The sequence below is a fragment of the Bombina bombina genome, chromosome 4 (assembly GCF_027579735.1).
Source record: "Bombina bombina isolate aBomBom1 chromosome 4, aBomBom1.pri, whole genome shotgun sequence".
Lineage (NCBI taxonomy): Eukaryota > Metazoa > Chordata > Amphibia > Anura > Bombinatoridae > Bombina > Bombina bombina.
In genome coordinates, this window is record NC_069502.1 from 800,684,906 (window position 1) to 800,756,994 (window position 72,089).

At 40.7% G+C, this 72,089-nt stretch overlaps 2 protein-coding genes and 1 pseudogene across 2 annotated transcripts; 2 read left to right on the forward strand and 1 right to left on the reverse strand.

The window, feature by feature from the left end:
* The first annotated feature begins 8,299 nt into the window (after positions 1-8,299).
* Positions 8,300-16,899, forward strand: LOC128657874 (gastrula zinc finger protein XlCGF66.1-like). The gene is made up of 4 exons (XM_053712303.1): positions 8,300-8,425; positions 11,010-11,069; positions 11,261-11,408; positions 16,841-16,899. The coding sequence occupies exons 1-4, from the start codon at positions 8,348-8,350 to the stop codon at positions 16,897-16,899; spliced, it is 345 nt and encodes a 114-aa protein (XP_053568278.1). The 5' UTR covers positions 8,300-8,347.
* LOC128655605 (proteasome subunit alpha type-3-like) lies at positions 8,771-9,592 on the reverse strand (annotated as a pseudogene).
* Positions 16,900-20,585: 3,686 nt separating the features above from the next.
* Positions 20,586-58,990, forward strand: LOC128657875 (gastrula zinc finger protein XlCGF26.1-like). Its single transcript, XM_053712304.1, has 6 exons — positions 20,586-20,706; positions 26,240-26,338; positions 26,484-26,567; positions 44,477-44,569; positions 51,942-52,046; positions 57,548-58,990. The coding sequence occupies exons 1-6, from the start codon at positions 20,586-20,588 to the stop codon at positions 58,906-58,908; spliced, it is 1,863 nt and encodes a 620-aa protein (XP_053568279.1). The 3' UTR covers positions 58,909-58,990.
* Positions 58,991-72,089: the final 13,099 nt, after the last annotated feature.

Below are 72,089 nucleotides of genomic sequence, written 5' to 3' on the forward strand. Positions count from 1 at the left end.
GAGTCACCCACTTAGGTCTAGTAACCCAGCTAGTTCAGTCTGACATACACGATGAGAAGGGTATATGCGTCTGTCATTTCTAACCTGTCAGCACCGATCTTGCGGTCAAGACACCTATTGTCCGTGCATAGGCAATTTTACAGGGTCACAAAAAGGATGTCTATAAGTGTGCGCATGCGTGTAAGCCATGCCCAGTCAATTATTACTGTGTAAGGCAAGGTCCCTGATTTGCTAATTGACCTGATGCTAATTAACCATAATGATCTGGTTTCTTTGATGTCATTGTTGCATTGGTAAATGTATTTACTTTGAACTGGTTGCTTGGTTGCTATGGCAACCATTTTTGGCGGTTTTTTGCACTAGGGGGAGGGGTTTGTGTATGCTTAAATGTTTGTCTCACTTGTATGTTGTTGGTCTGATGAAGGGGAGCATTCCCCGAAACGTTACTGAATAAACTACTTGTTTTTTACTTAAGTCCAGAGAGTGCTGTTTCCTGTTTTGCTACATTTCAACTACTCTAGCACCCTGGCCCTTGGAGAACTGTTTGTGAGAGTGCAACTGACTCTTTTTGCTTATATATATATATATATATATATATATATATATATATATATATATATATATATATATATATATATATATATATATGTGTGTGTGTGTGTGTATGTGGCTTACACTGCTTCATTTGTTAATCATACCACTGTCCACAGTTAGAATGACTGTCCAAGAAAACATGACAATGTTGTATGTCATAAGACCTAATAACTGGCTAGTGGCTACTATTTAATCACATCACAGGCAGCAAATTTTATTTGAACTATTTTGTGGTTTGTATTTTTATGCTCCAAGAGTGTATTGGGCATTGAGAAACATGTACATTAAGATTCTGTAGTGTTAAATAAACTTTATAATGCAAAATTAAGGTGTTATAGTCATTTATAAGAAAATTGCGATGAAATCGCAATTGCGTTTAAAAAAAAAAAAAATGCAATTGTGTTTTGCCCATATCGCCCAACCCTATATATATATATATATATATATATATATATATATATATATATACACACACACACATGTGAAGTTCCCTTTACCTAACATATACACAGACCCCTCACTGTATCTTCTATACAGATATATATTATAGAGATGTTCCCTCTACCTCTCACACATACAGACCCTTCCCAGTACCTTATAGATATACAGTACATGTTATCACAGACAGGTTCCCTCTCACTCAAACAGAGCCAACTTCTACAAAACCTTAGTAGAGACGTTCCACCTATGTGTGGGGGTGAAATAGCATTAGAGTCACTATGTAATTTTACATCATAATAGCCCTTTGACTATGCATCACAAACAGCTCTCCATGTGCCTTATATACAGACATATACTATAGAGAGGTTCCCTCTGCACAAGTGAACACAAACCCCCTTCCCAGTACTTAACATACAGATATAATATTCCCTCTGTCTAATATGTACTGCACTTCTCCGCAATCTAATATAAAGAACAAAATACATAGTTTATAGAGCTTATATGGAGCTACATATCATGTAGAACAGTAGAATTGTGCTGCTCCTCCCGCAATTAGCTACACATTTATCACACACACACAGTATAAACACAGTTACACACACTAATACTGTTATACACAATCAATATTGCACACGTAAGACACCCATCAGTCTATATCTGATTTACTGACTTGGTTATTAGGCAGCAGAGAGTCAGCACATCCCAGGAAACAAACAGGGGAAAGTTCTATAAATCCCAGGATACAATTGCCAGTGTTCGTACCATCGTGATCTTCAGCAGGAAACCGCGAAACTACTCCCAGCATGCAGTGCAGCGGAAGCTGTATGCATAGCGTCACGTCGGGTAGAAGAGGAGGGGGGCCCAAGATTGATACTTTTGTTCAATAATCCTAGTACCTTATCTACAGGTATAGAATATTATATAGATATACCAATTGCCTCATATACAAATACCTCACCAGTGCATTATTTACATATAAATATTATAAATAGGATACCTCTGCCTCACACACACAGCCTCCTTCCAGAAGTTCCAGTACTTTATCCTCGAGTAGCAGCTAGATCCCTTGCAGCAAAAGGACCCGTGAACTCACAGAAGCCACGTGACTGCAGTGACCTCACCTCTTCTGTCCTTTAACCGGACTGGATCTAGCTACTACCAGGTAATATATGTGATTTAAGGAAGCGTGACAACTAACATTAACCGCCTATAGGTGGGGGACTGTGGGTGCAGAGAGTGGGGTTAAGAGGGTGAGCTGTGGATGCGGAGAGAGAGGGGTTAAGTGGAGGAGGAGGGGTTTATGTGCGAGACAGAGGGCAGCTGAGTGAGTATCTGTACAGGCTGAGGCTGGGATGTGAGACAGCGGTGCTGTGGGTCTGTACAGGGGCTGGGGTGTAAGACAGAGAGGGGTTGATGTTTGACCCAGAGGGGACTAATATTCTGTACAGGGGCTTAGGTGTGGGGCAGAGGAGAACTGTGAACCAGTATATAATTGGGGGGATGTGAGAGAGAGGGGGGCTGATAGGGGGATGGGTGTGTGAGACAGAGGGGGCTGAGAGTCTATACAGGGGCTGGGATGTGAGGAGGGCTGAGCATGGGCTGGCATGTGATACAGAGGGGAGGGCTGAAAGTCTGTATAGGGGCTGGGGGGTGAGACAGGAGTGTGTGTGTGAGACTGGGGGGGGGGGGGGGTGAGACAGGAGTGTGTGTGTGAGACTGGGGGGGGGGTGAGACAGGGTGGGGTGGGTGAGACAGAGGGGGGAGTGAGAGACTATATAGGGGCTTAGGTGTGAGGCAGAGGGGGGACTGAGAACCAATACAGGGACTGGTGTGTGAGACAGGGGCGGGGGGGGTAAGAGACTGTACAGGGGCTTAGGTGTGAGGCAGAGGGGGACTGAGAACCAATACAGTGACTGGTGTGTATGTGAGAGAGGTATCTGAGTCTCTACAGAGCTGAGGTGTGAGAGGGGCTGAGAGTCTGTACAGGGGCAGAGGTGTGTGAGACAGAGGGGACTGAGAGTCTATAAAGGGGCTGGGATGTGGGGAGGGCTGAGCATCTGTACAGTGGCTGGAGTGTGAGACAGAGGGGGGGCTAAGATACTTTACAGGTGCTTAGGTGTGAGGCAGAGGGGGGCTGAGAACCAATACCGAGACTACAGGGGCTGGGGTGTGATTGGGGCTGATGGTCCTTACAGGAGCTGAGGTGTGAGATGGAGTGAGGCTGAGTGTCTTTGTAGGGGGTTGGGTGTGAGACAGAGGAGTAGCTGAGAATCTATACAGGGGCTGAGTTGTGAGGGTGGCTCAGGGTCTCCACAGGAGCTGGGATGTGAGATGGAGGGAGGCTAAGAGTCTGTACAGGGACTTGGGTGTGAGACAGAGGGGGGCTGAAAATCTATAAAGGGGCTGAGCTGTGAGGGGTGCTGAGTGTCTGTACAGGGCTGGGGTGTAAGAGGGCTGATGGTCTGTACAGGTACTGGAGTGTGATACAGAGGGGAGGGCTGATATTCTGAACAGGGGCTGGGGTGTGAGACAAAAGAGGCTGAGAGTCTATAGAGGAGCTGGAGTATGAGACAGAGGGGGCTGAGAGTCTGCACAGGGTCTGGGGTGTGAAACAGAGGGGTTTTAGAACTTGTACAGGGTATGAGGTGTGAAACAGAGGGGGCTGAGAACCAGTACAAGACTGGGCTGTGAGAGAGAGAGTGGAACTGAGAGTCTTGTACAGGGTATGAGGTGTGAGACAGAGGGGGCAGAGAGTCTGCACAGGGACTAGGCTGTGAGACAGAGGGGACTGATATTGTGTACAGGGGCTTTGGTGTGAGGCAGAGGAGGACTTAGAACCAGTACAGGACTGGGGTGTGTGAGAGAGAGGGTCTGAGAATCTGTACAGGGGCTGGGGTGTTAGACAGAGGGGGGCTAAGAGTCTATACAGGGGCTGGGGTGTGAGGGGGGCTGTGGGTATTTACAGGGGCTGGGGTGTGAGACAGAGGAGAGCTGAGATCTTGTACAGGGGTTAGGTGTGAGGCAGAGGGGGGCTGTGAACCAATACAGGAATGCGGTGTGGGAGAGATACAGAGAGAGGGGTTGAGAGTTTGTACAGGGGCTGAGGTGTGATACAGAGGGGGGCTGAAAGCATGTACAATGGACGGGGTGTGAGACAGAGGGGTTTAGAGTCTGTATAGGGGCTGCAGTGTGAGACAGAGGGGGCTGAGAGTCTACACAGAGACTGGGATGTGAGGCAGTTGGGTTGAGAGTCTGTATAGGGACTGGGCTGTGAGACAGAGGGGGCTGAGAGTCTACCCAGGGACTGGGGTGTGAGACAGAGGGGGCTGAGAGTCTACACAGGGACTGGGGTGTGAGACAGAGGGGGCTGAAAGTCTACACAGGGACTGGGGTGTGAGACAGAGGGGGCTGAAAGTCTACACAGGGACTGGGGTGTGAGACAGAGGGGGCTGAGAGTCTGTATAGGGGCTGGATTATGAAGAGGGGGGCTGAGAACCTGTACAGGTATTGGGGTGTGAGAGAGAGCCAGAGGCTAAGAACCTGTTCAGGGGCTGAGGTGTGAGACAGAGGGGGCTGAAACCCTGTACAAGGGATGGAGTGTGAGACAGAGGGGGGTGAGATACTTCAAAGGGACTGGGGAGTGAATCAGAGGGGAGGGGGGGGGATACAGGGACTGTGCAGGCCAGTACAGGAGCTAGGCGGTGAGACAGTGGGGTCTGAGAACTTGTACAGGGGCTTAGGTGTGAGGCAGAGGGGGGCTGAGAACCAGTACAGGACTGGGATGTGAGAGAGAGGTCTGAATCTGTACAGGGACTGATGTGTGAGACAGGAGGAGGACGACTGCTATTCTGTACGGGAGCTAGGGTGTGAGGAGGCTTAGATTCTGTACAGGGACTGGGGTGTGAGACAGAGAGGGACTGAGAGTCTGTATAGGGACTACAGTGTGAGGGGCTGATACAATGAGCAAGCTGTATTTGAGGGAGTGAGGACTTGATGAAGTACAGTCTGTGTGTTAGGGTGATGGGTACAAGTCTGACCTGTTTATAATAATTGTATATTTATTACTTGTATATGTGTTGGGGTCACAGGAAGTCAGTCTGCATGGTTGCCCAAAACAGGATGGAACATAACTGGGAAAAAGTTTGTAAAAAATGTTTCTTTTTGCTATTAGATATTATTATCATTATTACTGTTGCTATAATTCACCATTTATGACTATCTTAATGAATTTAAGAGAGGTGAAAAGTAAAGGGTGGCATGAAGCCATTTAACTTAATATGAAGAGGAAACCACATCCCAGAGTAATGCAAAAAAATATAATAAAATGAAGCACAAGCACAGCTGTTCAGTGGGTAGTAGGTATATTATGGACCAGTCTTACAGCACATGTAGTAGGGCAAATACTTGGTGTCCAGTATTTGTTGTGTCCTAACTTAGCAGCCTCATATAATTTGTAATTGTATCCTATCTTCAAGGTAATATGTGGGTTGTATGATTTGGGGCAGATTCCGTTGTGAGCATAAACAGCAGATGAAGAACTAAGGTGCAGCAGGACAGAGCTACTAGTTTGGGATAATCCCATAAATTACAGGATGCCTGGTAACCAGGGAGCTGTGGCACTTAGAGTTTTACATCTGCTTCCTGATTTATCAGATAACATTGCATATTCCTGTGTACAGTCACCTTATTTTGCTTCTAATGAGCTTAAAGGGACACTAAAGTCAAAATTAAACATTGATGATTCAGATAGAACATGCAATTTTAAACACCTTTCCAATTTACTTTGATAAACAAAATGTTTTGTATTCATATCGTTTTGAGTCACCAGCTGCTCCTGAGCATGTGCAAGAAGTCACTAAAATATGTATATGCATTTGTGATTGGCTGATGGCTGTCACATGATACAAGGGGTGTGGAAATAGCTTTGAAATTTGTCAGAAAAAAATCTACTCATTTGAAATTCAGACTAAGTGCTATTGCATTGTCTTGTTATGATGCAACTCTACTGTATTTACTGGCCCTTTAATATTAAATAAATGTGTCACCCCATAATGTCAAACATGCTATATAAAGACTGTCACATTTTATCACTTTATGTTATCTGCTGCATATGCATCTGGTCACACGCAGAGCCGTCATCAGGGGATGAATAGGGTGACTCCTGTCAGGGGCCCAGTGGGCCAGGCAGACCCCATGAGGCAAGCACACCTGTTATTTAAAAATAAATTTTGGCAGCCACCAGAGGGCGCTACAGCAGAGTGCTATTGAGCATGGGAAATGTCATTACAAGGAGTAAAGCATTAGCATTTGAGAGGATTTCTGAGTGTGCACTAAACCACTATGCACAGTGTAAGAGAGACTTGGCATTTCAGTTTGTACAGTGTGTGCCTGAGTCAGACAGCAAATCACTTTCATTTGCAGAGTAGGTAGGACTTACTTAGTAAATGTTTTTTTATTTATTTGGGCAATTTCAGATTGTAACTTCAGTGTGGTGGGGCCAGGGGTCCATAAAAGCACTTTTTTTTTTTTTGCAGTATGCAGCAGTGTATTTATTATTATTTGACAATGCTGTAGAAATTCTATATTTAAAACCATGCAGAAATGTTTCTTCCTCAATACACAAATGGTAGGTGCCCTTTTGGCAGATATGATATTTTTTATATATATATATATATATATATTACATTCCAGTGTACTGCCTCTTTATGCAAGGACTTTCCAGATGTCAGGAGACATTTTATCTAATATTTTTACATCTGCATAAAATGTTATTCTCCCAGGCTAAGATTGCTCAGTGTTTGAAATGAGACAGGTTAACTTAACACTATTCAGTTTACACTACAGTTGACCTAATTTTGAAATACATACACACAAGCCTTAATACTGAATTCAACCAGATTTAATGGTATGAGACCTAGTGCCACAGCTTATGGTTCCACCAAGACCATATAGAGTACAGCATTTTCAAAATCCATAAGTAAAGCTGACAGATGGAAACATTTGTACACCAGATTTGAAGTGGTGCTCTTGGTTGGGACAAAAAGGGGGAGGAACCCAAACATATGTCAACCTTTCAAAAGTACTTTTTTTCATCTACCCATTCTGACAGATCAATAATGTACAATTTTGAATTCACAGAAGTATTTTTGTTTGCACAAATACAAATATGATTCTTTAAAAAGTGATCTCTTAATTTCTTTTATCATGCATGTCACACACTGTTTTTTTTAGGGGATGGCAATATGCAGAAATTTTACCTCCTGTGAGTGTTTCTGTGGGTGTCTGTGTTTATGTCTTTATGCTTTTGTTGGTGTCTCTATGAGTGTGCATGTTTTTTTTCTGTGGATCTCTCTGTGAGGGTTTGTGTGTCTATCTTTGTGCATTTTCTGTGGATGTCTCTGTGAGGGTGTGTGTGTATGTATGTCTTTGTGTGTTTTCTGTGGGTGTCTCTATTTGTGTGTGTGTGTGTATGTATTTGTGTGTTTTCTGTGGGTATCCGTGAGTGTATATGTCTTTGTGTGTTTTCTGAGGCTGTCTAGGTGGGTGTTTCCTTGGGTGTATGAGCAAGTTTGTGTTTGAGTTTGTGTCTATGTGTGTGTGCATTGTCTGTTCCTTTTTAGGACATTTTGACCTTACTGCTGATTATTCACAGACTTTGAGACTAATGAGACCTTTCTGGAAGTCACCAATCCACCACTTAACCTTTAAATTATTGTTTAGGCATTGTTGTCATCATATAGTTGGCATCTTCCTTGACAAAAAGATAATCAGAATTCCATATTTTGTCTTGTAAATCTCCTTTTTTTACAAAACTGTAGTCTACCTCATTACTTGTCAGGTCAATGTAAACAAGTGATGAGTGTCTGTGTTGGTGTCTGTGTCTGAGATTGTTTGTGTGTTTCTTTGCGTGTCTGCTAGAGTGTCTATATGTGAATCCTTATGTGTGTCTGTGTGTTTCTGTGTTTGTGTGTTACTACCTTTACAACATTTCCAAGTTTGACTGCACTTAAGAATAAAGTGCATATATACATTTTAGTCACTTGGTCAAAAATTAAACATGTCAAGGGAGGGGGGGCTGATCAGTGGTTAAGTAAGGGGCCCCACAATTTCTAGTGGCGGCCCTGGTCACACGTGTACTGTTAGATTGCTCATAAGTGAAATAAATATGTTTAATATCACTTAATCATCTATTTACTGTAATAAAAATACAGGAAGAGCTCTGATTATTTCTGATCTCTCACGCTGTTGTCTTCCTTTCTTCTTGCAGGTGTCACATTTATAGCATCAGACTCAGTCACTGACGATAAACAAGATGAACAAATACAGGAAGCAGATGGCAGAGCAGTTCCTGAGTCAGGCCCTGGGCATCATCTGCCTGCTGACCGGAGAGGTAAGAGCTTCTGGGTAATGTCATGTGACACTGGTCCTATTTACTGTGCTGCTTCTGATACACCAGACCTATCTTACTTACCCTAACTTCAGCTCACCCGATCATCTCACTTAACCGCACCAAGAACATTTCACTAACCCTAACTTCATCTCACCGAAACTGACCATCTCCTAACCCTAACTTTATCTCACCCAGACCATCTCACTAACAGATTTATTTTTTTTGCACATTAGCTTTTTTTTTACTTGTGAGATAAAAGATGAGCAAATAACAAAACCTTTCCAGAAACAGTCTGACACTATCTGTCCAGTGCTGTAAATGTATATACAAAAAGAAGTTCTTGTACAGCTGAAGCTATGAAATGTTACATGTTGTCATCATCCGAATCATCTTCTTCTTCTAAAGACTCCTTTGCATATTTTTCTGCTTCTTCCCGGACATCTTTGGGAGCAACTTCATGTTTTCCGTTAGTTATTTTTCCAACCCAGCTCAGCTTCAGCTCAAAAGATTTGTCCTTTACTTCATCATATACGATGTAGATTATTTTCGCCACCTGTTTGACCACTTCCCGGCAGGTCATGTCTTTCATCTGAAGCTTCTCTATTTCTGTCTTGGCTGCCTGTTTGGCTTTACAAATAGAGCAGCCCCAGTATCCATAGGAAATACCAGATGGATCAATCATATACAGCTGACAACCATCATCTTTATTGGAATATCCCATCATGAAACTTGTGCCAAATGGTCTGACAGCGTACAGTGTATAAGCATGCACGTGCATAGCTACTCTGTTCGCAAGGTGCTTTATTGGGATATCATAACCGTAGTTTGACCTGAAGTTGGAAGCTTCTTCTCTAGCTATATCTGCTAAGGATCGGGAATCTGCAAGGAGTCCAGCACTACCATTCCAACATGTTGATCAACATTAAAGATCCTTTTGTTTGAACCTTCTTCATAGAGCTTAGACAGAACAAGTTTCTCTACACCAAACCCAACACCATCCTTACACCAGATAGCAATGGCCGTGCTGCTGTTCTCAACTGCTTTAGCTGCATATTCAACCTGAAACACTCTGCCATCTGGAGAGAACGTGGATGTTGATAGATCATACCCGGTACCAATGGAACTCATCTCTCCGCTAACAATGCGCACCGGCTAGTGAGACTGCACTTTGTGCCATCTCACTAACCTTAACTTCATCTCCCTAACCATAACTTTCACTCACCCCGATCATCTGACTAACCTTAACTTCAACTCACCCATACCTTCTTACTAACCCTAACTTCAGCTTACCCAGACCATCTCACTAACCCTAACTTCAGCTCACCCATACCTTCTTACTAACCCTAACTTCAGCTTACCCAGACCATCTCACTAATCCTAACTTCAGTTTACCCAGACCATCTCACTAACCCTAACTTCATCCCACCCAGACCATCACACTAATCCTAACTTCATCTCACCCAGACCATCACACTAATCCTAACTTCATCTCACCCAGACCATCACACTAATCCTAACTTCATCTCACCCAGACCATCTCACTAATCCTAACTTCATCTCACCCAGACCATCTCACTAATCCTAACTTCATCTCACCCAGACCATCTCACTAATCCTAACTTCATCTCACCCAGACCATCTCACTAATCCTAACTTCATCTCACCCAGACCATCTCACTAACCCTAACTTCAGTTTAACCAGACCATCTCACTAACACTAAATTAAAGGGACATTCTACTTTTAAAATTGCTATTGTTTAAAAAGATTCACCAGTTTTGCATAACTATCACTATTATACAAATATACTTTTTTGCTTTATTATTACCTGTATCTAAGCCTCTGCAGACTACCCCTTATCTCAGTGCTTTTTACAAACTTGCATTTTCAACCACTAGTGCTGGTTCCGACATAACTCCACAGGAGTGAGCACAATGTTTATCTATATGGCATGCATGAACTAGCACTGTCTTGCTGTGAAAAGCAAATAAAAACCACTGAGATAAGCGGTGACCTGCAGTCACTTAGAAACAGGCAGAGATTTGAAGGTTTAGTGGTTATAAAGTGTCATATACGTTAGTTATGCAAAGATCAGGAATGGGTAGTAAAGGCGTAATCTATCTTTTTAAATAATAAAAAAAAAAAATCAAGTACATTGTCCATTTAAGCTCACTCACCTGCACAACCCTCCAACACAAATCCTCTCCCCGCAGAAAAAAATATACTAATCCTAACATCCAAGACCCCTCCCACCATAAAGAAAAAACCCACTCATAAAATGTCATCTCATAACATGTCATCTATTGCAAAAACTTACCGAAGTTACCACAGCACCGAAGGAACCCCCTATCAATCAAGGGCTCAACATTTTGCCCCCCCCCATCACACCCTCTAAAAATGTTCTAGCAATGTAAATTTTCTTGATCTCATGTCCTCAGTCTTTAGCAGCTTTTATCATAGAGGTCCCACAAAATTATCCATTTATATTTTATTTATTTATATGTTTTGTGATGATCGAGAGAAGTAAACAAGAACTTGTTAGTCCAGGCAAATGGAGTCTGATGATTTATCTCATACGTATTATAGGAATACACCATTGTGAAGAAGAGGCTCTCCCACAGCAGCGTTCAACAGCTGAGCGGAGAGGTGAGTACTGCTGGGGAATGTGACATTATACACAGTGACTCCCTTTACTGACCCATCTGACCCTGTGTGTATTTCCTGCCTTCTGTCTGTGTCTCTGTGGGTTCTCAGTAACATTATCCTGGCTCTGTCAGTAAAAGTGTGTGACGGAACCAGTCCCTGTGTCAGCGCTGAATGAGTTGTGTGTGTTTCAGGTGCCTATAAAGTGTGATGATGTTGCTGTGTATTTCTCTATGGAGGAGTGGGAGTATATAGAGGGACACAAGGAGCTTTACAAGGACGTCATGATGGAGACTCACCAAGCACTAAGGACTATGGAGACCCCAGGAAATGAGCGCTCAGGTAACGCTGTGTAGTAATAAATATCTCACTGAGGCAGTGCACAAACACTATTGACGTGAGTGACACAGCAAATCTACAGTGAATCCGTCATGTGTGATCTAATGAGCTGTCTGATTATAAACTAATTTTATACCCAACAAAAATAATAAAAACACAGTTAAAGGGTCAAGAGGAATTACTGTTAAATCAATTTGTATATTCATTTTATATATGTAAATGTTTAAGTGCAAAACAGATGCTTTGTTTTGTTCTTAATTTAATACATTTAAATATATATAAATTGTTTCATATCTATTTAAAAGGACAGTATACACCAATTTTCATAATCAAAGTTTTTTTTATTAAGGTATTTATCCATACAATATTCATAGCATTACATCCTGAATATTATTCTCACAATATGATGACAAACTGATGTAGAAATGAAAAAGAAGAGAAAAAAATAAAATAAGAATAAGATACATGAGCAACCTCAAGATTAAATTCCCCAGAAAAAAATACCTGAGGTATGGCATAAACATGGTATATGATGATGCTAGTAAGTCACTCGTATATACATTTCAGGTCTTGCATTGATACCTTAGATTTTTTATTTTTTATAGAAGGATACCCTAGTACCTCTTTATCCAGATATACTGCCTAGTAGAGTGATACTTTAGTCTGGACAACTTAGAGTAATAACATTATCTTAAAAGGACAGTCAAGTCCAGAAAAAACTTTCATGTTTTAAATAGGGCATGTAATTTTAAACAACTTTCCAATTTACTTTTATCACCAATTTTACTTTGTTCTCTTGGTATTCTTAGTTGAAAACTAAACCGAGGAGGTTCATATGCTAATTTCTTAGACCTTGAAGGCCGCCTCTAATCTAAATGCATTTTGATAGTTTTTCACCACTAGAGGGCATTAGTTCACATGTTTCATATAGATAACATTGAGCTCATGCACGTGAATTTACCATGGAGACAGCTCTGATTGGCTAAAATGCAAGTCTGTCAAAAGAACTGAAATAAGGGGGCAGTCTGCTGAGGCTTAGATACAAGGTAATTACAGACGTATAACATGTATAATTATAACTGTGTTGGTTATGCAAAACTGGGGAATTGGTAATTAAGGGATTATCTATCTTTTAAAACAACAAAAATTCTGGTGTTGACTGTCCCTTTAACTGAGAGATACAAGTTTTACTATAAAATATATAACATCTATTATAATGGAATAGATATAAAATATGATTGATACAATTTAGCAGATTAATATCCCTGAGATATTCACCATATTGGGTGAATAAAGACTAAATGATAAAGAGTACTGTCTCTGTTTTAAGGAAAATCTTAGTCAATCGGGGGGGATGAGATAATACAGCAGTAACTATATAATGAAAAATAAAGAACCTAAATTAATTATGGCTTTGGTTATTGGGTGTTCCACTGAGTATAAAGACGGAAGCTCTAAATATATATACGTTGTACAATTCCTTAAGGTAATCGCTTCCGTAAATTTGCAGTTTCACTAACCCGGTGTGATGCGCTGTGTCTCTGTTGCTTCTGCAGCGTTGCTCTGTGTCTCCTGCTCAGCGCTCCCCACGGGAGCTACAGCAAAGGAAATGGTTCCGGTCTGAACAGGTGCATAGGATATGCAGGGAACCTCACCTCTTCCCCAAGGTTAAATGAAATTAAAGCAGCCAGGTCCTGGCACACTGTAGTAAGGTCTGGGTAAGGTAAAGAAATGAGCCGATACTTCTTGCTTGAGAAATAAAAAGCTTCTTTAGGTCACCGGCTCATTTCTTTACCTTACCCAGACCTTACTACAGTGTGCCAGGACCTGGCTGCTTTAACTAAATATATATACGGGAGGACAATGAACTGGTATAGAAAAACTTAGTTGCGCACGAGCTGACTGCATTAAACTATTTAGGAATAAGCACCTTGATTAACAGAATTCTGGATTAGAGAGATACTGTTTGGTGAGGCCATGTCCCCTAAAGCAGGATAAACCTATTGGAATCTCTCAAAAATACATATTGAAAGCTATTTTATACGGGCCATGTTCATGTATAGGAGTCTCCTAATGATGTTGTGTAGCCTTATAATAAGCAGTCCTCATATACTTGCACTCCGTTAGGGTAAATAATGCTACATTAAGGAGTTAGAGATTCTAGCGTCTAAAAACAATACTAGGCACCACGTGTTAACATTGAAGATATTAAGAGTTGCATTTGGCATCACAGTGGCTGTCGTAAGTAGACATATAGTAGCAGGTAACAATATCTCTCCAATACAGAAGTTTATATAACTAGGACATCCCTATACATATCATTAAGTAATTAAGCACTTAGAGGGTGTAAATTATGCAGATAGAATAACTATCAGAATAGCATTATCTCAATGACCTATAAAACAGTATAAGATAGGGTGAGATATAGGAGAAATGGGGATGTGGCTCATCAAGCTATAGAGATTAATTGAGTTAAATGTATTACAATTACCCTAAAGTAGTAAACTGCTGCAAGGTAAGCGCTAGGATAATTATTATATTATGAGAAAGCATTGCTGACCCTACAACTAAGCTTCTTCCAAAACATCAAGTTGTGAGCCGGTCTACCACACAGACAATAATTATTCTCAGAGCTCTTACAAACATATTAGCACCCACAGACTTAGGATAGTGTAAGAAGGATTGTCTTGCCGCCCCGGACGCTAGCGGCTCAACATACATTAGTTTATCCTGAGTTATTAGTGCTAATCTATTTGTTCTATAATCGAACAATACTTCTAAGAAAATTAACAGAGCTCTAAAAGGCATATATGTCAGGCAGCCAGCAATAACACATATAAATATAAAAGTGCAAGGATAACAGGATATTTATACTCATTAAACTTTGCAAATTCTCATAATATACATCACCACGAAAGGTAGATTTATACAACCTTAGGATCAGGATAAGAAGGAAAAGAGCCTCAGTCAATCAAATATTAAGAAACTTATAAAGCAATGATATAATAAACCCCTAACATTGGGGAGCAAAAATTAAATGGTTTCTTGAGTAACATATGGGAGCGCTGAGAAAACCTAATATAGGAGTCTCTGCTAAGTAGAGTCAAAGAGGATTTATCTTTTTAAAAAATGTACATGTTTATTATAACAAAAATTTAAAAGCAATGATATTAGGCATTAGTCGAATATTCAAACCTCAGAGTTATATCTGGTTTACAAGAAATAAATCACAAGATTTGGTAAACATAGAAGGTACTAGTGAAAAAAATAAAAAAACAAAAAAATATATATATAAAAATGAAAAAGTAAAAAATAAAAATATAAATATATATTGGGTGCAATTGCTCCAAAAAATGTGTGTATTATAAAAATGAGTGAAAAAAATGAGTGAAAAAAATCAAAGATATCAAAGTTGTAAAAATAGGTGTACACCTTTAAAAGTCTTAATGTCAAATTCCTTGTGGGTGATATTTGTGAAAAAATGTGGAAATTGTGAAAGTTATATATATGGTGTGAAAAAGTTAATTAAGAATAATCCCTTGTTGTAGAAATCCTAAAACTCTTCTAGATGATGGTTTATATCCAATTATATCCTTTTTGGGATGTTGTTGGTGGTAATTAGCTCCTAATGTTCCTAGTGTTCCATTAGTTGAAATGAGTCTTCAAAATGTCTTCATTATCCTAAGTAAAGATAAAAATATATAGTGCAATATTGCTAATAAAATGTGGCTAAAATGGTAAAGAACACACCAGATAGGGACCTGAGCCTTAAATACCAGTGTAATAGTCTACGCGTTTCAATCCTACTGGATCTTTCTCAAGACTGGTATGGCTCTGTATAATCCCTTGTCTTAAATAGGCTATTTGGTCCCAAAAGAAAAACCGCCAAAAAAATGCGCTATTTCCATTTGTATCCCTTAACGTTAGTATGCTGATCCGGATGTTCTTATTAACTGGATTTGGGCTATTAACTTCCTGTCCTTCTATCTATTGTCCTCTGTTGTATCTCGTAATCGGAACTGATTGCTCTGAGGACCGAAACCGGAAGTGGCGTTCTACGTATGACGTCACTTCCGGAGTTTCGTTTTCATTCCGTAACAATTGGAGGGAAGAATCCCTATAGCGGGATGGTGGCTCAAGTCCTTTATCGGGAGTACAATTACCTTACAAGATATAGCCACAGATTACTGAATGACAATCTAATTATTATAATTTAAAGTATATGGATGCTGCTACGAATTCCCTTAAACACACTAATGCTCCTGTATGTTAAAACAAAAACTATACCTTAAGGAAATATTAAAACCAATTTGCTGATGTTAAAAGCACACATTTGGCAGATGTAGAAAATCTACATTTATCAGATTTTAAAACTCACACTCTTGCCAAATATTAAAAAGGATGTCAAAATGAAATTGCGATGTATCCATTAAGACCATTATATAAAGGTACATCTTGCAAAAACATTATAACAATGATTTAAAATTAAAATATTGAATATAAAATATTAGCAAATAATTACATGTTAAAAAAATCATTTAAAATTTTTAATTCCAATAAACCATTGTCTAAAATTAATATAGAAAATTTGTACATACACTTAGCGTACTATAATGTTTATTGAAGCCACATGTGATGTTTGACTGAATTAAAAATTATAAATTATATTGATAATAGAATTAAAATTACTGATGTCGCCTGAAGGACGCTATAAAATTTCTATTATCTGTTAGACGATACTGGAGTGATCAGTCCATAGAGAGATCCTTATTATTAGAAAGTCCCAAAAAATTTAAAAGATTATGAAAAATCTAAAAACTTCTTAAAACCTTGTAAATTGTCGTAAAAGAGAGTGTTAATAAACAGGGAGATATTATAAAATAAAAATTGAAGTTAAAATCAGACTTAAAAGTTGGAATTGGAGATGTAAAACAAGGTTATGGCTACTCTTATAATAAATGTAAAATTTCTGTATTGCCATTAAAACCTTTGAGGAATACGCAATCTAAGTTGAAAATCCATTTGGACTCTTCTCTCAAGAGTGACTTTTCGAAATCCCCTCCTCTCCAATTCTTTCTAATTTTGCTTATTCCCATATATCTAAGAGTTTTGTTGGAACTATCGTGGACTTCTTTAAAATGTTTATATAGGGGAAAATCTTCCTTTTTCCATTTAATCTGTAGCAGGTGTTCTCTTATCCTGTCTTTGAGTTTCCTGGAGGTTTGACCTATATATTGAAGTCCACATCCACACTCTATTAGATATATAATGCCACTGTCTTGGCATTTGATCATATCTCTTATGTTAAAAACCTCTCCTGTTATTTTAGATTTAAAAGTCCTTGTTTTTCTACCATGTTTACACGCTTTGCATACGTGGCATGGGAAAAAACCTTTTAGTTGTTGACCTAAAATGTTGTTTCTTCTATTATTCAGAGTCTTTGGAACACTTGGTGCAAGAATGTTTTTCAAATTTCTTGTCTTCCTGTAAATAAACCTGGGTATTTCGTTCAGGTCTTTTCCGATGATGTTGTCCTCCTTCAAATAGTGCCAATTTTTTCTTATGATGTTTTCGATTAGGAATCGATTCTCACTGTATTCGGTTATGAACGGTACTTCCAATCCTGTAGACTCTTCACGTGTTTTCTGTTGTTTATATTGTAACAACGGTTTCCCGTCCATGTTCTCGATTTCTTCTATGGTTTTATCTATATTATCCTCTTCATACCCCCTTTCAAGGAATCCCTTCTTTATAATCTTTGACTGTTCCCTCCATTTCTTGACGTCTGAGCAATTCTTTCTTATCCTCATCATTTGACCTTTAGGAATGTTGGTCTTCCATCTCTGGAGGTGGCAACTTGTTTGATGAATATAGTTGCAACAATCCACTTCCTTGAAATATGTTGAGGTAGATATCTTGCCTTTCTCAACATATATGTCTAAGTCTAAAAAGTGGATATTCTTCTTACTTAGTTCGTAAGTAAATCTTAAATTTGCGGTATTTTTATTCATTACATATATAGTGTGTTCCAAATCTTCTATACTCCCCTTCCACACTATTAAGATGTCGTCTATATACCTTTTAAAGAGGACCAGGTCTGCGCCTGCTGGGCACGATTCCCCAAAAAAGGTTCTCCCATTTACCCATATACAGATTTGCATAACTAGGCGCAAACCTGGTCCCCATGGCAGTACCGCAAATTTGGTTGTAGAATTTTCCTCCATCGTAAAAATAGTTATGCGTTAAAATGAATTGGATGCTATCTAAAATGAATGCTCTTTGTTCTGGACTTACTCCATCATCTTTTTCTAAAAAATAATTGACAGCCTCTATACCCAAATTGTGTGGAATACTTGTGTATAGGGCAGTCAGATCACATGTGGCTAAAATATAGTTATCTCCCCATTCAAGGTCATTCATTATATTGAGGACCTCAGTAGAATCCCTAAGATAGGAAGGGAGATCTTTAACGTACTTTTGAAGTTTCTTATCGATATACTCCGATAAATTACAGGTAATTGAACCAATGCCCGATATTATGGGTCTCCCCGGAGGGTTTGTTTGGCTTTTATGAATTTTGGGCAAATAATAGAATACAGGTATTCTGGGATGATTTGTCCTGATATACCTGTATTCTTGTTGATTCAATATTCCTTTACTCTTAGCGGACGTAAGCATACTATCCAAATCTTTTTTAAAAGATTCTGTAGGATCTTTTGTTAATACCTTGTATGTATCAGAGTCACCTAGGATTCTATTTGACTCCTTTTTATAGTCCTCCTTATCCAAAATTATGATCCCTCCCCCTTTATCGGCTGGTTTGATTATAATGTTTTTATTTCTCTCCAAATTTACAATAGTATCCAATTGTGTTTTGTTCAAATTATGATGAAATTTTTTAAGAGATGTATTGTTTAGTTTCTTTATCTCATTGCAGACTATATTCTCGAATGTCTCAATATGGGGCCCTTTATGTGTGATGGGAAAAAAAGTCGACTTTGGTTTTAAAGTCGTGTATGCCGATCTGTCTTGACTGGGTGCTGGTATTTTAATATTCCCTGGTGGATTGTTAGATCTTTCTAATGCTGTTTTACAGAAAAAACGTTTTAAGGTGAGTTTTCGTACTAGCTGTTTTACATGGGTTTATGTCTGGAACTTATCGAGGCCTCTGGATGGAGCATAGGATAGACCTAGAGATAAAACTTCAATGTCTCTAGGATCGAGATTGACTCTACTCAGATTGTATATCCCTTTGTGTTTAGGATCTGATTTACTGGTGGACGGTAGTGTAGTGGACTCAATTTTTAATAGGTCCTTTTTTTTAATTCTTCCTTTCCCTTTTTTTGTTGTATTTTTAATCCTGCTCTTCTACCCCTGTGGTTTTTCTTTTTGTGATTGGGCTTTCTTCTATGTCCTGTGTTCGATTTTTCCTTTTCGATTGTTTGTTTCTGTCTACTGGGGCCAAGTTTCCTTCCCCTAAAAAATGATTTTCATTCTGAACTTCCATATTGCCAGATATGTTTTTGGTCACTTGTTTTGGGGTTGTTAGGGAGGACTTATGTGTACTCTCCTCATGTCTCAGGGGTTCAAACCTATTGCTAGTTGGTACTTGGGTGTCTTCCCAGTAATTCCTCGCACCTATATAGTGTGTATTCTGTTGGTGCAATCTCTCATTTTGCTCTTTAAACTGTACTTTTAGGATATGTGTTCCTATAGTTTTGTCTGTAATGATATTCCTGTGTATAGTTCCCTTTTCCTTCATAGGATGGAAATCTAGTCTGGAACCTGTTGTCCCACCTTGGTGGTGATCTATTACTCGATCTCTCTTCCCTCATGTACTGTCTTGGGGACCTACTTCTAATGTATTCTTCTCTTTTTGGGTACCAGGGAGATCTAGTTCCATAGTGTTCATATCTGAACTGGTTCCCAGGACTTTGGTATTGGTTATAATAACCTGTTTGGGGTCTGTTTGATGGGGATTTGTAATGCGAGTTTTGTGTCTGATCCCACCTTTGTTGACGTCCCCTATTACCATCTCTCATGTGGTTTCTAAAATTGTTATTCATATTATCATTGTAATTTTGACGATAATTCTCATTATAGACCCACTGTCTGTGTGAATTTTTATTATTATTTCTCTTTGAGGCCACCGTTGTCCACTCAGTTCCTGTGTTTATAGTCACAACTTCCTCTGGTTTTTCGTTATTGGTGTTTGTGTCTAACTCGGATTCGGCACTGTTCTGTGTTGCTATATTAAGGTCTCTGTGAATTTTCTTGGTTTTCTTTGAGATAATCTCATCTTTAATTTTCTTAATTCTAGAGCATAGTTGCTCTTGTTTAGTCTTAAATAAATTGAGGTCGTTAAAGTGCTCCATCTTTATTTCCTCTTCTTTTATATTTTTGTCTAAATATTTTAACAGATAGGTTCGATAACCCATAATGATTTGCATAAAAGTGTGTGAATTTTCTTTGGCAGTAGTCCACCTCTCAGAAAAGACTTGGTGTTCAATGTTAAATGAACAATTTTTCTGTACAATAATTATTGATTTCAGAAACCAAGTACACTGCTGAAATATCTTATCTAAGAAAATGCTTGGAGTTGAATATTATCCCTAGGGGATTAATTGTACAGAAAAAATGTTCATTTAACATTGAACACCAAGTCTTTTCTGAGAGGTGGACTACTGCCACCAAAGAAATTTCACACACTTTTATGCAAATCATTATAGATTATCGAACCTATCTGTTAAAATATTTAGACAAAAATATAAAAGAAGAGGAAATAAAGATGGAGCACATTAACGACCTCAATATATTTAAGACTAAACAAGAGCAACTATGCTCTAGAATTAAGAAAATTAAAGATGAGATTATCTCAAAGAAAACCAAGAAAATTCACAGAGACCTTAATATAGCAACACAGAACAGTGCCGAATCCGAGTTAGACACAAACACCAATAACTAAAAAACAGAGGAAGTTGTGACTATAAACACAGGAACTGAGTGGACAACGGTGGCCTCAAAGAGAAATAATAATAAAAATTCACACAGACAGTGGGTCTATAATGAGAATTATCGTCAAAATTACAATGATAATATGAATAATAATGAAAGGTATTACCCAGAACCAAGGGATAGATACGTTTAAAGATCATCCCAATTTTAGAAACCACATGAGAGATGGTAATAGGGGACGTCAACAAAGGTGGGATCAGACACAAAACTCGCATTACAAATCCCCATCAAACAGACCCCAAACAGGTTATTATAACCAATACCAAAGTCCTGGGAACCAGTTCAGGTATGAACACTATGGAACTAGATCTCCCTGGTACCCAAAAAGAGAAGAATACATTAGAAGTAGGTCCCCAAGACAGTACATGAGGGAAGAGAGATCGAGTAATAGATCACCACCAAGGTGGGACAACAGGTTCCAGACTAGATTTCCATCCTATGAAGGAAAAGGGAACTATACACAGGAATATCATTACAGACAAAACTATAGGAACACATATCCTAAAGTACAGTTTAAAGAGCAAAATGAGAGATTGCACCAACAGAATACACACTATATAGGTGCGAGGAATTACTGGGAAGACACCCAAGTACCAACTAGCAATAGGTTTGAACCCCTGAGACATGAGGAGAGTACACATAAGTCCACCCTAACAACCCCAAAAAAAGTGACCAAAAACATATCTGGCAATATGGAAGTTCAGAATGAAAATCATTTTTTAGGGGAAGGAAACTTGGCCCCAGTAGACAGAAACAAACAATCGAAAAGGAAAAATCGAACACAGGACATAGAAGAAAGCCCAATCACAAAAAGAAAAACCACAGGGGTAGAAGAGCAGGATTAAAAATACAACAAAAAAAGGGAAAGGAAGAATTAAAAAAAAAAAGGACCTATTAAAAATTGAGTCCACTACACTACCGTCCACCAGTAAATCAGATCCTAAACACAAAGGGATATACAATCTGAGTAGAGTCAATCTCGATCCTAGAGACATTGAAGTCTTATCTCTAGGTCTATCCTATGCTCCATCCAGAGGCCTCGATAAGTTCCAGACATATACCCATGTAAAACAGCTAGTACGAAAACTCACCTTAAAAGTTTTTTCTGTAAAACAGTGTTAGAAAGATCTAACAATCCACCAGGGAATATTAAAATACCAGCACACAGTCAAGACAGATCGGCATACACGACTTTAAAACCAAAGTCGACTTTTTTTCCCATCACACATAAAGGGCCCCATATTGAGACATTCGAGAAAATAGTCTGCAATGAGATAAAGAAACTAAACAATACATCTCTTAAAAAATTTCATCATAATTTGAACAAAATACAATTGTATACTATTGTAAATTTGGAGAGAAATAAAAACATTATAATCAAACCAGCCGATAAAGGGGGAGGGATCATAATTTTGGATAAGGAGGACTATAAATAGGAGTCAAATAGAATCCTAGGTGACTCTGATACATACAAGGTATTAACAAAAGATCCTACAGAATCTTTTAAAAAAGATTTGGATAGTATGCTTACGTCCGCTAAGAGTAAAGGAATATTGAATCAACAAGAATACAGGTATATCAGGACAAATCATCCCAGAATACCTGTATTCTATTATTTGCCCAAAATTCATAAAAGCCAAACAAACCCTCCGGGGAGACCCATAATATTGGGCATTGGTTCAATTACCTGTAATTTATCAGAGTATATCGATAAGAAACTTCAAAAGTACGTTAAAGATCTCCCTTCCTATCTTAGGGATTCTACTGAGGTCCTCAATATAATGAATGACCTTGAATGGGGAGATAACTATATTTTAGCCACATGTGATGTGACTGCCCTATACACAAGTATTATATATCTAATAGAGTGTGGATGTGGACTTCAATATATAGGTCAAACCTCCAGGAAACTCAAAGACAGGATAAGAGAACACCTGCTACAGATTAAATGGAAAAAGGAAGATTTTCCCCTATATAAACATTTTAAAGAAGTCCACGATAGTTCCAACAAAACTCTTAGATATATGGGAATAAGCAAAATTAGAAAGAATTGGAGAGGAGGGGATTTCGAAAAGTCACTCTTGAGAGAAGAGTCCAAATGGATTTTCAACTTAGATTGCGTATTCCTCAAAGGTTTTAATGGCAATACAGAAATTTTACATTTATTATAAGAGTAGCCATAACCTTGTTTTACATCTCCAATTCCAACTTTTAAGTCTGATTTTAACTTCAATTTTTATTTTATAATATCTCCCTGTTTATTAACACTCTCTTTTACGACAATTTACAAGGTTTTAAGAAGTTTTTAGATTTTTCATAATCTTTTAAATTTTTTGGGACTTTCTAATAATAAGGATCTCTCTATGGACTGATCACTCCAGTATCGTCTAACAGATAATAGAAATTTTATAGCGTCCTTCAGGCGACATCAGTAATTTTAATTCTATTATCAATATAATTTATAATTTTTAATTCAGTCAAACATCACATGTGGCTTCAATAAACATTATAGTACGCTAAGTGTATGTACAAATTTTCTATATTAATTTTAGATAATGGTTTATTGGAATTAAAAAAATTTAAATGATTTTTTTTAACATGTAATTATTTGCTAATATTTTATATTCAATATTTTAATTTTAAATCATTGTTATAATGTTTTTGCAAGATGTACCTTTTATATAATGGTCTTAATGGATACATCGCAATTTCATTCTGATATCCTTTTTAATATTTGGCAAGAGTGTGTGTTTTAAAATCTGATAAATGTATATTTTCTACATCTGCCAAATGTGTGCTTTTAACATCAGCAAATTGGTTTTAATATTTCCTTAAGGTATGATTTCCTTAAGGTATGGTTTTTGTTTTAACATACAGGAGCATTAGTGTGTTTAAGGGAATTCGTAGCAGCATCCATATACTTTAAATTATAATAATTAGATTGTCATTCAGTAATCTGTGGCTATATCTTGTAAGGTAATTGTACTCCCGATAAAGGACTTGAGCCACCATACCGCTATAGGGATTCTTCCCTCCAATTGTTACGGAATGAAAACGAAACTCCGGAAGTGACGTCATACGTAGAACGCCACTTCCGGTTTCGGTCCTCAGAGCAATCAGTTCCGATTACGAGATACAACAGAGGACAATAGATAGAAGGACAGGAAGTTAATAGCCCAAATCCGGTTAATAAGAACATCCGGATCAGCATACTAACGTTAAGGGATACAAATTCCGGGTCCAAACGGACCAATGGAAATAGCGCATTTTTTTGGCGCAATTTTTTTGGGCGTTTTTTCTTTTGGGACCAAATAGCCTATTTAAGACAAGGGATTATACAGAGCCATACCAGTCTTGAGAAAGATCCAGTAGGATTGAAATGCGTAGACTATTACACTGGTATTTACGGCTCAGGTCCCTATCTGGTGAGTTCTTTACAATTTTAGCCACATTTTATTAGCAATATTGCACTATATATTTTTATCTTTTCTTAGGATAATGAAGACATTTTGAAGACTCATTTCAACTAATGGAACACTAGGAACATTAGGAGCTAATTACCACCAACAACATCCCAAAAAGGATATAATTGGATATATACCATCATCTAGAAGAGTTTTAGGATTTCTACAACAAGGGATTATTCTTAATTAACTTTTTCACACCATATATATAACTTTCACAATTTCCACATTTTTTCACAAATATCACCCACAAGGAATTTGACATTAAGACTTTTAAAGGTGTACACCTATTTTTACAACTTTGATATCTTTGATTTTTTTCACTCATTTTTATAATACACACATTTTTTGGAGCAATTGCACCCAATATATATTTATATTTTTATTTTTCAATTTTTCACTTTTTCATTTATATATATATATATATATATATATATATATATATATATATATATATATATATATATATATTTGTTTTTTTTATTTTTTTCACTAGTACCTTCTATGTTTACCAAATCTTGGGATTTATTTCTTGTAAACCAGATATAACTCTGAGGTTTGAATATTCGACTAATGCCTAATATCATTGCTTTTACATTTTTGTTATAATAAACATGTATATTTTTTAAAAAGATAAATCCTCTGACTCTACTTAGCAGAGACTCCTATATTAGGTTTTCTCAGCGCTCCTTTTAGCCACAATTTTTCTGTCATTTTATAAGATCCGGTCAAGAGATCTTGCATATAGGAGCTAAAGTAGTATTACTCACTGGCGCTGGGTATAACATCTAAACTGTGTTAAGCTATCCCACTCCTGCTCTCACATAAGAGATCTCAAACAGTCGTTGAAAGTTCTTGTTCAGGTTAGTTTCTTGGGGATGGCAGGCGGACTATTTTTTCTGGGAGTCATATACTGTGCAAAAGTCCAAGTCATTCCATATAAACATGAGCAACGCTGTTTGTTCAGCAGAAGAGGTGTAAATGGGCCAGGGATGTGATCTTTCCGCAAATGTCACTTTGAGAGCTGGCCAGGAGCTTTTATATATATATATATATATATATATATATATATATATATATATATATATATATATATATATATATATATATATATATATATATATATATATATATATTTATATTTATTAGACCGTCCTCTTGCCTCATATGACTCAGGAACAGCTGTGTCTCCTTCAGATTGAGCGACTTCAGATAGCTGACTTAGGGTTGGGGAATCAGAGGTAAACTGGCTGCTGTCATCTGACATTTCTACCTCTGATCTGTCCTGAAACGAGTGAAAGACAGATCTGATCTCCAGAGTGAGAGCTTGCTGATGATGATTAAGCTGCGCAACATGTTATTGATGGAAGTCTTCATAGTGGATGGTACTTGTGACCGTTGGTGTCTGAGGCAATCCAGGATATATGCGTGTCTTACTCTGAGCAGCGTTGGGGGATTGCTTGATTTTTTGTGTATATTCACTTGTAGCCTGTGATCAATGTTACGGCAGCTCTGCAATGTGCCTGACTGAGGTCGCTGTCCTGTGCAATCACTCTGCTTAGTTACCTTGAGATCGGCGACTTCAGTGGCTGTTTTCAGCTGTTATTCTGTCTGCTGAAGCGTAACTTCTCTGTAGTTGTCGACCGCAGGCTGGGGCCCTCTGGCAGAGTTATGCGGTGATCATGCTTTTATGGTGCACTTGGGAAATAGGTCTCAACGACGGAGCGATGTGCAGGCTATCAGGAGATCGAAGTTGGTTACACAGGAACAGCGTCCTCTTTTGTTAGTGTTCACCTAACATTTGGTCTGCTTTTAGGCTGATGAGAACCAGGTGAGACGGCTAATTAGGCTTTTGAAACACTGAGCTTCAAAGAAAACCCGCCATCTTGTTGCGGTGCTAGCTCCGCCCCCAGTATACACCAATTTTCATATAACTGCATGTAATAGACACTACTATAAATATGCACAGATACCGATTTAAAAATTCAGTATAAAACCATTTAAAAAGTTACTTAGAAGCTCCCAGTTTAGCTCTGTTAAAAAGGTAGCTAGAACACCCATTGCAAGTGGGAAATATCAGACACGCCCCCTTCCTTTGCATATGAAAAGACCCTTTACACAAACAGGAGTAAGCTGTAGTAGGTATACATCAGTATTCTCCTAAAAGTTTGGGGCTTGTTTAGGAGTCTGAAAATCAAAGCAATGTTATTTAAAAATAAATTCTTCATTTAAAAAAAGAAGAAGAAAAAAACTGTATGGGCTATATAAATGGATCATCTACAAAACATTTATGCAAAGAAAAATCTATTGTATAATGTCCCTTTAACAAAACAAACTGATTTTATTCTTTATTAGAACTAATAGGTCACAGTGATGAAAATCTATATACAGGAGAACATAGAGAACTGGTACAGAATATTCAGCCAGTGGAGACCCCATCAGACGTCTCTGCAGGTAACAGATCTATGGCAGAAGCTACTAGTAATGTTTTCAAATAATGATGTGTTGTGTAATATTACTGTATAATCAGATTGTGTGAGATAACTGCACTTAAATCCATATAACCACTAACCATAAAACTAATTGTATTCTTTATTAGATCTAACAGGTCACAGTGATGAAAATCTATACACAGGAGCACAAGGAGACCTACAGAATATTCAGCCATCAGATGTATCTGCAAGTGAGTGATCTATGATATATGATTCACAGTTAGAAAACTCAGATTCTGAAATGTTTTCCCCCTATGTTAATGATGAGCCTCAGTACAGACAGATTGTAATAATAAATTCTATTTGGTTCACACTCCTACCTTGTCTTTTCTTCTCTCTCACCCTCTGCTTCATGTGAATAGTACACACACACACATGCTCTCTATTCTCTTCACTCTCACCCTCTGCTTCATGTGAATAGTACACACACACACATGCTCTCTATTCTCTTCACTCTCACCCTCTGCTTCATGTAAATGGTACACATACACCTTCTCTTCCCTTCTCTCTCACCCTCTGCTTCATGTGAATAGTACACACACGTGCCCTCTAATCTCTTCCCTTCTCTCTCACCCTCTGCTTCATGTGAATAGTACACACACATGCCCTCTATTCTCTTCAATCTCACCCTCTGCTTCATGTAAATTATACACACACATGCCCTCTCTTCCCTTCTCTCTCATTCTCTGCTTCATGTAAATAGTACACACACATGCCCTCTCTTCCTTCTCTCTCACCCTCTGCTTCATGTAAATGATACACACACATGCTCTCTATTCTCTTCACTCTCACCCTCTGCTTCATGTGAATAGTACACACACACACATGCTCTCTATTCTCTTCACTCTCACCCTCTGCTTCATGTAAATGGTACACATACACCTTCTCTTCCCTTCTCTCTCACCCTCTGCTTCATGTGAATAGTACACACACATGCCCTCTAATCTCTTCCCTTCTCTCTCACCCTCTGCTTCATGTGAATAGTACACACACATGCCCTCTATTCTCTTCAATCTCACCCTCTGCTTCATGTAAATGATACACACACATGCCCTCTCTTCTCTTCACTCTCACCCTCTGCTTCATGTAAATGGTACACACACATGCCCTCTCTTCCCTCTCTTGTCCTCTCTGCTTCATGTAAATGATACACACACATGCCCTCTCTTCTCTTTCAATTTTGATTAATATCAATAGTACACACACACCTTCTGTTTCCTTCTTTCTCACCCTCTGCTTCATGTAAATGATACACACACATGCCCTCTCTTCCCTTCTCTCTCACCCTCTGCTTCATGTAAATGATACACACACATGCCCTCTCTTCCTTCTCTCTCACCCTCTGCTTCATGTAAATGATACACACACATGCCCTCTCTTCCTTCTCTCTCATCCTCTGCTTCATGTAAATAGTACACACACATGCCCTCTCTTCTCTCTCTTACCCTCTGCTTCATGTAAATGATACACACACATGCCCTCTCTTCCTTCTCTCTCACCCTCTGCTTCATGTAAATGATACACACACATGCCCTCTCTTCTCTTTCAATTTTGATTAATGTCAATAGTACACACACACCTTTTTGTTTCCTTCTTTCTCACCATCTGCTTCATGTAAATGATACACACACATGCCCTCTCTTCCTTCTCTGTCACCCTCTACTTCATGTAAATGACACACACACACCCTATCTTCCCTTCTCTCTCACCCTCTGCTTCATGTAAATGACACACACACACACCCTCTCTTCTCTTCTCTCTCACCCTCTGCTTCATGTAAATGGTACACACACACGCCCTCTCTTCCCTTCTCTCTCACCCTCTGCTTCATGTGAATAGTACACACACATGCCCTCTATTCTCTTCCCTTCTCTCTCACCCTCTGCTTCATGTGAATAGTACACACACATGCCCTCTATTCTCTTCAATCTCACCCTCTGCTTCATGTAAATGATACACAAACATGCCCTCTCTTCTCTTCACTCTCACTCTCTGCTTCATGTAAATGGTACACACACATGCCCTCTCTTCCCTTCTCTCTCACCCTCTGCTTCATGTGAATAGTACACACACATGCCCTCTATTCTCTTCAATCTCACCCTCCGCTTCATGTAAATGATACACACACATGCCATCTCTTCCTTCTCTCTCATCCTCTGCGTCATGTAAATGATACACACACATGCCCTCTCTTCCCTTCTCTCTCACCCTCTGCTTCATGTAAATGATACACACACACATGCCCTCTCTTCCCTTCTCTCTTATCCTCTGCTTCATGTAAATGATACACACACATGCCCTCTCTTCCCTTCTCTCTCACCCTCTGCTTCATGTAAATGATACACACACATGCCCTCTCTTCCCTTCTCTCTCACCCTCTGCTTCATATAAATGGTACACACACATGCCCTCTCTTCCCTTCTCTCTCACCCTCTGCTTCATATAAATGATACACACACATGCCCTCTCTTCTCTTCACTCTCACCCTCTGCTTTATGTAAATGGTACACACACATGCCCTCTCTTCCCTCTCTTGTCCTCTCTGCTTCATGTAAATGGCACACACACATGCCCTCTCTTCCCTTCTCTCTCACCCTCTGCTTCATGTAAATGATACACACACATGCCCTCTCTTCCCTTCTCTCTCACCCTCTGCTTCATGTAAATGATACACACACATGCCCTCTCTTCCTTCTCTCTCACCCTCTGCTTCATGTAAATGATACACACACATGCCCTCTCTTCTCTTTCAATTTTGATTAATGTCAATAGTACACACACACCTTCTGTTTCCTTCTTTCTCACCATCTGCTTCATGTAAATGATACACACACATGCCCTCTCTTCCTTCTCTCTCACCCTCTACTTCATGTGAATAGTACACACACATGCCCTCTCTTCCCTTCTCTCTCACCCTCTGCTTCATGTAAATGACATACACATATGCCCTCTCTTCCCTTCTCTCTCACCCTCTGCTTCATGTAAATGACACACACACACACACCCTCTCTTCTCTTCTCTCTCTCACCCTCTTCTTCATGTAAATGGTACACACACACATGCCCTCTCTTCCCTTCTCTCTCACCCTCTGCTTCATGTGAATAGTACACACACATGCCCTCTATTCTCTTCCCTTCTCTCTCACCCTCTGCTTCATGTGAATAGTACACACACATGCCCTCTATTCTCTTCAATCTCACCCTCTGATTCATGTAAATGATACACACACATGCCCTCTCTTCTCTTCTCTCTCACCCTCTGCTTCATGTAAATAATACACACACATGCCCTCTCTTCCCTTCTCTCTCACCCTCTGCTTCATGTAAATGATACACACACATGCCCTCTCTTCTCTTTCAATTTTGATTAATGTCAATAGTACACACACACCTTTTTGTTTCCTTCTTTCTCACCATCTGCTTCATGTAAATGATGCACACACATGCCCTCTCTTCCTTCTCTGTCACCCTCTGCTTCATGTAAATGATACACACACATGCCCTCTCTTCCTTCTCTCTCATCTTCTGCTTCATGTAAATGACACACACACACCCTATCTTCCCTTCTCTCTCACCCTCTGCTTCATTTAAATGATACACACACACATGCCCTCTCTTCCCTTCTCTCTCACCCTCTGCTTCATGTAAATGACACACATACACCTTCTCTTCCCTTCTATCTCACCCTCTGCTTCATGTAAATAGTACACACACACACACACGCCCTCTCTTCCCTTCTCTCTCACCCTCTGCTTCATGTGAATAGTACACACACATGCCCTCTATTCTCTTCCCTTCTCTCTCACCCTCTGCTTCATGTGAATAGTACACACACACCCTCTCTTCCCTTCTCTCTCACCCTCTGCTTCATGTAAATAATACACACACATGCCCTCTCTTCCCTTCTCTCTCACCTTCTGATTCATGTAAATGACACACACACATGCCCTCTCTTCCCTTCTCTCTCACCCTCTGCTTCATGTAAATGACACACACACACACCCTCTCTTCTCTTCTCTCTCACCCTCTGCTTCATGTAAATGGTACACACACACACACGCCCTCTCTTCCCTTCTCTCTCACCCTCTGCTTTATGTGAATAGTACACACACATGCCCTCTATTCTCTTCCCTTCTCTCTCACCCTCTGCTTCATGTGAATAGTACACACACATGCCCTCTATTCTCTTCAATCTCACCCTCCGCTTCATGTAAATGATACACACACATGCCCTCTCTTCCTTCTCTCTCATCCTCTGCTTCATGTAAATGATACACACACATGCCCTCTCTTCCTTCTCTCTCGCCCTCTGCTTCATGTAAATGATACACACACATGCCCTCTCTTCTCTTCACTCTCACCCTCTGCTTCATGTAAATTCTACACACACACACACATGCCCTCTCTTCCTTCTCTCTCGCCCTCTGCTTCATGTAAATGATACACACACATGTCCTCTCTTCTCTTCACTCTCACCCTCTGCTTTATGTAAATGGTACACACACATGCCCTCTCTTCCCTCTCTTGTCCTCTCTGATTCATGTAAATGGCACACACACATGCCCTCTCTTCCTTCTCTCTCACCCTCTGCTTCATGTAAATGATACACACACGCCCTCTCTTCTCTTTCAATTTTGATTAATGTCAATAGTACACACACACCTTCTGTTTCCTTCTTTCTCACCATCTTCTTCATGTAAATGATACACACACATGCCCTCTCTTCCTTCTCTCTCACCCTCTACTTCATGTGAATAGTACACACACATGCCCTCTCTTCCCTTCTCTCTCACCCTCTGCTTCATGTAAATGACATAAACACATGCCCTCTCTTCCCTTCTCTCTCACCCTCTGCTTCGTGTAAATGACACACACACACACACACACACACACACTCTCTTCTCTTCTCTCTCTCACCCTCTGCTTCATGTAAATGGTACACACACACATGCCCTCTCTTCCCTTCTCTCTCACCCTCTGCTTCATGTGAATAGTACACACACATGCCCTCTATTCTCTTCCCTTCTCTCTCACCCTCTGCTTCATGTGAATAGTACACACACATGCCCTCTATTCTCTTCAATCTCACCCTCTGATTCATGTAAATGATACACACACATGCCCTCTCTTCTCTTCTCTCTCACCCTCTGCTTTATGTAAATGGTACACACACATGCCCTCTCTTCCCTCTCTTGTCCTCTCTGATTCATGTAAATGGCACACACACATGCCCTCTCTTCCTTCTCTCTCACCCTCTGCTTCATGTAAATGATACACACACATGCCCTCTCTTCTCTTTCAATTTTGATTAATGTCAATAGTACACACACACCTTCTGTTTCCTTCTTTCTCACCATCTTCTTCATGTAAATGATACACACACATGCCCTCTCTTCCTTCTCTCTCACCCTCTACTTCATGTGAATAGTACACACACATGCCCTCTCTTCCTTCTCTCTCACCCTCTACTTCATGTGAATAGTACACACACATGCCCTCTCTTCCCTTCTCTCTCACTCTCTGCTTCATGTAAATGGTACACACACACACGCCCTCTCTTCCCTTCTCTCTCACCCTCTGCTTCATGTGAATAGTACACACACATGCCCTCTATTCTCTTCCCTTCTCTCTCACCCTCTGCTTCATGTGAATAGTACACACACATGCCCTCTATTTTCTTCAATCTCACCCTCTGCTTCATGTAAATGATACACACACATGCCCTCTCTTCTCTTCACTCTCACCCTCTACTTCATGTAAATGGTACACACACACGCCCTCTCTTCCCTTCTCTCTCACCCTCTGCTTCATGTGAATAGTACACACACATGCCCTCTATTCTCTTCCCTTCTCTCTCACCCTCTGCTTCATGTGAATAGTACACACACATTCCCTCTATTCTCTTCAATCTCACCCTCCGCTTCATGTAAATGATACACACACATGCCCTCTCTTCCCTTCTCTCTCACCCTCTGCTTCATGTAAATGATACACACACATGCCCTCTCTTCTCTTCACTCTCACCCTCTGCTTTATGTAAATGGTACACACACATGCCGTCTCTTCCCTTCTCTCTCACCCTCTGCTTCATGTAAATGATACACACACACATGCCCTCTCTTCCTTCTCTCTCACCCTCTGCTTCATGTAAATGATACACACACATGCCCTCTCTTCTCTTTCAATTTTGATTAATGTCAATAGTACACACACACCTTCTGTTTCCTTCTTTCTCACCATCTGCTTCATGTAAATGATACACACACATGCCCTCTCTTCCTTCTCTCTCACCCTCTACTTCATGTGAATAGTACACACACATGCCCTCTCTTCCCTTCTCTCTCACCCTCTGCTTCATGTAAAGGACATACACACATGCCCTCTCTTCCCTTCTCTCTCACCCTCTGCTTCATGTAAATGACACACACACCCTCTCTTCTCTTCTCTCTCACCCTCTGCTTCATGTAAATGGTACACACACACATGCCCTCTCTTCCCTTCTCTCTCACCCTCTGCTTCATGTGAATAGTACACACACATGCCCTCTATTCTCTTCCCTTCTCTCTCACCCTCTGCTTCATGTGAATAGTACACACACATGCCCTCTATTCTCTTCAATCTCACCCTCTGATTCATGTAAATGATACACACACATGCCCTCTCTTCCTTCTCTCTTACCCTCTGCTTCATGTAAATGATACACACACATGCCCTCTCTTCCTTCTCTCTCATCCTCTGCTTCATGTAAATAGTGCACACACATGCCCCCTCTCTTCCCTTCTCTCTCACCCTCTGCTTCATGTAAATAGTACACACACATGCCCCCTCTCTTCCCTTCTCTCTCACCCTCTGCTTCATGTAAATAGTACACACACATTCCCTCTCTTCCCTTCTCTCTCACTCTCTGCTTCATGTAAATAGTACACACACATTCCCTCTCTTCCCTTCTCTCTCACCCTCTGCTTCATGTAAATAGTACACACACATTCCCTCTCTTCCCTCTCTCGTCCTCTCTGCTTCATGTAAATAGTACACACACATGCCCTCTCTTCCCTTCTCTCTCACCCTCTGCTTCATGTAAATGATACACACACATGTCCTCTCTTCCTTCTCTCTCACCCTCTGCTTCATGTAAATGATACACACACATGCCCTCTCTTCCTTCTCTCTCACCCTCTGCTTCATGTAAACGATACACACACATGCCCTCTCTTCCCTTCTCTCTCACCCTCTGCTTCATGTAAACGATACACACACATGCCCTCTCTTCCCTTCTCTCTCACCCTCTGCTTCATGTAAATGATACACACACATGCCCTCTCTTCTCTTCACTCTCACCCTCTGCTTCATGTAAATGTTACACACACATGTCCTCTCTTCCTTCTCTCTCACCCTCTGCTTCATGTAAATGATACACACACACACATGCCCTCTCTTCCTTCTCTCTCACCCTCTGCTTCATGTAAACGATACACACACATGCCCTCTCTTCCTTCTCTCTCACCCTCTGCTTCATGTAAACGATACACACACATGCCCTCTCTTCCCTTCTCTCTCACCCTCTGCTTCATGTAAACGATACACACACATGCCCTCTCTTCCCTTCTCTCTCACCCTCTGCTTCATGTAAATGATACACACACACATGCCCTCTCTTCCTTCTCTCTCACCCTCTGCTTCATGTAAACGATACACACACATGCCCTCTCTTCCTTCTCTCTCACCCTCTGCTTCATGTAAACGATACACACACATGCCCTCTCTTCCCTTCTCTCTCACCCTCTGCTTCATGTAAACGATACACACACATGCCCTCTCTTCCCTTCTCTCTCACCCTCTGCTTCATGTAAATGATACACACACATGCCCTCTCTTCTCTTCACTCTCACGCTCTGCTTCATGTAAATGTTACACACACATGCCCTCTCTTCCGTCTCTCGTCCTCTCTGCTTCATGTAAATGATACACACACATGCCCTCTCTTCCTTCTCTGTCACCCTCTACTTCATGTAAATGACACACACACACCCTATCTTCCCTTCTCTCTCACCCTCTGCTTCATTTAAATAACACACACACACATGCCCTCTCTTCTCTTCTCTCTCACCCTCTGCTTCATGTAAATGGTACACACACACACGCCCTCTCTTCCCTTCTCTCTCACCCTCTGCTTCATGTGAATAGTACACACACATGCCCTCTATTCTCTTCCCTTCTCTCTCACCCTCTGCTTCATGTGAATAGTACACACACATGCCCTCTATTTTCTTCAATCTCACCCTCTGCTTCATGTAAATGATACACACACATGCCCTCTCTTCTCTTCACTCTCACCCTCTACTTCATGTAAATGGTACACACACACGCCCTCTCTTCCCTTCTCTCTCACCCTCTGCTTCATGTGAATAGTACACACACATGCCCTCTATTCTCTTCCCTTCTCTCTCACCCTCTGCTTCATGTGAATAGTACACACACATTCCCTCTATTCTCTTCAATCTCACCCTCCGCTTCATGTAAATGATACACACACATGCCCTCTCTTCCCTTCTCTCTCACCCTCTGCTTCATGTAAATGATACACACACATGCCCTCTCTTCTCTTCACTCTCACCCTCTGCTTTATGTAAATGGTACACACACATGCCCTCTCTTCCCTCTTTTGTCCTCTCTGCTTCATGTAAATGGCACACACACATGCCGTCTCTTCCCTTCTCTCTCACCCTCTGCTTCATGTAAATGATACACACACACATGCCCTCTCTTCCTTCTCTCTCACCCTCTGCTTCATGTAAATGATACACACACATGCCCTCTCTTCTCTTTCAATTTTGATTAATGTCAATAGTACACACACACCTTCTGTTTCCTTCTTTCTCACCATCTGCTTCATGTAAATGATACACACACATGCCCTCTCTTCCTTCTCTCTCACCCTCTACTTCATGTGAATAGTACACACACATGCCCTCTCTTCCCTTCTCTCTCACCCTCTGCTTCATGTAAAGGACATACACACATGCCCTCTCTTCCCTTCTCTCTCACCCTCTGCTTCATGTAAATGACACACACACCCTCTCTTCTCTTCTCTCTCACCCTCTGCTTCATGTAAATGGTACACACACACATGCCCTCTCTTCCCTTCTCTCTCACCCTCTGCTTCATGTGAATAGTACACACACATGCCCTCTATTCTCTTCCCTTCTCTCTCACCCTCTGCTTCATGTGAATAGTACACACACATGCCCTCTATTCTCTTCAATCTCACCCTCTGATTCATGTAAATGATACACACACATGCCCTCTCTTCCTTCTCTCTTACCCTCTGCTTCATGTAAATGATACACACACATGCCCTCTCTTCCTTCTCTCTCATCCTCTGCTTCATGTAAATAGTGCACACACATGCCCCCTCTCTTCCCTTCTCTCTCACCCTCTGCTTCATGTAAATAGTACACACACATGCCCCCTCTCTTCCCTTCTCTCTCACCCTCTGCTTCATGTAAATAGTACACACACATGCCCCCTCTCTTCCCTTCTCTCTCACCCTCTGCTTCATGTAAATAGTACACACACATTCCCTCTCTTCCCTTCTCTCTCACCCTCTGCTTCATGTAAATAGTACACACACACACATGCCCTCTCTTCCCTCTCTCGTCCTCTCTACTTCATGTAAATAGTACACACACATGCCCTCTCTTCCCTTCTCTCTCACCCTCTGCTTCATGTAAATGATACACACACATGTCCTCTCTTCCTTCTCTCTCACCCTCTGCTTCATGTAAATGATACACACACATGTCATCTCTTCCTTCTCTCTCACCCTCTGCTTCATGTAAATGATACACACACATGTCCTCTCTTCCCTTCTCTCTCACCCTCTGCTTCATGTAAATGATACACACACATGCCCTCTCTTCTCTTCACTCTCACCCTCTACTTCATGTAAATGTTACACACACATGCCCTCTCTTCCCTCTCTCGTCCTCTCTGCTTCATGTAAATGATACACACACATGTCCTCTCTTCCTTCTCTCTCACCCTCTGCTTCATGTAAATGATACACACCCACATGCCCTCTCTTCCTTCTCTCTCACCCTCTGCTTCATGTAAACGATACACACCCACATGCCCTCTCTTCCTTCTCTCTCACCCTCTGCTTCATGTAAACGATACACACACATGCCCTCTCTTCCCTTCTCTCTCACCCTCTGCTTCATGTAAACGATACACACACATGCCCTCTCTTCCCTTCTCTCTCACCCTCTGCTTCATGTAAATGATACACACACATGTCCTCTCTTCTCTTCACTCTCACCCTCTGCTTCATGTAAACGATACACACACATGCCCTCTCTTCCCTTCTCTCTCACCCTCTGCTTCATGTAAATGATACACACACATGCCCTCTCTTCTCTTCACTCTCACCCTCTGCTTCATGTAAATGTTACACACACATGTCCTCTCTTCCTTCTCTCTCACCCTCTGCTTCATGTAAATGATACACACACACACATGCCCTCTCTTCCTTCTCTCTCACCCTCTGCTTCATGTAAACGATACACACACATGCCCTCTCTTCCTTCTCTCTCACCCTCTGCTTCATGTAAACGATACACACACATGCCCTCTCTTCCCTTCTCTCTCACCCTCTGCTTCATGTAAACGATACACACACATGCCCTCTCTTCCCTTCTCTCTCACCCTCTGCTTCATGTAAATGATACACACACACATGCCCTCTCTTCCTTCTCTCTCACCCTCTGCTTCATGTAAACGATACACACACATGCCCTCTCTTCCTTCTCTCTCACCCTCTGCTTCATGTAAACGATACACACACATGCCCTCTCTTCCCTTCTCTCTCACCCTCTGCTTCATGTAAACGATACACACACATGCCCTCTCTTCCCTTCTCTCTCACCCTCTGCTTCATGTAAATGATACACACACATGCCCTCTCTTCCCTTCTCTCTCACCCTCTGCTTCATGTAAATGACACACACACACACACCCTCTCTTCTCTCTCACCCTCTGCTTCATGTAAATAGTGCACACACATGCCCTCTCTTCCTTCTTTCTCACCCTCTGCTTCATGTAAATAGTACACACACATGCCCTCTCTTCTTTTCACTCACCCTCTGCTTCATGTAAATAGTGCACACACACGCCCTCTCTTCCTTCTTTCTCACCCTCTGCTTCATGTAAATAGTGCACACACACGCCCTCTCTTCCTTCTTTCTCACCCTCTGCTTCATGTAAATAGTGCACACACACGCCCTCTCTTCCTTCTTTCTCACCCTCTGCTTCATGTAAATAGTGCACACACATGCCCTCTCTTTCCTTCTCTCTCACTCTCTGCTTCATGTAAATAGTACACACACGCCCTCTCTTCCCTCTCTCGTCCTCTCTACTTCATGTAAATAGTAAACACACATGCCCTCTCTTCCCTTCTCTCTCACCCTCTGCTTCATGTAAATGATACACACACATGCCCTCTCTTCCCTTCTCTCTCACCCTCTGCTTCATGTAAATGATACACACATGTGTCCTCTCTTCCCTTCTCTCTCACCCTCTGCTTCATGTAAATGATACACACACATGCCCTCTCTTCCCTTCTCTATCACCCTCTGCTTCATGTAAACGATACACACACACATGCCCTCTCTTCCCTTCTCTCTCACCCTCTGCTTCATGTAAATGATACACACACATGCCCTCTCTTCTCTTCACTCTCACCCTCTGCTTCATGTAAATGTTACACACACATGCCCTCTCTTCCCTCTCTCGTCCTCTCTGCTTCATGTAAATGATACACACACATGTCCTCTCTTCCTTCTCTCTCACCCTCTGCTTCATGTAAATGATACACACCCACATGCCCTCTCTTCCTTCTCTCTCACCCTCTGCTTCATGTAAACGATACACACACACATGCCCTCTCTTCCTTCTCTCTCACCCTCTGCTTCATGTAAACGATACACACACATGCCCTCTCTTCCCTTCTCTCTCACCCTCTGCTTCATGTAAACGATACACACACATGCCCTCTCTTCCCTTCTCTCTCACCCTCTGCTTCATGTAAATGATACACACACATGTCCTCTCTTCTCTTCACTCTCACCCTCTGCTTCATGTAAATGTTACACACACATGCCCTCTCTTCCCTCTCTCGTCCTCTCTGCTTCATGTAAATGATACACACACATGCCCTCTCTTCCCTTCTCTCTCACCCGCTGCTTCATGTAAATGATACACACACATGCCCTCTCTTCTCTTTCAATTTTGATTAATGTCAATAGTACACACACACCTTCTGTTTCCTTCTTTCTCACCCTCTGCTTCATGTAAATGATACACACACATGCCCTCTCTTCCTTCTCTCTCACCCTCTGCTTCATGTAAATGATACACACACATGCCCTCTCTTCCTTCTCTCTCACCCTCTGCTTCATGTAAATGATACACACACATGCCCTCTCTTCCTTCTCTCTCACACTCTACTTCATGTGAATAGTACACACACATGCCCTTTCTTCCCTTCTCTCTCACCCTCTGCTTCATGTAAATGACATACACACATGCCCTCTCTTCCCTTCTCTCTCACCCTCTGCTTCATGTAAATGATACACACACATGCCCTCTCTTCTCTTCTCTCTCACCCTCTGCTTCATGTAAATGGTACACACACACATGCCCTCTCTTCCCTACTCTCTCACCCTCTGCTTCATGTGAATAGTACACACACATGCCCTCTATTCTCTTCCCTTCTCTCTCACCCTCTGCTTCATGTGAATAGTACACACACATGCCCTCTATTCTCTTCAATCTCACCCTCTGCTTCATGTAAATGATACACACACATGCCCTCTCTTCTCTTCACTCTCACCCTCTGCTTCATGTAAATGATACACACACATGCCCTCTCTCACCCTCGGCTTCATGTAAATGATACACACACATGCCCTCTCTTCTCTCTCACCCTCTGCTTCATGTGAATAGTACACACACATGCCCTCTATTCTCTTCAATCTCACCCTCTGCTTCATGTAAATGATACACACACATGCCCTCTCTTCTCTTCACTCTCACCCTCTGCTTCATGTAAATGATACACACACATGCCCTCTCTCACCCTCTGCTTCATGTAAATGATACACACACATGCCCTCTCTTCTCTTCACTCTCACCCTCTGCTTCATATAAATGGCACACACACATGCCCTCTCTCACACTCTGCTTCATGTGAATGATACACACACATGCCCTCTCTTCTCTTCTCTCTCACCCTCTGCGTCATGTAAATGGCACACACACATGTCCTCTCTTCCTTCTCTCTTACCCTCTGCTTCATGTAAATGATACACACACATGCCCTCTCTTCTCTTCACTCTCACCCTCTGCTTCATATAAATTGCACACACACACATGCCCTCTCTCACCCTCTGCGTCATGTAAATGGCACACACACATGCCCTCTCTCACACTCTGCTTCATGTGAATGATACACACACATGCCCTCTCTTCCCTTCTCTCTCACCCTCTGCTTCATGTAAACGATACACACACATGCCCTCTCTTCCCTTCTCTCTCACCCTCTGCTTCATGTAAACGATACACACACATGCCCTCTCTTCCCTTCTCTCTCACCCTCTGCTTCATGTAAATGATACACACACATGTCCTCTCTTCTCTTCACTCTCACCCTCTGCTTCATGTAAATGTTACACACACATGCCCTCTCTTCCCTCTCTCGTCCTTTCTGCTTCATGTAAATGATACACACACATGTCCTCTCTTCCTTCTCTCTCACCCTCTGCTTCATGTAAATGATACACACCCACATGCCCTCTCTTCCTTCTCTCTCACCCTCTGCTTCATGTAAACGATACACACACACATGCCCTCTCTTCCTTCTCTCTCACCCTCTGCTTCATGTAAACGATACACACACATGCCCTCTCTTCCCTTCTCTCTCACCCTCTGCTTCATGTAAACGATACACACACATGCCCTCTCTTCCCTTCTCTCTCACCCTCTGCTTCATGTAAATGATACACACACATGTCCTCTCTTCTCTTCACTCTCACCCTCTGCTTCATGTAAATGTTACACACACATGCCCTCTCTTCCCTCTCTCGTCCTCTCTGCTTCATGTAAATGATACACACACATGCCCTCTCTTCCCTTCTCTCTCACCCGCTGCTTCATGTAAATGATACACACACATGCCCTCTCTTCTCTTTCAATTTTGATTAATGTCAATAGTACACACACACCTTCTGTTTCCTTCTTTCTCACCCTCTGCTTCATGTAAATGATACACACACATGCCCTCTCTTCCTTCTCTCTCACCCTCTGCTTCATGTAAATGATACACACACATGCCCTCTCTTCCTTCTCTCTCACCCTCTGCTTCATGTAAATGATACACACACATGCCCTCTCTTCCTTCTCTCTCACACTCTACTTCATGTGAATAGTACACACACATGCCCTTTCTTCCCTTCTCTCTCACCCTCTGCTTCATGTAAATGACATACACACATGCCCTCTCTTCCCTTCTCTCTCACCCTCTGCTTCATGTAAATGATACACACACATGCCCTCTCTTCTCTTCTCTCTCACCCTCTGCTTCATGTAAATGGTACACACACACATGCCCTCTCTTCCCTACTCTCTCACCCTCTGCTTCATGTGAATAGTACACACACATGCCCTCTATTCTCTTCCCTTCTCTCTCACCCTCTGCTTCATGTGAATAGTACACACACATGCCCTCTATTCTCTTCACTCTCACCCTCTGCTTCATGTAAATGATACACACACATGCCCTCTCTTCTCTTCACTCTCACCCTCTGCTTCATGTAAATGATACACACACATGCCCTCTCTCACCCTCGGCTTCATGTAAATGATACACACACATGCCCTCTCTTCTCTCTCACCCTCTGCTTCATGTGAATAGTACACACACATGCCCTCTATTCTCTTCAATCTCACCCTCTGCTTCATGTAAATGATACACACACATGCCCTCTCTTCTCTTCACTCTCACCCTCTGCTTCATGTAAATGATACACACACATGCCCTCTCTCACCCTCTGCTTCATGTAAATGATACACACACATGCCCTCTCTTCTCTTCACTCTCACCCTCTGCTTCATATAAATGGCACACACACATGCCCTCTCTCACACTCTGCTTCATGTGAATGATACACACACATGCCCTCTCTTCTCTTCTCTCTCACCCTCTGCGTCATGTAAATGGCACACACACATGTCCTCTCTTCCTTCTCTCTTACCCTCTGCTTCATGTAAATGATACACACACATGCCCTCTCTTCTCTTCACTCTCACCCTCTGCTTCATATAAATTGCACACACACACATGCCCTCTCTCACCCTCTGCGTCATGTAAATGGCACACACACATGCCCTCTCTCACACTCTGCTTCATGTGAATGATACACACACATGCCCTCTCTTCCCTTCTCTCTCACCCTCTGCTTCATGTAAATGATACACACACATGCCCTCTCTTCCCTTCTCTCTCACCCTCTGCGTCATGTAAATGGTACACACATGCCCTCTCTCACCCTCTGCTTCATATAAATGGCACACACACATGCCCTCTCTCACACTCTGCTTCATGTGAATGATACACACACATGCCCTCTCTTCTCTTCTCTCTCACCCTCTGCTTCATATAAATGGCACACACACATGCCCTCTCTTCCCTTCTCTCTCATCCTCTGCTTCATGTAAATGATACACACACATGCCCTCTCTTCCCTTCTCTCTCACCCTCTGCTTCATATAAATGGCACACACACATGCCCTCTCTCACACTCTGCTTCATGTAAATGATACACACGCATGCCCTATCTTCCCTTTTTTTTTCTTCACGCTCTGCTTCATGTAAATGATACACACGCATGCCCTATCTTCCCTTTTTTTTTCTTCACGCTCTGCTTCATGTAAATGATACACACATGTGCCCTCTCTATCCCACTTCTAGTTCATTAAATGGTTTTCTGAAAACTCTTATTTTATTGTGAACTCAGACATTTGGGCCATTAATAAAGATTAAATATAGGAATAAATACGATGACAGTAGTGGAACATTATTTAATCTACAGACTATTATATATACATTTTGAAGGGACATTCCGGTGAAAATGTAAAAGCACATAAATTAGTTACATCTTTGAATAGAAACATTCAAGCAATATAAATGTATTGGCAAAAATACCTATAGTAAAAGTTATCACTGTTTTAGTGTTAGCATTTGTCTCTGCTCGTGCATGTGACGCATAGCTAGATATTCTCAGTGCACCAGCATTTTAAATACAGCAGCTGCTCAGAGCACCTGCGTGGCTTGTATCATGTCAGCAATTAACAAATTGAGTCATCACCAGATGGTAAAAGCACCTTAGGTTCTCTGAACAAGTGCTGTGTTTGAAATGCTGGTGCACGGTGCATACTTAAAGGGATGCTAAACCCAGTTTTTTTATTTAATGATTCAGATAGAGCATGCAATTTTAAGTAACTTTCTAATTCATTCCTATTATCAATTTTTATTTGTTCTCTTGCTATCTAAGAAGCCAGATCATTTTTGGTTCATATACCTGGACAGCACTCGTGTATTGGTGAGTGCATTTAGCCACTAATCAGCAAGCACAACCCAGGTTGTGAACCAAAAATGGGCCGGCTTCTAAACTTACATTCTTGCTTTTCAAATAAAGATAGCAAGAGAATGAAAATAAAAATTGATAATAGGAGTAAATTAAAAAGTTGTTTAAAATTGCATGCTCTATCTGAATCATGAAAGAAACAATTTGGGTTTAGTGTCCCTTTAAATACATGTTTGAAACAGCTATAGCTTTTATTAGAAGCAATTTTGCTAATACAGGTGTACCCCGCTCATACAGCGTGTTAGGGACCGGAGCCCCGCTGTACTTGCCAGTGCGTTTAAAAACTTGAAAATATGTTTGAACTAACATTTATTAGGGGTGCAATAGCGCTACGTTTAGTTTAACACTAGCACAGCACAGTATTTAATAAATACTGTACCTGTAAAATAGTGACAATTACTGTAGTAAAATTTGCCAGACTATAGCACTGAGACACAGATTGCACTGTGATGCTGTAAACAGAGTGAACTGTGCATAACGCAATGGTGCCAGTCACCTTCCTCGCAATCTCACGAAGATTACAGCACTTTTTCAAAATCCTTGGAGGTTGAACCTTTAGCTCCACAAAGCGCTGTATTAGCGCAGCGCTGTAAAGTGAGGTTTACCTGTACATCTATATTACAAAGATGCTTCTATTCAAAACTGAAATGCACCCATGTGGATTCTAATTTTGGCTGGAATGTTCTTTTCAGTTCTGAAATAAGTTTTGGGTGTTTATGCTTCATACTCGTACCTTCAAATTTGCAATATATTTGAAATATTTAACGTAACATCTAAACGTACAAATGTAATAAAATTACATTTTTGATGTTATTGATCAACCTCAATATGCACCAAATATTAAAGGGACAATCTACTTTTTTTTTATTTTTGTTCAAAAAGATAGATAACGACTTTACTACCAATTCCCCAGCTTTGCTAAACCAACATTGTTATATTAATATACTTTATAACCTTAATTTATCTGTTTCTAAGCCTCTGCAGGCCATCTCTTATCTCAGTGCCTTTTATTAGCCTTTTACAGTGCTAGTTCATGTGTGTCATATGGATAACATTGTGCGCACTCCTGTGTAGACTGATAATAATTATGCAGGAACAGCACTAATTGGTTGAAATGCAAGATTGTGAAATAAACTGAGATACAGAGGCCATCTACATAGGCTTAGGTACAAGGTGATCACAGAGGTAAAAAGTATTAATATAACATTGTTTGTTATGTAAAACTGTAGAATGGGTAATAAAGGGATTGTCTATCTTTTTAAACAATAATAATTTTCAAGTAGATTCTCCCTTTAAGTGTATGGCAATTAAGTACCCATTACTGTGTTAAACAATAGTTGCCTTTGGGGTGAAATAAAATCCTAAACCTTGAAATATTGTCTGCAATAAATGTTCTTACAGATGACATTAATACTGACGTAGATGTTAAAGCAGAAGATCTGAGTGTAACGTGTCAGCTGGCAATTAAGGAAATGTGTGACAGTGACAATGAAGGTAAGTGCGTGTGTGACGTGTTTTCTGTTTTATAGGGTATTACCTGTTTTTTTATAGCTTGTTGTCTGTAAGTACTGTACATTATATTATCAGTCAGGGTGTCACCTCAATCACACACTGCAATAGTGTACGCAGTTGAATTGCATGTTTTAATGAGCTGTGAAGACACACAAGCAAATGCAGGCATGCAGCCCGTAGGTGAAACATTTATTTTAGATACATTTAGGGCCAGATTACGAGGGGCACGTTAACATTTATGCATGGGTGATAAGGAATTTTATCTCGGCTATTTGCTGGCATCCGCCCGTATTACAAGTTGAAAGTACTCTAGAATGATTACCGCATCCTCAGAGCCCTGGTTAACTGTTTTGGGAAACACAGTGTCACAAAAAAAAAGTACATTTTCGCTTGTGAGGGATACCCCGACTGGGTAGCTCCGTCCAAAGGGTCCTGCTTCCTCCCTGCTGACTGCAGCTGTGTAGCCGCCAAGTGATTACAGCCAGTAGCCCAGCCTGATACCCGACAACACCAGTATTCAGGCTTCCACCCTGTGACAGACTCTGGTTCCCCCGACTGGGTAGCTCTGCCAAATGGTTCTTCCTCTCCCTGACAACAGGTCACTATGTAGCAGAGAAAGTGGCAGACTCTGGCCACCCCGACTAGGTAGCTCTGTCAAACGGTTCCTTCTGACAACCAGAACCTGGAACAAGCCGCTATGTAGCGGGGAAAGTGAAAATATCAATCACCACCAAAAATAACTAGACAGACTAGCATTCAGGTGAAAAAAGGAACTGATTTTATTGGTAAACACACACACTCCTTACAAAAACACAGTCTTATCTCACTCCCAAATCTCCCGCCATTCCTGCCCCTCCAGACAGGCTGTCGTCAGCCATAGCAGCCACAGTCCCACAGAGTCCCCGGACACAGAGGTAGTGTTTTCAGGGTGTCATTTGAAAGCTCTCGGTCCCCAGATGCCACAGTCCAAAAATCGATGTGATTCATTACTGGGAACCGGAGTTACAGCCCATTAAAGATAGGGGGGTAGAGGTGTCCAAAACCCCCTGTTCCCAAAGTAGCTCCCTTACGGTAATTTCCCTACCTCTTGTCCTCCCCAGAGGCTACCAGTCCCCAAAAGAGTGGAGCTCTGGGGCAAAGGGCTGCTGGAGCGACTAGGGGTAAAGTTAGCGGGTGTCCGGCTTAATGCGGCTGGCCGGCAGTTCCAGGAGCCCGGACAGCCTAGAAGGGCTTTCCCGGTAGGGGTGCGCATCTTCACTGGTCTCACGATTCGATTCGATTATGATTATCATGTCAACGATTCAATTCGATTCCACGATGCATCACGATTACTACCCATGATTTTCATCAACAAATTCATATTTTTGTTTAGAACAGTAAATGCTAAATGTGTGTATATTATAATATATATATATATATATATATATATATACACACATAGTTATATACATGCTAACAATATATAAATTATATTCAATAAAAAATGTTTGCATCAATCTTTAACAAACAAAAGTCCATAGCCTTTAATACAGATATAAGTATAAAAAATACTCAAACTTTTCTAAAGGAACATAATTCACTATATAGGTAGTAAATGCTGTCTCCTGTCACTTTACACACAGCATCTTTGTATAAACATAAGCCTAAAAGTTCTTATCATAAAGTGAATTCATTATACACTACCGTATAGGAATATATTATATTTGGTACCTCTATATTTTTATATTTACACAGCACCCCCACACTGTTTATACACACTGTATACTCACACCAGGCACAAGACGCTTGTCACACTGTATTTACACACGCATTGAATATCAACCGATCTGTAAACTGTACTCACAATAACGTTGCATGCGCTCCATGTAACATCGCAACACATCACCTCATTTTGCTCAAGAACCCCCTCACCTGCACAGGGTCTGCCATCTTGCTCCATTCATGCTCCTCTATCCCCAGAGGAAAGCACTTGTTCAAGACCTCAACCATCTCACTGCACAGGCGCGACTTAGGGATCCCCGCAACCGTAGACAACAGAGCAGAGTATGGGTTCTTTAGTCAACCATATTGGGAAAGACAGAAGTTTTCGGGTGAGACCATTACGCAATCTGAGGGATGTTGTCCGAAAGGCGTGCTTCTGGAAAGCAATAGGCTGGTCTGTAGGAGGAAATAAAGGGAGAAAGTTCCTAGTCTTGCCGGGCAGGGTCACGTGACGTGTTAATCGATTCGGCTCTTCACTGCATCGATGCAGCATCGTTAAAGGCTGCATCGCGATGCATCGTGGTGCCGATTATTTTCAACACCCCTATTTCCCACTCAGATATCAGCTCTTTCCTGATCAGGTACACATAGCACAGCCAACATATAGCAAGAGCCTGGGATATCCTGTAGCCATGAACGGGCCAAAACTAATGTAAACCGGAGTGAGCCATGTAGTAAGGGGGTGGGGGTAGCCTTGGCGGACTGGTATCCGTGACATCTCCCCCCTTCCAGTTCAGCAGACCTGGCTAGATCATTAACTGGTTGGCCTGGGGCTGTCCGGTGGCCCTCTACTTGTCGATTGCTGGGAGAGGTCATCCCATCCCTCCTGGACTTGAGGCATCCATGGTGTTTCCCGCTGGCCTTCATCCCCTGCGCCCGGGGTGCAGGGATAGTTACCCAATGCAAAGTTTTCCGAGGCCGGTTCCAAAACAGTAGCTCTTTCCTCTCTGGGCTGCTCTCCCAGGAAAGGCACTTGCTAATCCAACTGGAGGGTGTACTATTCCTCACAACTGGGGAGTGTCTGAGGGATACAGGGCACAGGTGAGTGTACGTGTGTGATGTGTCTGAGGGATACAGGGCACAGGTGATTGTACTAGTGTGACGTGTGTCTGAGGGATACAGGGCACAGGTGAGTGTACGTGTGTGATGTGTCTGAGGGATACAGGGCACAGGTGAGTGTACATGTGTGATGTGTCTGAGGGATACAGGGCACAGGTGAGTGTACGTGAATGATGTGTCTGAGGGATACAGGGCACAGGTGAGTGTACGTGTGTGATGTGACTGAGGGATACAGGGCACAGGTGAGTGTACGTGTGTGATGTGTCTGAGGGATACAGGGCACAGGTGAGTGTACGTGTGTGATGTGACTGAGGGATACAGGGCACAGGTGAGTGTACGTGTATGATGTGTCTGAGGGATACAGGGCACAGGTGAGTGTACGTGTGTGATGTAACTGAGGGATACAGGGCACAGGTGAGTGTACATGTGTGATGTGTCTAAGGGGATACAGGGCACAGGTGAGTGTACGTGTGTGATGTCACTGAGGGATACAGGGCACAGGTGAGTGTACATGTGTGATGTGTCTAAGGGGATACAGGGCACAGGTGAGTGTACATGTGTGATGTGTCTGAGGGATACAGGGCACAGGTGAGTGTACGTGTGTGATGTGTCTGAGGGATACAGGGCACAGGTGAGTGTACGTGTGTGATGTGTCTGAGGGATACAAGGCACAGGTGAGTGTACATGTGTGATGTGTCTGAGGGATACAGGGCACAGGTGAGTGTACATGTGTGATGTGTCTGAGGAATACAGGGCACAGGTGAGTGTACGTGTGTGATGTGTCTGAGGGATACAGGGTACAGGTGAGTGTACGTGTGTGATGTGTCTGAGGGATACAGGGCACAGGTGAGTGTACGTGTGTGATGTGTTTGAGGGATACAGGGCACAGGTGAGTGTACGTGTGTGATGTGTCTGAGGGATACAGGGCACAGGTGAGTGTACGTGTGTGTTGTGTCTGAGGGATACAGGGCACAGGTGAGTGTACGTGTGTGATGTGTCTGAGGGATACAGGGCACAGGTGAGTGTACATGTTTGATTTGTCTGAGGGATACAGGGCACAGGTGAGTGTACGCAAGGGATACAGGGCACAGGTGAGTGTATGTGTGTGATGTGTCTGAGGGATACAGGGCACAGGTGAGTGTACATGTGAGATGTGTCTGAGGAATACAGGGCACAGGTGAGTGTACATGTTTGATGTGTCTGAGGGATACAGGACACAGGTGAGTGTACATGTGTGATGTGTCTGAGGGATACAGGGCACAGGTGAGTGTACATGTTTGATGTGCCTGAGGGATACAGGGCACAGGTGAGTGTACGTGTGTGATGTGTCTGAGGGATACAGGGCACATGTGAGTGTATGTGTGTGATGTGTCTGTGGGATACAGGGCACAGGTGAGTGTACATGTGTGATGTGTCTGAGGGACGCAGAGCAAAGGTGAGTGTACGTGTGTGATGTGTCTGAGGGAAGCAGGGTACAGGTGAGTGTACGTGTGATGTGTATGAGGGACGCAGAGCAAAGGTGAGTGTACGTGTGGGATGTGTCTGAGGGATACAGGGCACAGGTGAGTGTACATGTTTGATGTGTCTGAGGGATACAGGGCACAGGTGAGTGTATGTGTGTGATGTGTCTGAGGGATACAGGGTACAGGTGAGTGTACGTGTGTGATGTGTCTGTGGGACGCAGAGCAAAGGCGAGTGTACGTGTGTGATGTGTCTGAGGGATACAGGGCACAGGTGAGTGTACGTGTGTGATGTGTCTGAGGGACGCAGAGCAAAGGTGAGTGTACGTGTGTGATGTGTCTGAGGGATACAGGGTACAGGTGAGTGTACGTGTGTGATGTGTCTGAGGGACGCAGAGCAAAGGTGAGTGTACGTGTGTGATGTGTCTGAGGGATACAGGGCACAGGTGAGTGTATATGTGTGATGTGTCTGAGGGATACAGGGTACAGGTGAGTGTACGTGTGTGATGTGTCTGAGGGACGCAGAGCAAAGGTGAGTGTACGTGTGTGATGTGTCTGAGGGATACAGGGTACAGGTGAGTGTACGTGTGTGATGTTTCTGAGGGACGCTGAGCATAGGTGAGTGTACGTGTGTGACGTGTCTGACCATGGAACTCCCAGTAAAGTAGCCTATAAGTTTCTCATAAAATTGTGCATACATAAATAGCATTATAAACACGTTTTTTTAACCCTTTAAGGACACAGCTTTCAGTTTGCTCAATTGTTTTATGACGGAAAAATTCCGTCATATGTCCTTAAGAGGTTAAAGAACTACCTTGTTATTTGACTGCTGTGCTAGCTTAGTCTTAAACATGTAAATAAGTCTCCTTTTTACTGGTTGCTAGGCGCCTCTATGGACGAGTGTACACTGTGCACCAGCAGTGATTCTGTGACATTTATTGTTTGCCGTGTGCTATAGATCATTAGCAAGACCTAAGTTATCATATGACACCGCACTGCAGAGGGTACGTGTGCCTTAGCAGTAAATTTCAAAATGCGAGATTTCTAATATAGAATTGTTTTATCTTTTTTATATTTATAGGCCATGTTCTCATTTTAATTTACCTTCTAAATAATACAGGATTTCCTGAGACTGGTGTAGAGTCCTTTGAGAAATCGAGGGTTAAGTCATCATGTAGCCACTACAAAATTACTGGCTTCTGGATTCTTGGGCTGCCTCGTTTTGTACAAATTTGTCAGTCTTACAATACCCCATATAGACAGAGACACTCGTAGATAGACAGATATTTAACATTTACATACTGCTAGATTACGAGGCTTGCGTTAGGCTTAAAAAGCAGCGTTGAGAGGTCCCAACGCTGCTTTTTAACGCCCCCTGGTATTACAAGTCTTGCAGGTACAGGTGTACCGCTCACTTTTTCGGCCAGACTCAAAAATACCGCAAATCCACTTACGTCAATTGCGTATCCTATTTTTTCAATGGGACTTGCATAGCGCCGGTATTACGAGTCTTCCAAAAAGTGAGAGGTACACCCTCTCCTGTCAAGCCTGGTACCGCATTTTAAAGTCAGTAGTTAAGAGTTTTATGGGCTAACACCGTAGTATAAAACTCTTAACTAAAGTGCTAAAAAGTACACTAACACCCATAAACTACCTATTAACCCCTAAACCGAGGCCCCCCACATCGCAAACACTATAATACATTTTTTAACCCCTAATCTGCCGAACCGGACATCGCCGCCACTATAATAAATATATTAACCCCTAAACCGCCGCACTCCCGCCTCGCAAACACTAGTTAAATTTTATTAACCCCTAATCTGCTGTCCCTAACATCGCCGACACCTACCTACATTTATTAACCCCTAAGCTGCCGCCCCCAATGTCGCCGCCACTATATTAAAATTATTAACTCCTAAATCTAAGTCTAACCCTAACACCCCGCTAACTTAAATATAATTTAAATAAATCAGTTAACTAAATTATTCCTATTTAAAACTAAATACTTACCTATAAAATAAACCCTAAGCTAGCAACAATATAACGAATAGTTACATTGTAGCTATCTCACGGTTTATTTTTATTTTACAGTTCAACTTTGTATTTATTTTAACTAGATAGAATAGTTACTAAATAGTTATTAACTATTTAATAGCTACCTAGCTAAAATAAAGACAAATTTACCTGTAAAATAAAACCTAACACTACACTATAATTAAATTAATTCCCTAAATTAACTACAATTAAATACAATTATCTAAAGTACGGAAAAAAAACACTAAATTACAGAAAATAATAAAATAATTACAAGATTTTTAAACTAATTACACCTAATCTAATCCCCCTAATAAAATAAAAAAAGCCCCCTAAAATAATAAAAAGCCCTACCCTATACTAAATTACAAATAGCCCTTAAAAGGGCTTTTTGTGGGGTATTGCCCCAAAGTAATCTGCTCTTTTACCTGTAAAAAAAGTACAATACCCCCACCCAACATTAAAACCCACCACCCACACACCCAACCCTACTCTAAAACCCACCCAATACCCCCTTAATAAAACCTAACACTAACCCCTTGAAGATCACCTTACCGGGAGACGTCTTCACCCATCCGGGCCGAAGTCCTCAACGAAGCCGGGATAAGTCTTCATCCAACCGGGCAGAAGTGGTCCTCCAGACGGGCAGAAGTCTTCACCCAGACGGCATCTTCTATCTTCATCCAAACTTTGGTTAACAAAAGCTTGTTACAATAGCTCTGACATAAGAGGGAATAACAATCTTGAGGGGCGGCGCATGCGCAATGCGCTAAAGGGAGTAATACCTGACTGGTCGCACGTCCAGAAAATATTCTAAGGGGCTTAGGCATTGTATTTTGTAAACAGACATTTAAAAAAATATTTATAAATGCAGACGATTCACACAGAATGTTCCGAACTACCATACTTAACTTCCTGCTATTATGTTTAAAAATGTATTACTTTTTGTGTGAACTGTCCCTTTAAGTTAATTGTAGGAGTTTGATGTTATTTTTGAAATTTCAGTGATTTATTTATTTATTCTTTTTTTTTTCCCCCAGGTAAAAACGATGCTAAGATTTCATGTAACAAGGGACAAACAAAAGATCAGTGGCTAAGAAATGTCCAACCATCAGAGCAGGAAATGTGTGCCAATATAAGTACAGGTGAGTGTACGTGTGTGAGATGTCTGAGGGACGCAGGGTGCAAGTGAGTGTACGTGTGTGACATGTCTGAGGGACGCAGTTTACATGTGTGACACTTGAGAGGGATGTAGGGCAAAGTGAGTGTTTGTGTCATGTCTGTGAGAAACAGGGCACAGATAGTGTATGTGTGCGACATGTGAGGGTTGCAGGGCACAGGTAAGTGTACGTGTGAGATGCGTCTGCGGGAAACAGGGCACAGGTGAGTGTACATGTCTGATGTGTATGTTCACTAATAGTTTATTTTACATATTATATATTACTTTTTATATAAAGTGATACTTTGGTTTTCATTACAAGTAAAGAATATATGGCATAAATGCAACATTCTAAAAAAAATAAAACTAAATGTTTTGTGCTTATAGCAATAATTATTTAAAGGGACACTCAAATAAACTTTTATGATTCAGAAAGAGCATTCAGTTTTATGATGCTTTCCAATTTACTTCCATAATCAAATTTTGCAGTCTTTTTATATACATACTTTCTGGGGAACAAGCTCCTACTGAGCATGTGCACAAGCTCACAGGGTTTATGTATACTAGTCTGTGATTGGCTCATGTCTGTCACATGATAAAGGGAGGCGGAAAAAGGGTAGAAAAAAATAAATTTGACAATTTTTTTTTTACTGCTTATTTGAAATTCAGAGTAGGTATTATTGTCTTGTCTTTTTATTATGCATTTGTTAATTATGCAATTGTATTTAATGGTCCTTTATGTTACATATTAACCCTCTTTTCTGTGATGTAAATGCTCTTAGCCTTTTTTACGTTAACTCAATAGCTGTGGTGGTTTGATGTTATTTTGGAAATTTGTTACAAGTTGATATCCTTTTGGTTTATTTGTATTGGGGAATTTTAAGCTTTTTCAGCTAAATACTCCTCATCTATATGATATTACAGATTTGGCTACCTTACTTCCTTTCCTCAGATACCCCTACCCTCATTCTCAGTGACTTCAACCTCCCTGTTGATAATCCCACTGCCTCCTATGCAAAAAACTTCTGCAACTCACTTCCTCTTTAGGCCTGTCACAATGGACTGACTCTCCCACTCACAAAGATGGTCACTCCCTTGATCTGTTTTTCAGCTATCGATGCACTATCTCAAACTTCACAAACTCACCTTTTCCTCTTTCTGACCACCACCTCCTCACTTGTAACATCACCTCCCTCCCTATAATTTTCCCTCCTTCTACCTCTCACACTAAACTTCACAGCAGTATTAAGTCAATAGATCAGCAACAGCTTGCTAGCTCTCTCGAACCTCTTCTCTCTTCCAACCGCTCCTTTTCTTGTCCTGATGAATCTATCTGCCACTACAACTCCACCCTTACATCGGTTCTTGATAATCTGGCCACACCTACCATAGGTCAGAAAACATACACTCATCCTCAGCCCTGGCATACTCCTCTGACACGGTACCTACGCAGATGTTCCGTACTGCTGAGCGACACTGGAGGAAATCTCAGAGTTCTGCTGACTTTCTTCACTATAAGTTCATCTTGAACGCTTACTATTCTGCCCTTAATCTATATAAGCAACATTACTTCTCTACTTTTATCTCTACTCTTTCTTCAAACCCAAAATGTCTGTTCTCCACATTCAATACTCTTCTCCACCCACCCCCACCTCCCACCAAAACTTTTCTCTCAGCTCAAGATTTTGCCAGTTACTTTAACAATAAAATAGACTCCATCAGAAATTAAATCTGCTCTCAACATACTACCAGTCCCCCACCCCCTCAAAAGCTCACAATCATCCAAAACCCACATAGCCATAAATTTTAGCTCTTTTGCCCCTGTTACAGAGGAAGAAGTTTCTGCCCTTATACTATCCTCTCACCTCACTACCTGTCCCCTCGACCCCATCCCCTCACAACTACTCCCCTCCCTCTCTTCTACCCTTACCTCTATACTCGCACACATCTTCAACCTCTCCCTCAGCACTGGTATAGTTCCCACATCTCTTAAACATGCATTAGTCACACCTATACTCAAAAAAAACCTTCTCTCGATCCAACCTTCCCATCCAACTACCACCCTATTTCCCTACTCCCTTTTGCCTCAAAGCTTCCTGAAAAGCTAGTATATGCACGTCTAGCCCATTTCCTTACATTAAACTCCCTCCTTGACCCACTGCAATCCGGATTTTGTCCCTTTCACTCAACAGAGACAGCAATTGTTAAGGTTACCAACGACCTACTTACAGCAAAATCCAAAGGCCACTTCTCTCTACTTATCCTCCTTGATCTGCCTGCAGCCTTTGATACTGTCGAGCACCCTCTTTTGCTCCATACCCTCCAATCCTTTGGCATCTGCAACACAGCTCTCTCTTGGTTCTCTTCCTATCTGTCTAACCATACCTTTAGTGTAGCCTTCTCTGGGGCATGCTCTGCCCCGTTACCTCTTTCTGTTGGGGTACCGCAAGGCTCTGTCCTCAGTCCCCTTCTCTTCTCAATCTACACATCCTCATTAGGTTCCTTAATAAAGTCTCAAAGGTTTAATTATCATTCGTATGCAGACGATACCCAAATTTACGTTTCAAAAAATAATTGACCTAGGTCACCAATTGTGTGTGAACCTAGCTCAAAAAAAGATATGCTTCTATACACTGTTAGAAAAGTTTCATATGTTTTAGATTAGTCATCAAAGTAAGCAATAGCAATTTTTTTAAAATATAACTTTTATTTATGTATTAAAAAGACAGCTTGAATTGAACTGTTGTCTGCTGCCTGCATATATTACTAAAAACACATCTCTTTTGTGTTGGGTTATAACTTCTGATGATTAGTGTTTAAGTTAGACAGGAAAATTTGTGGAAATAACACTATAGGTGTTGTGTTTGAAAATTCACTTGGCCTTATTGGTGGCTTGTTCTAAAACAAAATAGCTTGTTATTAATGTATTATCCACACTGAAATTTTACTGTTTCACGATGAATCCAAATTTAACAAGACCGTATTTTATTGAGCTGCTGGTTGACAAAATTATTTATGTGGACTATAATGTCCGGTATCTTTTACTCTCATATCCAAATAATTTTTATTTTAGCTGATTATTATTGTGACATAAGATGGTCACCATTACCCTTGTAATATACAAATAGCTTTTGAATATCAGTGTTTTTAGCTGTTTAGAGTGTAAATAATATCAGCTCTGAATTGGTTAGATAATCCTGTTTGTATTTTTGGGGGTAACCTTTTGGGTATATCTTTAATAGGGGTTTAGAAAGTATTGATATGCCATTGCACTGTATGTAAATATGGTCATGGTTTGCTGCCCCTTAAATATTAATAATGATACTTTCTTATAACGCAACACCAGTGAGTACTATATTGTGAATTATTCTCTATTGGTTTCACTGTGTGTCTTTATAGCCAGCTACTATTTTTGTATCTTCTGGTTAAACTGAGGAAAAATTTCCTATTAAACCAATGGTTAACGATATTATCACTATGTGTTGAAGCTTTAACTTATTCAGTTTTACTTGGTCTGCTATGTGTTATCATCTAATGTCCCCGCTATGTATAACCTTCTAGCTGTAGGGTGTGGTAAATTTTGATTCGCTTGTACCTCCTATGTTCTTCTGCTATAACGTTACAGTTAGCTTCAGGCTAATACCTGTTTATAAGCTTTCTAGCTGCAGACTTGGAAAATACAGAGAAAAACTGAATTGCTCTGCCGTTTATTTAAACTGTCTACAATCAATATATGAGTTTCAGTCACTTGTAGCTTGTTTGGAATAGTTGGATTGTTTTAAGAAAGTATCAAATCCCTTCCGTTTGTATCCACTATAATACCATGATTCTAATATTTCCCTATATTCACACCGCTAAACAGCAGTGATTACCTTTTAGTTACCTCTATGCTGTGAACCTGTTATGCTGCAGTGCCTCTCGATACTACAAAAATTATCTTGTCAGTATACCTTGTAATAATTACGGTCTATTACAAAAGGGTTATGTTTTTACCTATTAATACCACTATCAGAGTTAATTATTTTTAACCACAAAAGAGAGCTAGTTAAAATTGTTTTAAGAAACCCCTGACGCCGCGTTTCCCATACGCATCCTCAGAGGGGGTATACCCAAATTTACCTCTCTGCACCAGAACTATCTCCTTCCTTGCTAACCCGTGTCATTGTCTCTCTCATATCTCATCTTGGATGTCCTCTCACTACCTCAAGCTAAAACTCTCCAAAACTGAGTTCCTTATCTTCCACCCTTCTTCCAAAATCTCCACCCCCCATGACTCTATAACTGTAGATAACTACATAATTTCCTCACATGCCGTCTTGGGGTCACACTTGACTCAGATCTTTCACTCCTCACATTCAGTTCTTGGCTAAAGCCTGCGGCTTCCACTTTAAAAACATTGCTTACATTAGACATTTCCTTACACAAGACACAACTAAGATTTTAAACCACACTCTCATCCTTTCCGCCTCATCTACTGCAACTCCATCCTCTCTGGTCTCCCTAGCTGCCACCTAGCTTCTTTTACAATCCATAATGAATGCCTCTGCCAGGCTCAACTTCCTTACACGTCGCTCTTCATCTGCCGCACCTCTCTGCCAATCCCTTCACTGGCTTCCTCTTGCCTCCAGGATTAAATACAAAATTCTCACTCTGACACACATAGCCCTCCACTGCATTGCTCCCCCCTACATCTCAGATCTTGTCTCCTGATACTCTCCCTCCCGTCCCCTTCGCTCCGCTCATGATCTCCTACTACAAGTGCTTCCTGAAGAGTCTACTATTCAGGGACACATACAACCTACACTAACCTTACTTATCTCCACTGCTATTCCCTTAAACTCCATGGCACGTAAGCCTATGAGCCCAGCTGTTTGTAGTTCACCTTCATAAGAGCCGACTACAACAGTGCAACTCTCAGCAGGACCCTCTACCACTTTGATCCCGGTATTTTTTTTTATATACCACGTATGTTCATAGAGCTGCAAAACCTGTTGGCGCTCTACAAATACCTGATAATAATTGCCTGAGTAATACAGCTGGCTGGGGAGCTGCTGATTATCCCAGAAGGTGTAGTTGACACGTGAGTGAGATTCTTCTCTATGATGAAGATTTTATATATTGCTTAGATATACTACACCACCTGGGGCCATTTTCAAAAGCAGTAGTAAAAATTATTTTAGCCCATAAACTAATCTTTATATTACTAAAAGTTTTTGTGGACACAATATTAAAAGGAATAGATATATTAGGTAGAAAAACAACAACATTATATTAAAGTTAGTTCAGTCTTTGACTAAGTGTGAATTATTAGAAATAGTCCCTAATGTCCAGTAAACTGCCCTTAAGCCTTAGCATACAAAAGGTCTAGTTGTCACAGTGTCTACTACAAGTGTAGGGGACTGATTAAATCAGAACAGTTTATATGTTCTCATGATAAAATAATTATGTAATTAATAACATTAGTTCCATTGTGTTTCTTATTGACAGGTGAATTTACAAACTGCAATAATCCTAGTCATGATCAGAGTCCAAATGCTTCTTTAAATCTTCAAAATCAAAGAAGCCACATGGGAAATTTATGTACTGAATGTGGGAAATGTTTTCTTAAGAAATCACATCTTCTTAAACATCTAAAAATTCATACAGGAAAAAAGCAATTTTCCTGTCCTATATGTGGGAAATGTTTTAACTGTAAAAACATTCTTGTTCCTCATCAGAAAATTCATACAGGGGAGAAAGGATTTTCATGTTCTGACTGTGGAAAATGTTTTACTCGGAAATCAACTCTTCTTATGCATCAACAAATTCATACAGGGAAGAAAGCATTTTCATGTTCTGACTGTGGAAAATGTTTTACTCGGAAATCAACTCTTCTTATGCATCAACTAATTCATACAGGGGAGAAAGCATTTTCATGTTCTGACTGTGGAAAATGTTTTATCCTGAAATCACATCTTATTAGGCATCAGAAAATTCATACAGGGGAGAAAGCATTTTCATGTTCTGACTGTGGGAAATGTTTTACTCAGAAATCACATCTCATAACACATCAGAAAATTCATACAGGGGTGAAAGGATTTTCATGTTCTGACTGTGGAAAATATTTTACTCTGAAGTCACATCTTAGTAGGCATCAGAAAATTCATACAGGGGAGAAAGCATTTTCATGTTCTGACTGTGGGAAATGTTTTACTCAGAAATCAAATCTCATTACACATCAGAAAATTCATACAGGGGTGAAAGGATTTTCATGTTCTGACTGTGGAAAATGTTTTACTCGGAAATCAACTCTTCTTATGCATCAACAAATTCATACAGGGAAGAAAGCATTTTCATGTTCTGACTGTGGGAAATGTTTTACTGTGAAATCAGCTCTTATTATGCATCAGAAAATTCATACAGGGGAGAAAGCATTTTCATGTTCTGACTGTGGGAAATGTTTTACTCTGAAACAAACTCTTATTAGGCATCAAACAATTCATACAGGGGAGAAAGCATTTTCATGTTCTGACTGTGGGAAATGTTTTACTCTGAAATCACATCTTATTAGGCATCAGAAAATTCATACAGGGGAGAACGCATTTTCATGTTCTGACTGTGGGAAATGTTTTACTCTGAAATCACATCTTCTTAGCCATCAGAAAACGCATACAGGAGAAAAGGCATTTTTGTGTTCTGACTGTGGAAAATGTTTTACTCGGAAATCAACTCTTCTTATTCATCAAAAAATTCATACTGGGGAAAAAGGATTTACATGTTCTAAATGTGGAAAATGTTTTATCCTGAAATCACATCTTATTAGGCATCAGAAAACTCATATTAAAAGAAATCAGAGTTTAACCTTCTAACTGAAGAGGAATAATATGGTAGTTGTCACCCACACAATACCAAGTGCTGATGACTGCATGTGACCCCCTGGGGCCTGCAGTTTTGGAGCTGTTTGAGGTCCCTTCTACACCTCAAGCATTTATGAGGTGACCCCAGGGATGATTTGATTTAAAAATTATGATTTAAATCACTAGTCTGTAAGACCAATTTAGATCATGGTTTTCATGTTTAGAATGTTTTCAGATTATTTGTTTATAGTTATACCAGGCTATTACTAAATTGGTTATATATCATTAGATATGCATAGTTAGATCATTGAAATGAATGAAATTAGTTGGAGGTGAATTATCTCCAGTTTAATTGGTTAATCATTCCCATTTTATCAACTTTTCACCTGTACTTTATTGGAAGTAGGAAAATTATTACATTAATAACAATATAAATAGTTTTATTTTACTAAAACAATAACATTATTTTTCATTTTTAATGCTTGGCCCTCCCTCCTCACACTTAGGTCCTTGTGCAGATCTATTCCACTCCAAACAATCTTCTATTCAGTGAGCTTCTTGAAACTTAATATGGGTTAATTATGTGTATATAGATTTGCAGGGGAGCAATGGCATTAAAGGAAAGTGAAGTCAAAATTAAAGTTTCATGATTCAGAAAGAACATGAATTTTTAACAATTTTCCAATTGACTTCTCTTATCTAATTTGTTTTGTTCCTTAGGTATCCATTGTTAAAAAGCCTGCATAGGTAGGCTCACTAAAATGCAGTGCACTACTGTGAGCTAGCTGCTTGTCACAGTCTCACCCATTGTATTCAGATAGTCCCCAGTAGAGCATTGCTCTCCTTCAACAAAAGATTCCAAGAGAATGAAGCAAATATCATAATATAAGTAAATCTAAAAATGTTATGTTCTATCTAAAACCCAAAAGTTATCTTTCATGATTATGTCCCTTTAAGGTCTATTTATCAACTCTGTATGTTTATTTTTTTAGAACATTTTGCTGTGCATGTTATTTCTGCAGACACAAGTTCCCAGGACGAGAACTACAGAATGAATCATGTGATAATATCATTAAGATTAAAAAATTCTCCAAAATAATCTGACAGAAACCTTTTGGAGAGCATGATATTGTGAATAGATTAATGGAATTAATTAATAAAACCATTACAGTAATGAATAAACAGCATCTTGCTATATAATTAAAAACTAATCTATATTTTAGGATTACTAACCTTTGGATTATAATGTAACTTTAATCCAGGGTCCCTATGTAGGTTTGAATAGCCAAGGGAGCACCTGGAGCCTCCATGTTATTTTTAATTTCTGCTTATTTTAGAAATGTTGCCTAATACAACTATAGATCCACAACGGTTTTGACTATAGAGTTGAAAAAGAAAATCTCACTGTTTTGTTTACAACCTTGTTTATTTAAATTGTAATAACAAGAAATCCGTCAGAGAGATAGCAGGAACATTGGGAGTGGCCAAATCATCAGTTTGGTACATTCTGAGAAATATACACTCTCTCTGCAACACAGAAAGGCCTGGAAGTCCACACCAGTGGTGGATGATCGTAGGATTCTTTCCATGTTAAGGAAAAACCCTTCACAACATTCAGCCAAGTGAAGAACACTCTCCAGGAGGTAGGCATATAATTATCCTAATGTATTATAAAGAGAAGACTTCTCAAGAGCAAATATAGAGGGTTCCGCACAAGGTGCAAACCATTCATATAATTCAAGAATAGAATGGCCAGATTAGACTATGCCAAAAAATATTAAAAAAAGCCAGCCCAGTTGTGGAACAGCATTCTTTGGACAGATGGCACTAAGATCATCCTGTACCAGAATGATGGGAAGAAAAAAGTATGGGGAAGACTTGGAACAGCTTGTGATCTGAAGACTACCACATTATATGTAAAACACGGTGGATGCAGTGTGATGGCATGGGCATGCATGGCTTCCAATGACAATGGGTCACTAGTGTTTATGATGTGACAGAAGCAACCACATGAATTCTAAAGTGTATAGGGATCGACTATGACCCAAAACATACTGTAAAAGCAGCCCAGGAGTTTTTCAAGGCAAAGAAGTGGAATATTATGTTATGGCCCAGTCAATAGAGCATGCATTTCACTTGCTGAAGACAGAACTTAATGCAGAAAAACCTACGAACAAAACACAACTGAAGACCGCTGTAGTAAAGACCTGGCAAAGCATCACAAAGGAGGAAACCCAACGTTTGGTGATGTCCATGCATTCCAGACTTTAAGCAGTCATTGCCTGCAAAGGATTCTCAATGAATTATTAAAAATCAACATTTTATTTATGATTTGTTAATTTGTCCAATTACATTTGAGCCCCTAAAATTTCGGGACTGTGTATGAAAATGGTTGCAATTCCTAAACGTTTCATACAATATTTTTGTTCAACCCCTTGAATTAAAGATGAAAGTCTGCACTTCACTTGCATCTTGGTTGTTTAATTTCAAATCCATTGTTGTGTCGTACAGAGCCAGAATTATGAAAATGGTGTCAATGTCCAATTATTTACGGACCTAACTGTATTTAAATGAGGTTTGTGTATATATACTGTGTATGTATGTGTGTATATATATATATATATATATATATATATATATATATATATATATATATATATATATATATATATATAGTATTTGCTCTATTATAAAACAAGGTTTCTCTTGTAAGGTGTATCCAGTCCACGGATTCATCCATTACTTGTGGGATATTCTCCTTCCCAACAGGAAGCTGCAAGAGGATCACCCACAGCAGAGCTGTCCTATATAGCTCCTACCCTAACTGCCACCTCCAGTCATTCTCTTGCAGCTCTCGACAAGAAAGGAAGTATCAAGAGAGATGTGGTGATAGTGTAGTTTATCTTCAATCAAAAGTTTGTTATTTTTAAACGGTACCGGCGTTGTACTGTTTTTACCCCTGGCAGAAATTAGAAGAAGAGTTTTGCCTGAGGTTTTTGATGATCTTAGCAGGTTGTAACTAAGGTCCACTGCCATTCTCACACATAACTGAAGAGTATGGGAAAACTTCAGCTGGGGGAATGGCCTGCAGAATTAACTGCTCTGAGGTATGCTCAGTATATTTTTTTTTTTCTAGAGAGATGATAAGGTCTAGAAAATGCTGACAGTGCCTGATATATTTAAGGTAAGCCTGATTACAGTGATTTAACAAACGACTGGGATCATGCTTGCAGTAAAGGGTAATAGTCATATTACTTGCTCTTATTACTTAGTATGTTAAACGTTTGCATGATATATAAAAAACGTTTTTTACTGAGGGTGATAAATCTTTATTTGGGGCCTAGTTTTCCACATGGCTGACTAGATTTCTCCTAGGAGTAGTTTTTTAAGGCCCTTTCACTTTGAGTGCATGGTGGGAGGGGCCTATTTTTGCACTCTAATTGCGCAGTCGTTTTTACAGTATGAGACATCCAGCTTCCCTGAAGGAGTCCCCTGACATATAGGATCTCTGTAAAGGGTTTTTGTGCCTACAAAAGTCATTTTATGGGCAGGTAGGAGCCACAGTAGAGCTGTGGCAGATTGCTTGTGACTGTTTATAACGGTTTTCCCGTTTTTCTGCTTTGTTTTTTTAGTCTGAAGGGTTAATCATCTATTTGCAAGTGGGTGCAATGCTATTTTAGTCTATTATACACACTGTAAAAATTTTGTAGAGTTTACTGCTTTTTTTCACTGTTTTGCAGTTTATGTGTTTGTTTTTTATATTCTGCTTTTTCACATTTATTAAAGTGTTTCCCAAGCTTGCTGGTCTCATTACTAGTCTGTTAAACATGTCTGACATAGAGGAAACACCTTGTTCATTATGTTTAGAAGCCATTGTGGAACCCCCTCTTAGAATGTGTACCAAATGCACTGATCTTACTATAAATTTTAAAGACCATATTCTGGCTTTAAAAGATTTATCACCAGAGGAAATTGACAAGGGGGAAGTTATGCCGACTAACTCTCCCCACGTGTCTGAACCTATAACTCCCGCTCAGGGGACGCCAAGTACATCTAGCGTGCCCATTGCGTATACTTTACAAGACATGGCGGCAGTTATGAATCATAACCTTACAGAGGTATTGTCCAAACTGCCAGGGTTACAAGGAAAGCGAGACAGCTATGGGGCTAGAACAAATACAGAGCTCTCTGACGCTTTAGTAGCTATGTCTGATATACCCTCACAATGTGCAGAAGCCGAAGCAGGAGAGCTTCTATATGTGGGTGATTTTTCTGATTCAGGGAAGACACTTCAACCTGACTCTGATATGTCTACATTTAAATTTAAGCTTGAACACCTCCGCGTGTTGCTCAGGGAGGTTTTAGCAACTCTGGATGACTGTGACGCCATTGTAGTCCCAGAGAAATTGTGTAAATTTGATAAATACTATGCAGTGCCTGTTTACACTGATGTTTTTCCAATCCCTAAGAGGTTTTCAGAAATTATTACTAAGGAATGGGATAGACCAGGTGTACTGTTCTCTCCCCCTCCTGTTTTTAAAAAGATGTTTCCTATAGATGCCGCTACATGGGACTTGTGGCAAACGGTCCCTAAGGTGGAGGGAGCAGTCTCTACCCTAGCAAAGCGCACTACTATCCCTGTCGAGGACAATTGTGCTTTTCTAGATCCAATGGATAAAAAATTAGAGGGTTACCTTAAGAAAAATTTATTCAACAAGGTTTTATTCTCCAGCCCCTTGCATGCATTGCCCCAGTCACTGCTGCTGCGGCCTTCTGGTTTAAGTCTCTAGAAGAGGATCTACTGGTAGAAACCCCGTTGGATGATATCCTTGATAAGCTTAAAGCTCTTAAGCTAGCCAATTCATTTGTTTCTGACGACGTTGTTCATTTAACCAAGCTAACGGCTAAAAACTCAGGTTTTGCTATTCAGGCGCGTAGGGTGCTATGGCTCAAATCCTGGTCAGCTGACGTTACTTCAAAGTCTAAGCTTCTCAACATTCACTTAAAGGGGCAGACCCTATTCGGGCCTGGACTGAAGGAGATAATTTCTGATATTACTGGAGGAAAAGGTCACCCCCTTCTTCAGGAAAGGTCCAACAAATTAAGACCAAACAGACTAATTTTCGTTCCTTTCGAAACTTCAACTTCTGATACAAAACAAGAGGGAAATTTTGCCCAGTCCAAGCCGGTCTGGAGACCTAACCAGGCTTGGAACAAATGAAAGCAGGCCAAAAAACCTGCTGCTGCCTCTAAAACAGCATGAAGGATCAGCCCCTGATCCGGAAATGGATCTAGTAGGGGGCAGACTTTCTCTCTTTGCCCAGGCTTGGGCAAGAGATGTCCAGGATCCCAGGGCTTTAGAAATTGTGTCCCAGGGATATCTTCTGGATTTCAAAGCTTCTTCCCCAAAAGGGAGATTTCATCTCTCGCAATTATCTGCAAACCAGATAAAGAGAGAGGCATTCTTACATTGCGTTCAAGACCTACTAGTTATGGGAGTGATCCACCCAGTTCCAAAGGAGGAACAGGGGCAAGGCTTCTATTCAAATCTGTTTGTAGTTCCCAAGAAAGAGGGAACTTTCAGACCAATCTTAGATCTCAAGATCCTAAACAAATTTCTCAGGGTTCCATCCTTCAAGATGGAGACTATTCGAATCAGCCTACCTATGATCCAGGAGGGTCAATATATGACTACAGTGAATTTAAAGGATGCTTATATTCACATTCTGATACACAGAGATCATCATCGGTTTCTCAGGTTTGCCTTTCTAGACAGGCATTACCAGTTTGTGGCTCTTTCCTTTGGGTTAGCTACGGCACAAAGAATCTTTACGGGGTGGAAGGTGAACGAAGGAAAGAGTTCTCTATCCCCTCTCACAAGAGTTTCCTTCCTAGGAACTCTGATAGATTCTGTAGAAATGAAGATTTACCTGATAATGGTAGCGGCAACGGACATAGTGCCGTTTGCCCGCCTACATCTCAGACCACTGCAACTTTGCATGCTCAGTCAGTGGAATGGGGATTACACAGATGTGTCCCCTCTACTAAATCTGGATCAAGAGACCAGGGACTCTCTTCTCTGGTGGCTATCTTGGATCCATCTGTCCAAGGATATGACCTTCTGCAGGCCAGATTGGACAATTGTAACGACAGATGCCAGCTTTCTGGGCTGGGGTGCAGTCTGAAACTCCCTGAAGGCTCAGGAGGAGGCACTCCTTCCGATAATCATTCTGTAACGAAGAGCGATATTCAATGCTCTTCAAGCTTGGTCTCAGCTTGCTGCGGTCAGGTTCATCAGATTTCAGTCAGACAATATCACGACTGTAGCCTACATCAACCATCAAGGGGGAACAAGGAGTTCCCTAGCAATGTTGGAGGTTTCAAAATTAATTCTATGGGCAGAGGTTCACTCTTGCCATCTATCAGCTATCCAAATCCCAGGAGTAGAGAACTGGGAGGCGGATTTTCTAAGTCGACAGACTTTTCATCCGGGGGAGTGGGAACTCCATCCGGAGGTATTTGCACAGTTGATTCTACTTTGGGGCAAACCAGAACTGGTTCTCATCAGAACGCCAATCTTCCTTGTTACGGATCCAGGTCCAGGCAGCCCAAGGCAGCGGTGATAGATGCTCTAGCAGCGCCTTGATCCTTCAACCTGGCTTATGTGTTTCCACCGTTTCCTCTGCTCCCTCGTCTGATTGCCAAGATCAAGCAGGAGAGAGCTTCGGTGATTTTGATAGCACCTGTGTGGCCACGCAGGACTTGGTATGCAGATCTGGTGGACATGTCATCCCTTCCACCATGGACTCTGCTGCTGAGGCAGGACCTTCTACTTCAGGGTCCTTTCAACCATCCAGATCTAATTTCTCTGCGTCTGACTGCTTGGAGATTGAACGCTTGATTTTATCAAAGCGTGGTTTCTCTGAGTCGGTCATTGACACCTTAATTCAGGCTCGAAAGCCGGTCACTATGAAAATCTATCATAAGATATGGTGTAGATATCTTCATTGGTGTGAATCCAAAGGTTACTCATGGAGTAAGGTCAGGATTCCTAGGATATTATCTTTTCTCCAAGAAGGATTGGAGAAGGGATTGTCAGCTAGTTCCTTAAAGGGACAGATTTCTGCTCTGTCTATTCTTTTGCACAAGCGTCTGGCTGATATTCCAGATGTTCAGGCGTTTTGTCAGGCTTTAGTTAGAATCAAGCCTGTGTTTAAACTTGTTGCTCCACCATGGAGTTTAAATTTAGTTCTTAAGGTTCTGCAAGGGGTTCCGGTTGAACCTTTGCATTCCATAGATATTAAACTTTTGTCTTGGAAAGTTCTGTTTTTGGTAGCTATCTCCTCGGCTCGAAGAGTTTCGGAGTTATCTGCTTTACAATTATATTCCCCTTATCTAATTTTCCATGCAAATAAGGTAGTGTTACGTACCAAACCTGGTTTTCTTCCTAAGGTGGTATCTAATAAGAATATCAGGAGATTGTTGTTCGTTCACTATGTCCTAATCCTTCTTCAAAGAAGGAACCTCTATTACACAATCTTGATGTGGTTCGTGCTTTAAAATTTTATTTACAAGCTACAAAGGATTTTTGTCAAACATCTGCTTTGTTTGTGGTCTACTCTGGACAGAGGAGAGGCCAAAAGGCTTCTGCAACTTCTCTTTCTTTTTGGCTAAGAAGTATAATACGCCTAGCTTATGAGACTGCTGGCCAGCAGCCTCCTGAAAGAATTACAGCTCATTCCACTAGAGCGGTAGCTTCCACATGGGCTTTTAAGAATGAGGCTTCTGTTGAACAGATTTGTAAGGCGGCGACTTGGTCTTCGCTTCATACTTTTTCTAAATTCTACAAATTTGATACTTTTGTTTCTTCGAGAGGCTATTTGGGGGAGAAAGGTCTTACAGGCAGTGGTGCCTTCCATTTAAGCGCCTGCCTTGTCCCTCCCTTCATCCGTGTCCTATAGCTTTGGTATTGGTATCCCACAAGTAATGGATGAATCCGTGGACTGGATACACCTTACAAGAGAAAACAAAATTTATGCTTACCTGATAAATTTATTTCTCTTGTGGTGTATCCAGTCCACGGCCCGCCCTGTCATTTTAAGGCAGGTGTTTTTTATTTTTAAACTACAGTCACCACTGCACCCTATAGTTTCTCCTTTCTCTTGCTTGTCTTCGGTCGAATGACTGGAGGTGGCAGTTAGGGGAGGAGCTATATAGACAGCTCTGCTGTGGGTGATCCTCTTGCAGCTTCCTGTTGGGAAGGAGAATATCCCACAAGTAATGGATGAATCCGTGGACTGGATACACCACAAGAGAAATAAATTTATCAGGTAAGCATAAATTTTGTTTTTTAGAAAAAAAACCTCTGAAAAAAACGAGCTTGTCTTATAATCATGGTCGTCTTACTTTCAAACTTGAGAAGTTCTGAATAGAGGGCGCCATATTGGAGGAGGAACAGGAAGAGCATACAGCGGGTCCCATATTGGAGGATGAACAGGAAGTGCATACAGCACAGGAGCTGCAGTGACATTCAAACGTTTCCAGGAACCGGGTGGGAAAGCGCTTCTATTACCTGTTTTCACAAACATATAGACTGTTTAGCGCATTACCGCTCACCCTGCTAAGCACTGACCTTGTAAGTCTGTTGTTTCCTGGGAAAGCCTACCTGATGGAGGGTGCAGGGCAAAAGGAATGATAGACTGACTAATGACTGGGTGGGGTCCTACAGGCAACATATAATGTAAAGAGAAGTGCACACAGTCTGTAGGCTATCAGATAATATACCGGTATGTGTGGTAACTTAACAATATTGGTATTTCTTACAATACTTTTGAGAATTGCACTTCGTTTCATACAGCTCAGCATTGGGACATGTGTCTATATTGATTTGAAATAGAAAGTGTGATTGCTTATACTAAAGTGCTCAAATGTCATTGCTGAAAAAATATGTATATTAAACGTTTTTCCCTGATACATGAAAGTTTGGGGTGTCGTCTTTTATAATCAGGGTCATCTAATAATCAAGCAAATACGGTATATAGGAATATCTATTTAAAAAAATTACAATAAATACACAGTATAAGACTTTATTAAAAATGAATATTGCATAAATATTGTTTCTTTCATATAGGTGGCGAGAGTCCACAAGCTAGTTACTGATGGGATATACATTCCTACCAGAAGGGGGCAGAGATTCCCAAACCTCAAATGCCTATAAATAAACCTCCCACCTCACTCATACCTCAGTTTTAAAAACTTTGCCTCCTTGATTTCTTCTGTGAAAGGCGCTTCTAAGCATATTGAAGCCCAGCTCCTCTCTAAGTGCAGTGTTTGTATGATGGATGTGAAGGGAGTATTGCATGATGGCTTTCTGTAAATTGGTCGCAGGGTTTCATCTGCTGCCTCCCTTTATAGATCGACAATATACTCTTGTACCATTACCTCTGTTGATATGTTTCAGTACTGGTTTGTCTGTCTGCTATATGTCGATGGGTGTCTTACACGGTAAGTATATACTTTTATTGTATAAGACACTTTCAGCTATGGATTGGGCACTTTTTAACTAAATTTGTTATATGCCTTGAGTCAGTAATGACTATGATAATAGAGATGCATACAGAACCCCTGTATGGAAAGGAGGATCTACGAGAGCCATCGATAAACAAACCGAAGGATCTCCAAGAAGTATGAATATAAGAGATGAGTCAAACACCCAGCAACATATAAGAAAGATGGAAACAAGGACTGACCGGATAAACCATACCGATACTGGAACAGAATCATCTTCCTCTTTTTTTAGGGGTGGATCACACCCATTACAAAGAAAAAGAAAAATTCCCGAGAACACCACTGACTGTGGAATGGGAAAGACCGACGTCCTCACGTACAGGAAGAGGACCCATAGAGGAAGTAGAGGAGGGGTCAAATTAAAGAAGAAATCCAATGTTAATATGACAGATACAAAAAATCAGGAGAATGACAATGACACAGAAAGTCAGAAGAATGCTAATGGCATCTTCAATTTAAGTAGTCATGCGCTGACACAAGATGAGACATCTATTCTACAATTTGGGCTATCATTTGCCCCCACGAGGAGCCTCGACAAATTCCAAACCTTTATTAACATAAAGGAATTTGTCAGAAAACTTACTTTGAAGGGGTTTTTTGCCAAATCACCAATGGAGAGACCAATTTGGACATCAAAGAAACAAACTCATTTGGGAAAGGGAGATCCTTACTTACATACTGGACTCAAACCCAGATCAGTATTTTATCCGACCAACAGTAAAGGAACAGCAATCAAAGCTTTTGAAACCATCGTTTGTAAGGAAATTAAGGATTTGCAACCTAAGCAATTGAAGATGAAGAAACACAATCTTACGGACCAACAGATCAGAACCATTAAAGATTTGGAGAAAAATCACAATATAATCATCAAGCCAGCCGACAAAGGCATCGTCATCCTTAATGAGAGTGACTACAGAAAAGAAAATGAGAGGATTCTGGGTGATCATAGTACTTATAGAAAATTACCATCGAACCCAGTAGAAACGTATAAAAGAGAACTGGTAAACATGTTGGATGGAGCAAAAGAAATAGGAATTTTGAACGAAAAAGAATACAGCTACATTAATGTTAACTACCCCATTACCCCAGTGATGTATCATCTTCCCAAGATCCACAAATCTCTTCAGAGTCCACCAGGGAGACCGATAATATCTGGGATCGGCTCCCTAAGTAGCAACCTGTCCGAATACGTGGACCTTCAGTTACAAAAGTACGTAAGACAGCTTCCTTCTTACCTGAAGGATTCAACTCAGGTATTAAACCTATTAGAAGAATTGGTCTGGGAAGAAGGATTCATCATGGTTACATGTGATGTCGCATCCCTGTACACCAGCATCCCACACCAGCAGAAGATAGAAGCGGTAGAATTCTTTCTTGCAAGAGATCCTGAAATGCCAGTAGACCAGATGGATTTTATATTGGAAAGTATCAGATTCATTTTGAACCACAACTATTTTTATGATAATGGAATTTATTACCAACAAGTCTGTGGCACGGCTATGGGGACCAGGTTTGCGCCAAGTTATGCGAACCTCTATATGGGGAGGTGGGAACACATATTCTGGGAGTCCTGCCCAGCAAGCGCGGACCTGGTCCTCTACCGTCGCTACATTGACGATATCCTGATGGTATGGAAAGGGACTAAAGAAGATCTGGATTTCACTATCGAAATGATGAATGACAACGTTAACAACTTAAAATTCACGTATGAATGGAGCAATACCGAATTGAGCTTCCTAGACCTAAAGATAAAGATCAATGATGGCAAGATAGAAACCTCCACATACTTCAAAGATGTGGATAGCAACAACTATATCCACATGATGAGCTGCCATCACAGTACCTGGAAGAAGAACATACCTAAAGGGCAATTGCTCAGGATGAGAAAGAACTGCTCAACACATGAAAAATGGGAAGAACAGTCCCAATTAATTAAATCAAAATTCCTAGAGAGAGGATATACTGAAGATCTGTTGGATCAAGAAATATCAGAAATAGGCAAGATAAAACGCACAGATCTAACTAAGTACAGGATAAAAACAAAAGGAGAGGAAAATGACCTCCTAGACATCCCAATGATTACTGAGTACAGCCAGAACAGAAAAATAATCGAGAATATCTTCAATAAACATTGGGCACTCCTAAAGGATGACGAGCTGATCGGTGAGAAACTACCTCTTAGACCGAAATTCATATATAGGAAAACTAAGAACTTAAGAAACAAGATCGCACCGAGTATATGTATGAAAGAACCTGGCAGAGTAAAAGATGTCTTCGGGAAAAGTATAAGAGGATTCTTCCCTTGTCCTTCCTGTAAGGCATGTAAATGTGGACTAAAATCGACAACATTTAAATGCCACAATACAGGGGTGACACATAAGATTCAAGATATGATACGATGCCAAGATAAAGGGATTGTATATATGTTGCAATGTCCATGCGGCCTTCAGTATGTGGGCCAAACGACGAGACCTTTAAAAGACAGGATACGCGAACATCTGTTGTTAATTGAAAAATGCAACATGGAGACTTCTCTCTATAAACATTTCACCCTGAAACACAATGGGAACATTAGAGATTTGACATTTATGGGTATCCAAAAGGTCAATAAAGGCTGGAGAGGAGGTAACTTTGAGAGGAAACTACTAATTACTGATCCAAATGGATTTTTACTTTGGACTGTCTATTTCCAAAGGGACTTATCTATTTTCCAAAGGACGACTTCTCCCACCTCTTTAAGATGACATAACTCTCGCCACTCTCTAAATGCTCCCGTATCAAGTCTGTGATCACTCTGCTGCCAAAACCTACCAACATATACCCGTTAAGACATCAACATCTTGTTTAGCCTAAACCGAAGATCAAGATCAGGGTTAAAACACATAGCACTTTCACTAAAAGATAGCAACGTTATGTAGGCTGTGTTTCTGAGTAGTTTACTGCCCTGATATTATGGTACTCCCCTCTCTCTCTATAACAAAAATGGAAAACAAAAAATGAATAACCCTTATAACCTTTCTCTTTAAATAAAGGGTCAGTTTACATATGGCACTATACATAGACATATATGAATCTACACAGCGAACTTTAATGTAGCAAAGGTCTAGACCCGTATGGGTATATAGTATTATAAGAATATTATAGTGTCAATACATAATATGATCGACTAATTATCACAGTCCTTTCCATCGCCACAATGAATTAATCAATCTAAGCATTCTAATTTAATCACCCTAGAGGTTGATCATACCCCTAGGCACTAACCACCAATAGAGTTGGCATTTTGGGCGTGATGTCACGACCCATGTAAGAAGCCATTGATTGGCATAATTCACTTTTAAATCATGTATGCAAATTTAGCCCTGGTACTAAGTGAATCAGGTGTCTTCCCTGTACTATGTACTAAATTTACTAGTTATCGAAAACTTGATAGTATGGTCTGATTAGACAACACACTGGAAGTGTCGTCACGGCCTTGGGCATCATTAACCCATATTTATACAATATGGGACATACTAAATTAGAATCCACTCTTTTATATTCCTGGCTATGTTATCTTCATGATTATTTATATCATCTATATAGTTGCAAATACCTCAGTTGCCAAACAATATTTCTGTTGTTGG

Excerpts from the sequence above, each read along its gene's own strand:
- LOC128657874 (XM_053712303.1), top strand. The coding sequence starts at position 8,348 with ATGAACAAATACAGGAAGCAGATGGCAGAGCAGTTCCTGAGTCAGGCC. Across the intron at positions 8,426-11,009 it reads TCTGCCTGCTGACCGGAGAG|GAATACACCATTGTGAAGAA; the intron begins GTAAGAGCTTCT and ends TACGTATTATAG. Across the intron at positions 11,409-16,840 it reads CCCAGGAAATGAGCGCTCAG|AGTCTTTGGAACACTTGGTG; the intron begins GTAACGCTGTGT and ends TCTATTATTCAG.
- LOC128657875 (XM_053712304.1), top strand. The coding sequence starts at position 20,586 with ATGGTAATAGGGGACGTCAACAAAGGTGGGATCAGACACAAAACTCGC. Across the intron at positions 26,339-26,483 it reads CCCATCAGACGTCTCTGCAG|ATCTAACAGGTCACAGTGAT; the intron begins GTAACAGATCTA and ends ATTCTTTATTAG. Across the intron at positions 26,568-44,476 it reads GCCATCAGATGTATCTGCAA|ATGACATTAATACTGACGTA; the intron begins GTGAGTGATCTA and ends ATGTTCTTACAG.